The following is a 72,089-nucleotide window of genomic DNA, read 5'->3' on the forward strand; positions in this document are numbered from 1 at the left end:
CGGGGTGGGACTTTGACTTGCGTGAGGAGGTTGGAGGGGGGGTGGGCTTCTCCTTTGAAGGGGGTGGGGCTGTTTGGCTCGGGTGGAGCTGGATGGCTTAGGCTCCGAGCAGGCCTTCTTCTTCACCGGAGAAGGGGTGCGGGAATGGGAAGGCTGGGCCGGGTCGGCTGCGATGTGGAAGGAGCGGAAAGGGCAAGGAGGTGGGCACATTTCGTGACAAGAAGGGGTGGGCCAGTGGGTTCAAACAGGTCTGCACAGGAGAGGAAAAGTTTACTTGGAGCAATTGGGGTGGGTGTAGATTTGGGCGTGGGAGTGGAGGCAGAGGGAGATGATGTATGGGGTGTAAATGTGCATGTACTGGGTGCAGGTGACTTCTCAGTATGCTGTGGTGTGGTGGATGTCTGAAGGGTGGGTGTCTTGGTGTGTTTGAGTGTTTTGGGAGGTGGGGGTGGACACAGTGGGAGAAGACAGACAGCTTTTTTGGATGTATGTTGTGTGGGTGTCTGCAAGTCGGGTGAGTGTGCTGCATGTGTCAACTACAGTGGAGGTGGTGATTGCAGGTGTGGTGTATGGGGTGCATGTATGGCTGTCTGCTATTGTGGTGAGTGAAAGAAGAGGGGCAGTAACAGTGAGTGAAGGCGCAGTGCATGAGGGCGTGGATGTAGAGGTGACAGACAGAGAGGTGGAAGAGGTGGGCACACTGGGGGAAGTGGACGTTGTGTGTGCAGGTGTCTGTTGGCTGTGTGAATGCTTGTGGTGGGAGGTGTGGTGCTTGTGTTTGGAAGTGTGCTTCTTGTGTGTTGATGTGCCTGCTAGTGGGTCTGAGTGTGTGCTTTGAACGGGTGAAGGGAGTGGAGTACTGCGAGGGGTAGAGGAGGTTAAAGGGGGGACGGAATGGCCAGGGAAACTGGCTGCCGTCCAAGAGGAGGCCAGAGCCTGAAAAGATCTCTGTAGGGCAGACACAGCACAGTGAATGCCATCCAGATAGGCATTGGTCTGCTGCACCTCAGAAGCCAGACCCTGGATGGCATTGACGATGGTTGTCTACCCTACAGATATGGTTCTCAGGAGGTCAATAGCCTCCTCTGTGAGGGCAGCAGGGCTGACTGGGGCAGGGGAGGAGGTGCCAGGGGTGAAGGAGACGCCCACCTTCCGGGGTGGGCGGGCACGGGCAACTCGGTGGGGAGCAGAAGGGCGGGCGCTGATGGTATGGGGGGGTGGCGGAAGATCTCACAGTCGTGGTTTGTCCACTAGTGTCTGCCACCGCTGGAGGACCCCCATCGGAGGAGGTCTCAGAGTCACTACCTCCGGTGGTAGCAGCCTCCCCCGTGGAAGTCCCCTCGCCCTCCCACCCACTGGACCCCTGGGTGTCCGTTGGCTCTGCCTCGGAGGATCTGTGGGCCGCTGCCTCCCCACTTGCCAGTGCCTCAGCTCCCTCGCCTGATGTTGATGCTGTACCAGACAAACACAAGAGAACAGGGATGGGGAGACAAAACAGGAGAGACACTTGTAAGTAGGTGAATGCTGATACACAATGGTGGGACATACACCTACCCAGCAGACACACCCAACAGGCACCACCGTGCACTAGGTCCATGCCCATGGCCCTGACTGCTGAACAGTATACTGACCTACACCCATATCCTGAATTTATTTTGGAGCTGAGGTAGGTGAAACCTGACAGGGACACCCCTATACCCTTTGGGGAGCAGAAAGTAGCTGAAAACCACTCAAAATCCCTGATCTAAGCACCATGAGCCCTATCGGACACACTCATCCTTCCAGGCTGAAGTATGGGCTGTGAGTACTCACCCCCTTGTGACTGCTGTGCAGCCTACAAGCACCCATCCAGGTCTGGGTATGCCACCGCCAGGATCCTTCGCATGAAGGGGGTCAGTGCCCGACGGGCACCCCTTCCACGTTGGGAGTACTTCCCCAGCTGGGCCTCAGTGATCTTCCGTGCCCAGTGCCGCAGGTCCTCCCACCTCTTTCGACAGTGGGTGCTCCACTGGTTGTAGACCCCCAGGGTCCGTACCTCCTTGGTGATGGCATGCCAATGTGCCCTCTTCTGGTGGGCGCTGACCTAGTAGGGTGACACAGAAATGGAACACAGAGGTCAGGCACCTGCACAGCTGGCAGATTGTCAGACATAGGACAGACAGTACTCCCAGACATGCAGGACAGTGGCATGCAGCATTCCATGCACCAAGCACCATCCTGGCTCACAGGAGCACACATCTGTGCAATCCATCCCATCCATAACTCACACAGTGCCCCCAAAACCCAGACTCACCTGTACCTCTGGCCGTCCGTAGAGTCTTCCGTACAGGGGCAGGACCCTTTCCACCAGTTTCTCCAGTTCTTCCTGGGTGAAGGCCGGGGCCCTTTCCCCTGCACCACGTGGAACATCCATAGCCAGAGGCAGGCCACAGCAGTACACAGGGTGGAGTACTTGTCCGCACAGGATCAGGGAGTCAAGTGATCAAACGATGATGAACGCGTGTACGTTCCACTGCGGTATGTACCATCACCGCCGGCGGAGATCATGATATGCCAGGATTCCCCATTGGCATCCATGTTAGCCAATGAGGGTGCGAACAGCGGTCAACACCGCCGTACGCTGTGACGTCAACCGCTAGCGGTATTAGGTCACTTCCACAACGAAGGGGCAGAACTACAGTGGGCAGATATTTTGCCATCTCCTACGCATCTTGAAATTCATATTACTCACAATGCTGGGCCTACTAGCCATAAGAAGCACCTAGGCCTCTATCCATTGAGAATATAATCACACATGATTTACTCCGTTCCCTCCTAGTGATGTACATGTACATCTGTCAGGTTGCAGTTATTGTACAGACACTACTATGAAGAATGCAGTGCATATATGTAGCAAATATGCCAGTGTATGTGTGCACATCACTCCTTTTTCTTATCCCACATAGGTAACGACCCTTGTGGCGTGGAAGGGCACCATCAGTGTACAGACCACTTGTGGATATGGGGACCATGGTGGAGCGTCAGATCATAATCACCTACAGACTCACACATGCAACTATTCAGGACCTATGTGCATTACTGGATCCTGCACTGACTCCCAGAAATCGTAATCAGCATGCCATTCCAACTGAGGTGCAGGTGCTCTCTGCACTCCATTTCCTGGCCACAGGCTCTTTTCAAGTGACAGTGGGCATGGGTGCTGGTTTCTCACAGCCAATGTTTAGCCGGGTCCTGACACAATTTCTGAATGCATTTGTACAACATCTGCAATCCCATGTGCGATTCCCCCAAAGTGCTGACCTCCCTGCCATCAAGTCTGACTTCTATGCCCTTGCAAACATTCCCCATGTCATAGGTGCCATCGATGGCACCCGCTTAGCTATCATCCCCCCAAGAGTGAGTGAACAGGTGTACAGAAACAGGAAGAACATTCACTCCATGAACATCCAATTAGTATGTACTGCAGATGTGAATGCCATGTTTCCGGCGTTCTGCCCATGATTAATAGTAGTGTGCCACAGAAGAAGGAACAACTACAAGAGGACAGAGGGTGGATCATAGGTACGCTTGTCTGTCAATAACTGACACATTGCTGAGAACCAGCCTGTCTGACTAAGGGGCATAACAATGACAACTCTGTATTGCACCATTTCTCTAGGTGATTCTGGCTATCCAAACTTGAGTTGGCTCCTGACACCAGTGAGGAATCCCAGGACGGATGCAGAGAGGTAATACAATGAGGCCCATGGACGTACTAGGAGGGTGATAGAGCGCACTATAGGTCTCCTGAAGACTAGATTCCGGTGCCTACATATCTCTTGGGGTTCCCTGGCCTACGGGCCTGATAAGGTGTGTAGAATAGTGGTGGCCTGCTGCATGCTGCACAACGTGGCAGTGAGACATTCAATCCCCCTTTTGGAGGTGGAGGGTGCTATAGGTCCTGATCAGTTACCTCAGAGAGGTGAGGAGAGTGATGGTGAGGATGAGGAAGGGGAAGATGTCAATTCCAGGAACCAACTGATACAACTCTACTTCCAATGACTGTGTGGGACTTAAGCCTGTAAATGTGGTTAGTGACTGATACTGTAAGTGTGCCATGTCATCTAGGGGGAATTGGTCATGATAAGCAAGACATGGACCTCTTCAACATGGTACTGACAGACAATATATGCATTCCCTCCTTGCCTCATTTGAAACACACATTACCACCAACATGCACAAATTGACAATAAAGTTGTTCCCTGCCAGTTGCATCCATAATCCACTTTGTTCAACATTAAAGACAGGGGGCAGTGTTACAGGTGAGATATGTGTTTGATTGGTGAAATACAGTGAAATGTGCTATGTACAGTGATGGAAGTCGTAATGGTTGGGTGTCCTCAAAACCAACATGGTGGCAGGCCTGTTTGATGTCATAGGTGGGTCCTATTTGTAGTTTAGTACTTTATTTAGCCCTCAGCTAAGTGTAGTTGGTGAATGGGTGGGATGGTTGCTTGGCAGTAATAGCAGTGTCAATTGTTGGAGTGGAGCTTGTTCTTAGCTGGGTTTCCAGTGCCATATCTTGGCCTGAGACTACGTTTGGGCACCTGCTATGGAGCTTCTTGGGGTGGCATGGTTGGGCTTTGTGATTCCTGGGATGGTATTTCCTGTGCTGTTTCAGCTGCTTGGGTTATCTGTTGCTGGTTGTCTAGGGCTGTTGTGGGGGCCTGTTGTCCGGTGTGGGTGTCTGATTGTTGACCAACTGCAGCAGTGCTCCAGCAATGGTGGCCATTTTGGCATTGTGTTCTTTCCACTGGTCCATGGCCTGTTGGTGTTGTTCCAGATGCATCCTCTGACGTTGCTTCAGGGTGGATACAATCTGTGCCTACCTGTCTTGGGTATGTTGGTAGGCCCCAAATACCTCTGCTATGACGTCCTGGGCTGCTGCATCTATCTGGTGCCCTACCCCCTGACCGACTGGGGCACTTGACCTTGCCCTGGCCCCCTGTGCCTGTGTCCCCTGCGCAGGTCTTGACGTGCCACTTGTACTGGGGACCTCGTCTTCCTGCATGTTGGGGGTGGGAGACTGTGGCCTCTGTAGCTGTGTTCCACCTGTTTGTGCCCTGGGTCCACTGGTGTGGGTACACCTCCCCTGGCCTGCTGGTCTTGACTGGGTGTTAGGGGTGACAGTGTTTTCCTGGGTGGGGCTGCTGCATGGGGAGCATCCAGGGCTGTGTGAGGGGCCTGCCTGCTCATCAGTGTCCAGGGATCCTTCACCAGTGTCCTGTGATGTGCCTCTGTCTCCCTGGAGTGCTGTGGCACTCCTTGTCCCCTCCATTAGGGTTGAATGGGTGGTGGTGCCTGTTGGTGGACATAGAAATATATGTTACATATGCATGAGGGTTTGAGTTGTACTGAACTGTGCAATTTTGTGCTGGTGTGCCTTTCAGTGGCCTTCCAGGGTGCCTTTGTGAGGTGGTCATTGCATTTAGTGGCAGTGGTGGGGTTACATTGTGGCAGGGGTTATTATGTCATTGTGGGTACGTGCAGGGGTGGGTGGCTGTGCACAGCAGGATTGATGTGGGCCTGGTAGTGAGTTGTGGGTAATGCAGGGTGGTGGATGTGGTGGGTAAAGGCTGGGTGGGGTGTGTGTCTAGGTGGGTGTGGGTGGGGTGGGGTGGTGCATGCATTACAGGTATGGTGTATATGGGGTAATTGTAGATGACTTACCCGAGTCCATTTCTCCAGTGAGTCCCTCTGGGTGCAGGATGGTGAGTACCTTCTCCTCCCAGTCTGTGTAGTCGGGTGGTGTTGGTGGCGGTCCTCCCCCAGTCTTCTGCACTGCGATGTGGTGCCTGGATGCCATGGCCCGGACCTTCCTCCGCAGGTCGTTCCATCCCTTGTGGATGTCGTCCCTGGTGCGTGGATGGTGTCCCATTGCATTCACTCTGTTCACAATGGTCTGCCACAGCTCCATTTTCCGTGCGATGGGTGTGTGCTGCACCTCGGATCCGAATATTTGAGGCTCCACTTTAAGGATCTCGTCCACCATGGTCCTTAGCTCCATTTCAGTGAAGCGAGGATTTTTTGGGGGGGACATGGTGAGGGTGGTGGATGGCGTCGGGACTGGGGACGGGGTTTGGGTTTGGGTGCTCCTGTGTGGGTCGCTATGCGTGTCCTGTGTGCTGGCGTACACTGTCTGGCTCTGGTGCTCTCCGTCTGCTGGTCCTGGTTTCGTTGCAAGGGGTTGTGGGGTGTGTCTGGGGGTGTTTTCTGGTGTTCTTGATGTGTGTGAGGTATGTGGGTGCTAGGACTAGCCAATGTGTGCACTAGTTGCTGTTGGGCCCACTTGCTGCCCATGGCGGTCGCAGCCACCAATGGTCGTCTGGCCTCCACTGTCCACAGAGGTGATTTGTGCATCATTATTTGGAGGACGGGATGTGGATGTGCTTGGCGGTGGCGGGGCGGTGGCGGGGTGGGGTGGGCCTGGATTCCCGCCGACAGGGTCCTGGCGGGGAGTGGTGGTCTGGGAATTTTTTGCGGATTTGTTTTTTTTTATCATTATATGGCGGGTTTCCATTCGCCGGCGGGATTCTGTTCCCCACCGCCACGGCAGTCGGCGGTCTTTCCCGCCATGTTCATAATGACCGCCTTAGTCTTTATAAGCACATCAGAAGGTTTCAAATTATGGCCATAAATGGACCTGGCAAGTGTTGAGAAAGAGTGATTAAGCTCATGGAATTTCCCCTTGATCACCTCAATTTGAGGTGCGAATATAACACGTGCATCTATTATTAGTCCCAAATATTTATAAGTTGGTGGCTCTTCGATTGTATTTCCGTTAAGTCTCCACTTGCGTTTGCTTGAAAGCCAACTATTCAAAGTGACTACTTTAGTTTTTTTTCTATTTATTTGCAGCTCATTATCCACAGCATATTCTCCTAGGCTGCTCAATCTGCTTTGTAGGCTTATTCTTATACTACTGAGAAGCAGCAAGTCATCTGCGTACAAAATGTTTGACAAAGGAGGCCCGCCCAGGGCATGGTATTCCTGTGCAACCAATTCTGAAGAAAAACCTGAAATTTATAAACTAAATAATAAAGTTGCAAGGACACACCCTTGTTTTAGGCTAGACAATGTGTCCACCTTCCTCAACAGATGTTTGCCATCTCCATTCTTTACCTTGACCCACGTATCTGTATATAATAGTCTAATTGAACTCAGGAGATATGGCAGTACTCCCCATTGTTGTAATTTGGCCCAGAGTCTATTGCGGGGAAAACAGTCAAATGGTGCCTTAAAATTGACGAAACGTATGTAGAGGGGTACACTTAAGGCTTTTGCTCTTCTAAGTATCAGACCCAGTGCCATTATGTTGATTAAAGTACTCTGGTCTCTTGTGAAGCCAGTCTGATTAAACAGGAGCCTACCAGAGTCTAGCGCCCAGGATTCCAAATCACATAGTAGCAGGGTGGAAAAGACTTTCAGGTTCCCATTTAACAATGCAATGAGACAATAATTGTTTGGAGAAAAAGCTACACGGCCTTTATAAAATGGATGGATTATGGAACCTTTCCAGATTTCCCAGATTACTCCCTTAGCTAGAACTTGCTCAAACATGCCCACCAAAAACCCTGCCCATCTCGAGGTTGAATGTTTGAACAGAGCCTGTGGCAGCCCATTTGGTCCTGAGGCACAGTTTGCATCTGAATTTTTAATAACATTCCTTACATCATCGCAAGTATACACTTAACGCACCAAGGAGTCCAATTGAGCGTCTGCCTTTATGAGCTGATGCTAGCCAATTTAATTGTTCATACTTTTTTAAAGTGCAATTTAAGATGCTCAACCCAGTCTGCTTCAGTTATGTTTGCGTTGTTGGCGGCTCATGGGCCCTTTTCAATATCATTGATTATTTTTCAAAAACTTGTCAAATCATTTGATTCTGAGACACGTAGCAGTTTGGCCCACAGCTCCTTCTGCTTAGATTTTTTATAGGCCCTAATCTCCCTTTTCAAAAGACTCCTCTCCTTGCACAGACTTTTTAATAGATTTTTTATCCTCCAGGGTTTTCCACAGCTGCCTAAGGAGCCTCCATATAGTTAATCTTTTTAGACGTATGAATCGTGGTATCACTGTCTTCTTACCTTGACCTAGCCAGGCTCCTTGGTCCCTCTGTTGGCCCTGCAGGGTGAGTATTTGCTTATTAGTCTACTTGTAAAAGCTTCCTATACCCAAGTAGGGTCCCCACTGGCCATGTCCTCCAGGTTGGTCAATGATTTTTCTGCCAAAGATTTAACCAAACTTGTGGTTCATTTAAGGCACTTCAGATTTTCAGTTATGATCTTGCCCTGGCATTATATTTATGGGTCATGCATCTACCATGACTACCTGAGGATGATGGGCAATCCCCTGGCATTGCAATATTGTCACTAGTGTATAATCAAGGTAGGGGACTATCTGACCGGATGCCCGGGTCCATGCAGGGGGAATATCACCTGATTTACGTCCATTCAAGGTGAAAAGACCATATAGCTGATTAGTTCCTCTCCTATTTAGTCCTTTCAACTGTTGAGGGTCAGACTGTCCCCATGTTCCTTGCTTGGATTATTGAAAAGGTTGAGATTGAAATCCCCAAATGAGTTAACATAGTGGGTGGTAGGAGTTTTTTATGCGCTGAACCTTCGCTATAAGCCTTTCTGTTATTACTGCCTTCCTTCTGGGATTCATGTATATATTTACAAGAAACAAAGATTGCTTCAGCTGCTGGGACTACCCAACCAGTCGCACAACGAGGAGGACTGAATTATCCATATGTAATTCTGCACTCTCTATTTGCAGAGCAGTGTTGATTTAAATTGCCAAACCACCCTTCACCCTACCAAAGTTGTTGCTTTTGTCTGCCGGCGCCCTGAATTCCTCATACCCAACTAGTGGTATACCATCTTGTGAACAGGTCTCCTTAAATATCACTATGTCAAATATTCCCATAAAATGCAGGCTATCAGGATCTCCGCCCTTTGGCGAAAACCTGCCTATGTTCCACAAGCAGATGGCCAGGCCTTCTCATGCAGAAGCGACATTCCACCACTCAATCTCCATAGTTACCCCTTTGAGATAACACTGAAGGTAACCAGCACCAATTACTTTGAGTAGCATGATCTATCATAACTTCCTGCTGTTGGGTTGACCCCTCCATTTCTGTCACTCCGATTTTTACTGTATATTGTTTTGGTATGCCCTTGCTACGGTTTGCACATGAGCGCCACCTTCTGTACCTCTTAATACCAATGGAGTAATACCATTCATTTTGTCTAGCTGCTGTTCATTTCCTAATGGGTGGCAGTATCTGTCCCCCTGAAATGCTATTAGGTCAATACCCCATGATTTAAACAATTCTTTCCTCTCCGCGATCGAGGCTGTCAGTTGCTGAGATGTGAAGGTGACAAAGGTGGGGTCCGAATGCTGCTGCCCTCTTGCCAGTAAAAACGTAATGGCTAGGGTATCTTCTGACACAACATATTCCAGCCCTGTTACGGCATTTATCAGTTGTAACATACTCAAGTGATTCAAAATATCATGAGGACTCCTTGATTTGAATTCTGGGATCCACAATAGCTACTGGCCGAGGTCATTAGGACACCCAACAACAATCTGTTCATTGTCCCTATTACCAGAGCCAGTTCAATCCTTTCCCAACCTTTGATTCCAATTACTGACCTTGTTTGCCCATTGGACACACCTTCATCTGACGTGAGATCCCCATTCTTTGATAACTGCGGCCATATTCCCTAAAGGACTCTGCTCCACTAATAGCATGGTTTCAGTTGATACTTCCTTTATGTTCCGCTGTTCCCTGTCATCTCTAGAACCCCCTGCGGCTGGTATCATCCTCACTAGATATTATGGGGATAGGAATAATGGCAATAGAGGTGACATCCTTAACTGATGCGCTGCAACCAGCCTGCAAAGAACTGCCTCTTCCTGTAACTGACTTAGGAGCGCCCTCCTAACTTAATTGCTGTTGACTTAGAGATACTGTAGACTCGCATTTGAGACTTTTCAGTAATATATCTGGTTCAGGTGCCACTATGTTGTCCTCCAGGCGGGCTACCACCTCACAGGTTTTGCCCAATGGCAATAGCCATTTAAGAGCCCACTTGTGAGTCCTACGGATCCTATTCCTCCCCTTTCTTGCATGCTTCCGGTCCCTTGTTTCTAGCTCAACTAGTCCACTTACTTTGTCCTGATTTTGGCCTGAGATGCATGTCGGCTCCCTTAAATAGTGACACTCCATTTTTTGTCTAATGGCCTTCCACCTTTACCCTTTTCCGCCTCCGAATCCACATGACAGCTTATTCTTTTGCGGTCTCCATCACCAATCCCCTGTCCTACTGGCAGGCTGCTGTCTGGACACATGCCCAATGTGGTGGCCGGGGGAGTTATAACTTGTGAGCCTCCAATATTGAGGCCTTTTTTAATCTCCCCTAAAATTCCTTCCATGGTTACCGACAGCTGTGCTAGTCTATCCACCACCTCCTTACAAAAGCAGATCATATAATCTGATGAATGATTTGCCTGTCCCCTGACAATCAGGGGGTTTAATTTCTCAAGCTTCTCTTCAGTTCCAGAAACAAAGACTGACATAGTGTTCATTAGGTCCACTTAAATGTTCGTTTTATTTGAGTTGTGCGTAAGGGCCATTACTGTCGCTTGCATGGAATTAAAAAATGCCACCCACATTTTAGTATTGTTGCTTATAGTTTGCTTGTCCGCCTTGCTTTCCTTTTCCTGCCCTGTTAGATTAATTTTGGCATCTTGACAAGTTGACCGCAGATCATCATATCGATCTTTGGAGGGCTGCTCCTCCACTTCACTGTCCCTAAACTCTGGAAATGAGAAAAGTTCAGAATGAGAGTCCTCTAGTACCTCTAAAGAATCATTTATTTTATTCTATGGGGCCTTGGTTGTTATAAGACCTACTTGTGCTATAATTTCACGTTCCACATCTTGAGGTCCGTGTTCAGTTATCCAGCTACTTTTTTTGCGATTTATGTGAGATGAAGATTATTGGTGACAGAGGGACTAGGGAGGGGGACTCAACTTCATACTCCTTTTTCTTAGTCTTCTTTGCATCCTGAGTTCCAACTAATGCACTTGATGAACTTAGTGCACGTGGTGGAACTTGTGCAGATAAACCTTCTTGGTTACTTAATGTGTGAAAGAAATCTGTAATCCTAGATACTTTAAATATGTTAGTATGTTGCTGTTGAACAAACAGGTCCTTCATTTCTTCCCTTGACCTCTTCCCAGAAGTGCTCTGATGCACTCCTGGGAGGCCTGGAATCCCGGGATTCTGCTGCTTGTTAAATCCACACATGGGATGTGCTCTGGGTTGTGCTCCGGGCCTGACATACTAATGTCCAGGGAACAATTCCTTGATTTCATGCCTTTAGTCCGCTTTTTTGCTGCCTTCTCTCCTGTAGCTGGCTTCCATTTCCTCTTGTTTACAACTGGAGCTCTACCCTGTGTCTTCCCAGATCTCATCTCCGGAGAGTTTAAGGATAAAGTGCTGAAATGGATAGAAGCAGTATGAAGATGATATAGACAGCACCGGTAGCAGGTTGTGGTGCGCAGGGCAAACAGTGGAAATTGAGCGGGGCACAACTGTGAGCACATGCAAGCTGCACCCAGCACTAGCCAGACCACATCTGCGGGGCTCCCTGGGCACACTCTCTGCAGCAGCCGACTACGGCCCCTGTGCTCACACCTCACGCCTCTCTTCCCGCTCCTCCTATTTCGTATCTCTGGGTGCCTATAGGTGGTTTTTCCAAATGGTCCTAGTATAGTCCCAGTCTTTAAGAATCAATTATAAGATCTCATAGGCTCCCTACAGGGCCCCTCCAGGAGAGTCCAGAGCTTAAGGGGTCAAGGGGGTCAGGGGGATCAGGGGAGTCAGAGTATCATGGCATCATGGTGTCATGTCTAGTTGTAAAGTGTTAAAACAAAAATATAGGGCTCCCTCCTGCAACCTCCCCTGTGGTCACACAGGCCTCAGTACTCCAGCTACTAGGTCTGAGGATCGAAGTGCCAGTAGCTAGTGCAGCACGCTGAGTGTCCTCACTCCCTGTAGCGCAGTTCAGGCTGTGTTCTGTGTCGTGTCACATCCACAGGTTGCTAGTGGAGGTCGATGCAGAGGAGTAGTGAGCTGGGAAATAGCGAGCCAGATGCCAGGTGTACCGGTGTGGTGTAATGTGGCACCCCCAGGCACCCCACATTACCCCCGGCTCCTGCAGTACTCCTCCACTTCCTACCTCTTGCCTGCCGTTTACCTCTGCCACCACCAGCAATGCACTGTGCCTTCCTCTCTGCTTTCAGCCCTGGCTCTGTTCCTCACTGCCATGAGACTTCGAACGCCGCCATATGTCACTTCCGCATAGATGTTGGAAGTGCTCCATCATAAATACAGATCGAAAGGAATTTTTTACAAAAGATGTACATTTGGATTTCCAAGACCTGCCATTTCAAAAGGAAGACTGAACAGCTTCTTGTCTTCAGTCAGACATACACTGACACGGAAATCACCAACAAACATATATAACCTAAAAAGAACAGAGGTTTCAAAATATATTAATAGCTATAACCCTGTAATTCTAAAAATTGTGAATGCTAATAGGGACTTACAATTTGTGGCAGACAACTCCATAGCTGTGGCTGGGTATGTAACGTCATTGATTGCAAAATCTAAAAAGACAGAGATGAAGTAGATGTGGGAGGAGATTCTGCAGAGAAGACACTTAAGTGGTCATTACAACACTGGCGGACGGTGTTAAAGGTGCGGTAATACCACAAACAGGCCGGTGGACAACAAAAGGGAATTATGACCGTGGCGGAAACGGCCAACAAAGACAGCCACTTTAACACTCCAACCGCCACGGCGGTAGAGAAAAGCAGCGCGGCGGTCACCGCCAACAGACAGGCAGAAGACAATGTACCGCCCACAGTATCACAACCCGCCAATCCGCCACCTTTTCCGGGGCGGATTCACTGTGGATAAAAACACGGCGGAAACAGCTTTTGCAATGGGAAAACGCTCACCTTAACACATCCCACGAGGAAGGAGGCCACCATGGAGCCGGAATTACAAATTCCCCCTGCCCTTGTCTTCCTACTCATCTACGAACACCAGCGCCTGCGGCAGTGAAGACAACAGTGAGTACTGCACCTACGACATAGGGGAGGGGGGAGGCAAAAGTCAGGGACACACACACGCAACACCCCCACACCCACCCCCACCCTTGCACATTACAACACACACACCAATGCATTTCTAAACATCACAGTAACAACCCACAACGGAAGAATGCAAAGACAAAACGAAATCAGTTCAAACATTGTAATGTATCCAAATACATGTATCAAATATATACAGTTATATATAAACACATTCAAAAGTATATACATTACGAGAAGTAGTGTAGATATGCACATATCAATGTCCGTGCACCACTGGGACAAAAATGCATGGGCGAGGCCCACACAAGATACCTGTCCACAAACGGAGAGAACACTGCAGGGGCATCAGAGAGAAATACAACAGGCACCTCAGGGGAAGGGAAGGGGGGGCACCTCAGCCGGATTACTGTACCACGCCAGATCCACGACGGGGCTCCATGCCCATTGATGTATCCTTGGGAGTGCAAAGCCACAGTCACTTAAGTCTTTACAGTTAGTGGCTTCCCACTGGCATATCCTGGGGAGTGCAAAGCCACAGTCTCTCAAGTCTCTACAGTGGGTGGGTTGCCCACTGCCATATCCTGGGGAGTGCAAAGCCACAGTCTCTCAAGTCTCTACAGTGGGTGGGTTGCCCACTGCCATATCCTGGGGAGTGCAAAGCCACAGTCTCTCAAGTCTCTACAGTGGGTGGGTTGCCCACTGCCATATCCTGGGGAGTGCAAAGCCACAGTCTCTCAAGTCTCTCCAGTGGGTGGGTTGCCCACTGGCATATCCTGGGGAGTGCAAAGCCACAGTCTCTCAAGTCTCTCCAGTGGGTGGGTTGCCCACTGGCATATCCTGGGGAGTGCAAAGCCACAGTCTCTCAAGTGGATAACAGTCTCCACTGGTTCTGGAGGGGGAATGGTGCCTAGACTGGATTAGGCTCCCAGTGACAGTTCCTGTCCCGTCACTGTCCCAGCTGTACATGGGATAACAATGCTTGATGTGGCAGTGTTTTCCTTCTGCAGTGGTGCTATGCCCTGTTCAGCGGTGCTTTGCCATGGTGGTCTCAGGCCTGTTCAGTGGTGCTTGCCCTGTTCAGCGGTGCTTTTCCATGGCGGTCTCAGGCCTCTTCAGCGGTGCTTGCCCTGTTCAGCGGTGCTTTGCCATGGCGGTCTCAGGCCTGTTCAGCGGTGCTTGCCCTGTTCAGCGGTGCTTTGCCATGGCGGTCTCAGGCCTGTTCAGCGGTGCTTGCCCTGTTCAGCGGTGCTTTGCCATGGCGGTCTCAGGCCTGTTCAGCAGTGCTTGCACTGTTCAGCGGTGCTTTGCCATGGCAGTCTCTGACCTGTGCATTGGTGTGTGGCATTACGGTCCCTCATTGCCCAGCGGGGCTGTGGCAGCCGGGGCCCTCCTGGGCACTGACTCCAGCGGTGGTCTCCTGACCAGTGACGATACTTGTGCCCTCCTGGGCACTGACTCCGGCAGTGGTCTCCTGACCAGTGACGATACTTCTGCCCTCTTGGGCACTGACTCCGGCGGTGGTCTCCTGACCAGTGATGACGGTGCTGGCGGTGGCGTCCCGGACGCCGGGGAGGATGCCGCCCTTCTCCGCCGTGCTGTTCACACCAGGCTGTGCAGACTTCTTCTGGCCCTTCACCACCTTTGGAGGAGTCACAGCTGACTCTGCAATCCCCCTGGGACCCCTGTGAGTAGTTTTGCCTCCAGGAGTCTTCACCCGGTCCCGTCGGCCACTTTCCAACTTTAGATGCTTTACAGGGTGTGGACTGGCAGTGCCTTGGCTCCGTGTCACACTGCCTGCCCTGGTGGACGGTGCACCCCACACACCTGTAACACGCACCACTGGTACTGGAGTCTTTTTGGCTGAGGCGCTACTACGGGACTGATGAATTGGAGGGGTGGGGGCAAAGAGGTCAACGTTGCAGAGGGACAGTTTCTGACGAACACTGGGATGGGTAGCTGGAGGGGGTCTGGGAGTGGAGGAAGAGGAGGTGGTTGTAGGAGGTGTCACTTTAGGTGTTTTGGGTGCAGGTGCAGGTACTGGAGGCTTTCGTGAGGTGGACGGATGTTGGGTGTGTGGGTGCCCGCGTTAGTGTACTTTGGGAGGGGGCGTCACAGACACACTGGCAGAGGACACAGGGGACGTGTAAATGGGAGTGGGGGTGGTGAGTGCAAGTGATTGGGGTGTGGTGCTGGGTGTTCTGGTGCGAGTCCTAGTGCCTGTAGATGTAGTGCATGCAGGTGAGAGTGTAGACGATACTGGGAGGGAGGAGGGAGACGACGAGGAGGGGGACACAGTGGAGGCAGTGGATGTTGCTGTGTCTGCATGTGTGTGATGCTTGTGTGAGTGCCTGTGGGTTGTGTGGTGCCTATGTTTGCCTGAGCTACTTTTGGGTATTGAGGTGTATGCATGCTTGTCTGATGGTGTGCTTGGGACAGGCTGGGGTACAGGGGATTGGGTCTGGGTGGAGAAAGTTGGAAGGGGGAGGCTGGACACAGGGACAATGGCTGCCATCAGTGCTGAGGCCAGAGATTGCAGGGTTCGATGATGGGCAGCCTGACCAGAATGAATGCCCTCCAGGAATGCATTAGTGTGTTGCAACTCCCTTTCTACACCCTGGATGGCATTCACAATGGTAGACTGCCCAACAGTGAGTGACCTGAGGGGGTCAATGGCCTCCTCACTGAGGGCAGCAGGGGTGACTGGGGCAGGGCCTGAGGTGCCTGGGGCGAAGGTGATGCCCACCCTCCTGGGTGAGCGGGCACGGGGCGAACGCTGAGGGGCTGCTGGGAGGGGAGGTGGCGGCTGTACCTGTAGAAGTGAGGGGCACAGATGGTGCTGCCACCACAAGGGAGCTCCAATCGGCGGACGAGTCTGTGTCGCTGGTTGGTGATCCGGGTACCGACGTGTAGCTCCCCTCGCCCTCCGTCCCACTGGTGCATTCTGAGTCCGCGGTGTGGCCCTCGATGGCCATGTGGGATGCAGCTCCCTCGTGCCCCGGTGCCACTGTACCTCCGCCTGATGATGCTGATGCACACAAGAACAGGGAGAGCAGAAAAAGGGGGAGGGGACGAAAGAAGAAAGACAGGTTGAGTGCATGGCTTACTGCTACCGTTGGCGGACAATACAGACACAGCAGCCCCCTGCACTACGCCATGCTCTTGGCCTCTACAGATGCAATTCCTGGGATATGGCCTACATGGCTATGGTGGACATCTGCACACATGGATGCCACAGGGTCATCTATACCAGTACTTGGCCCACTACTGAGGTGGGGTGGGGTGCCACATGCCCTGCATTACGGAGGGGCCTAGCCTACGTATTCCTGCCTGGCCTAGGTACACCCACAGGCCTCCTCCCCCACCCAGACCCCTCAACTGCACGCCAAGTCCCCAGAATGAGAGTGTACTCAACCCCTTGTGTCTGCTGTGATCCCCTCAAGCGCCCATCCAACTCCGGGTAGGCCACCGCCAGGATCCGGAACATCAGGGGGGTCATGGTGTGACGGGCACCCCTCCCACGTTGGGAGGCCATCTCCAGCTGAGCCTCCGCCGTCTTCTTGCTCCAGCGGTGAATGTCCTCCCATCTTTTCCGGCAGTGGGTGCCCCGTCTCTGGTGGACCCCCAGGGTCCGGACTTCCTTGGCGATGGCACACCAAATGTCCTTCTTCTGGTGGGCGCTGACCTACATGACATGCACAGGGGAAGAAGAGAAGTCATTACCAACTGCACCGTCGATGTGAGTGTCCCCCATCCCTACCCTTGCCATGTGGCACATGCATTCACACTCCTTCATGTTCCCTGAACTCTGCCCCCTTCCCTCTTACAACCAGCCCTCTCCACCCAGGCATAGCCCATACAACGTGCTCCCTGTGTACTTACCTGTTGGTCTGGAGGACCGTAGAGTAGCGTGTACTGGAGGAGGACCCCGTCTACTAGCTTCTCCAACTCCTGAGCAGTGAAGGCAGGGGCCCTTTCCCCAGACGCAGCAGCCATTGTCTCTTCCAGACCGAGGTCACAGCAGCACTTGCAGTGTAGGTCCTCTCCTGTCGAAGATCAGGTATCGAGTGATTGAACAGATAGAAAATGGCGGTCACGTCCGCGGCGGTGACGTCCGCGGCGGTGCGTATCATCACCGCCGGCGCACTTAGTCATTGGCTCCTGGGACCCATAGGGTCCAATGTTAACCAATGCAGCATTGCGCCGCGGTCTACGACCGCCTACCTCGACGGTGTACAACGCCAGCGCAGATACCCCACAATCCCATTGTCCCAGTTTAGAGGTCAAGCAGCCGCCATTTCAGGGGCCCACATGGCTTCATTTACTACTGTGTCACACATAACTAGGCCTACACTCAACACACATACAGGAAGAGCTTTGTGTTTGGTGTCGTGTTCTGTGTATCTGTGGGTACATACCTGGGAATTTGTTGACTCTGTGGTCGCTGTTGTCCTTCCTAGGCACCGTCAGCTGGGACATTTGAGAAGATGGCGGAATCCTCCGGTGTACCGACCGCTGGTGGACCTGTTGACAATGGAGGAGGGACATTTAATCATCACCTACAGGTTTGACCGTGCCACTATCCAGGAACTATGTACCCAGTTGGAGCCAGACCTGTTGTCACCAATCCGCCATCCCACTGGAATCCCCCCTGACGTGCAGGTGCTGTCAGTGCTCCATTTCCTTGCTAGAGGGTCTTTTCAGACAACAGTGGCCATGGCATCAGGGATGTCCCAGCCTATGTTTTCCAACGTGTTGTTTAGAGTGTTGGCTGCCCTGCTGAAACACGTATGGAGATACATCGTTTTCCCTGAGGTGGAGGATTTGCCCACAGTGAAAGGTGACTTCTATGCCCTTGGACATATCCCCAACATCATAGGTGCTATTGATGGGACCCATGTGGCTCTGCCCCCCCCCCCCCACAGGAGTGAACAGGTGTACAGTAACCGGAAGAGTTATCATTCGATGAATGTACAGATGGTATGTTTGGCAGACCAGTACATCTCCCAGGTAAATGCTATGTTCCCTGGCTCAGTGCATGACGCCTACATCCTGCGGAATAGCAGCATCCCTTATATGATGGGTCAACTCCAGAGGCACCGTGTGTGGCTATTAGGGGACTCTGGTTACCCTAACCTGTCCTGGCTATTGACCCCAGTGAGGAATCCCAGGACCAGGGCAGAGGAACGATACAATGAGGCCCATGGGCGGATAGGAGGGTGATCGAACGCACCTTCGGCCTCCTGAAGGCCAGGTTCAGGTGCCTCCATATGACAGGTGGTTCCCTATTCTACTCACCGAAGAAGGTGTGCCAGATCATCATCGCCTGCTCGATGCTTCACAATCTTGCTTTGCGACGCCAGGTGCCTTTTCTGCCGGAGGATGGTCCAGATGGCGGTGTTGTGACAGCTGTGGAGCCTGTGGACAGTGATGAGGAGGAAGCTGAGGAAGAAGACATAGACAACAGGGAGTCAGTCATACAGCAATATTTCCAGTGACACACAGGTGAGAACAATTTGTTTTTAACATTACATTCACTTTCACACTTCTACCTCTACCTCTATCCTGTCTGTTATTTAATAGCAGTATTTGGTCACTGAGTTGTACCTTTCTATTACGGTTTCACAGGTGTGGTTACCAACGTGTGTCATCTGCTTGCATCCTTCAAGGACTTGTGATTTGTGACATAGGTATGTTTGCTTTACAATTGAGAAGGCATTTTGACACTGTCATTGATAATACAAATTTACCAAATCACAGACTGACTCCAGATTGTTTTGTGGTTCAAGGGTGTTTATTGAAGTGCTCAAAAATGGAGGAGGGTTGGAAAATGGTGATGGGGGACGGTGGAGGAATGTCCATGGCAGAGTCCATTCTATTGGTCACACAGGTGCACTGCCCATATGGGCATGGGAAGTGGAGCTGGGACAGTTTAAGTATGGACAGGGTAACAAAGTGGGACAGTGGGAGGACAATCAGGGTGGTCTCATTTCCTGGCGGGGTCTTGCCATCTTGCTCTGTCCTGTTCCTGGATCTCAGGGACCGCTTGCGTGGTGGTTGTCCGTCTTCAGGGGGTGGGGTGCTGGTGTAGTTGTCCTGTGGTGGGGCGTCCTGTCCACTAGCGCCGGCGGAGGTGGTGGGCAGTTCATCGTCCAGGCTAGTGTCAGGTGCCCCTTGGAGTGCCACGGTGTCCCTCATGGTCTGCTGTATGTCCTTCAGCACCCCTACGATGGTGCCCAGGGCGGAGCTGATGGTCCTGAGCTCCTCCCTGAACCCCAAACACTGCTCCTCCTGCAGGCGCTGGGTCTCCTGAAACCTGGCCAGGACCGTCGCCATCGTCTCCTGGGAGTGGTGGTATGCTCCCATGATTGAGGAGAGGGCCTCGTGGAGAGTGGGTTCCCTTGGCCTGTCCGCCTCCTGTGGCACAGCAGCCCTCCCAGTTCCCCTGTGTTCCTGTGCCCCCGTCCTCTGGACCGTGTGCCCACTACCACTGCCCCCAGGTCCTTGTTGTTGTTGGGATGGTGGGTTCTTCTGGGTTCTCTGTAGTGGTGGACACACCGCTGATTGACGTGTCCTGGGTACAGAGGTATGGGCCCGCTGGGTGGGTGCTGTGCTGGTGTTACCAGAGGGTGGAAGGTCAGTGTTGAGCTGTGCCTGTGCAAGGGGAACCGACTGTCCCGAGGCCCACGATGGTCCGGGCTGGTCATCAGGATCCAGTAGGGCAGAGCTGCTGTCATCACTGTGGGCCTCTTCTGTGGGTGGAGTGGAGATGTCTGGACCCTCCTTTGTGGTGACGTTCCTTAGTGGTCCTGCAGGGATATAAGAGCATGATTATTGCATCTGTGTGTGTAATGGTGTGCAATGGGTGGGTGTTTGTGTACCCCAGTGCAATCATTCCTGTGTGTGGGTTTGTGTGATGATGGTTAGAGGGTTGTTATGGGTATGTGCAGTGAGCATGCTTTGGTGAGGGGTGACCATGCTTAGTTGTGTCATGCAGGGCTTGGTGTTGGGATGTGTGGTTTGTGTTATTAGTACATATGTGAGGAGTTGGAGTGATAGGGGAGGGTGTGAGGGTGGGGGTGTGTGATAGCATGCAGGCAGGGTGGGGGATATAATAGTTAAGATTTGACTTACCAGTGACCATTCCTCCACCGACTCCTCCGAGGCCCTCTGGATTCATGATGGTCAAGACTTGCTCCTCCCATGTTGTTAGTTGTGGGGGAGGAGGTGGGGATCTGCCGCCAGTCCGCTGAACCGCAATGTTGTGCCTGGAGATCACTGAACGCACCTTCCCCCGTAGGTCGTTCCACCTCTTCCTGATGTCCTCCCGATTTCTTGGATGCTGTCCCACTGCGTTAACCCTGTCGACTATTCTGCGCCATAGCTCCATCTTCCTGGCTATGGATGTGTGCTGCACCTGTGAGCCAAATAGCTGTGGCTCTACCCATAGGATTTCCTCCACCATGACCCGGAGCTCCTCCTCGGAAAACCGGGGGTGTCTTTGGCGTGACATGGGGTGGTTTGGGTGATGTGTGGGGTGGTGTCAGTGTTGATGTGTGTGGTAATGTGTAGTGGTGTGTGGTGTATTGTGCGTGTAATGTTGTATGGGTGATGGTGTTGTGTGTCTCTGTGTGGTGGGGTTCTCAGTTGCTGTGCTCTCTGTCTCTCTGGCCTTCGTTCGTGAATTGTGGTCGTAGGGGTTTGTGGGTGATGTGGGTGTGTGTTTTAAATTGTAATGGGTGTGTGGGAGTGGTGTGCGTATGTGTATCAGGTGTGTGTATTTGGAATTGTCTAATGTGGCGGTGTTTTGGAGATGTGTGAGTATTTTGAGCGCAGCGGTGTGTACCGCCAATGGAATACCGCATTTGAAAGACCGATGCGTGGATTCGTGGGTCGTGATAGCATGGGTGTGTTTATGTTGGCGTGACGGTGAAGGATTTGTTTTCGCCAGTTTTACACTGACCTTTGGTGTGGCGGACTTGTGTGGGTGTCTGAGTTTTGGCGGATTCCGAGATGTGTGTCATAATAGCTGTGGCGGAATTCCGCCGCCGCGGCGGTGTGTTGGCGGTCTTCTGCACGGCGGTAAGTGGCTTTTACTGCCAATGTTGTAATGACCCCCTTAGTTCCTGATTACAACTTTGGAGGAGGTGTTAATCCGTCCCAAAAGTGATGGTAAAGTGACGGATATACCACCAGCTGTATTATGAGTTCATTATTATCCTATGGAACTCGTAATACGGCTGGTGGTATATCCGTCACATTTGGGACGGATTAACACCTCCTCCAAAGTTGTAATCAGGCCCTTAGCAAGAAATTGTATTCTGTCTGCTTGAAAATGCTTTCCCATAGGGAAATGGATCCTGTGAAGCCTGTAACAGGTTGAGTTTGGCAAGTACACATCTAGAAGACAAGTGTCTTTATGAAACTCTTCAAAACTACAGAAATAAAAGCAACTTAAGTGAAAACATAGAAGAAGGGAAATATGAAGTATGTGGAGGTGACAGCTGTTTAGTCAAACATACAAATGAAAATCTAATTAACCACCGAAAACATACTTGCCAAACTCCTGACAAAAGAGATTTTTTTCTATATAGCTCTTCTTCAACTGTTCAAGCCTTGGCGTAGTGAATTGGAATTACTTGGAAAGTATGACTGCTATGGAGATTCTTTTAATGCTGTCAAAGATACCATTCAGTGGTCGATTTTCACAAACTATTTACAAATGTTAAATGATCAGATACAACAAGAAGAAATTATTGATGCTACAGTAGCTAAGGATAGTTCTCAAAGCAGCCAAAGTTCAGCACCACTAAGGCAGGATCCTCTTCGGCAACCTATTATTGAAAACAAAGCTGCAATAGCTATGAATGAAGTAGAAACTGCAATGAAACAAGTGAGACAGGAATCTGTGGACCTAGAACAGTTAATTGCACAACTCAAAAATGAACAGAAGGACATTTCTATTGAAGTAAAAGACAAAATAGAACATGGATTTCTTCATGAGAAGAAAAAATGCAATTGCTCTTCATTCAAGCTACTACTTTTATATATCAGTGGCCAAGCTGGTCCTGGGAAAAGCTTCTTAATAAATGTATTGTGTGTAGTAACAGCACCAATTGGATTAGCTGTCAGGACCCAACTACTCAGCCTAACTTGTCAACATCCTCAGGGTCATTGTTTTAATTGTGTGTGTAGCACCACTGGGTTGCTTGTAATGTCATTGTACTGTGTGTATTTCAGGATAAATATTGCCAATGTTTGATATGTACTTGATCTTACCAATGCTTGTTGCACTATATAGTTGTTTTCACCAATGCTTGTTGAACACATGTGACTGTGTCAAGTCCTTGTGCTTCTAAATGTGTCAGGTTCACTTGTTTATTGGTTGCCAGGCAACCACCATGCCCCCAAGATCTCCAGGGAGCAGCTGCCTCCTGTTTTCAAAGCATGAGTCATGTTGGCTATAAATACTCTTGCTGTGCACATAACTCTGCTTGGCTTTCTCCTGTCTGGCCATGACTCGGCTGGCAGCAAAGAGCCTCAGGAGAGATCTTCTGGAAAGAACATACTTCTGTCAGCTAAGTGGAGCATGCTGTTTGGAATCTGTTTGTGTGGAATTTTATTATGGTCGCTTTGTTTTGTGCTGAAAGCTGAAAACTGAGACTGATTCCACTCTAGCCTTCTTGAGACTTTGAAAGGACACAGACATGATTTATGAGTGGAGGCCTTGATGAGGGTTGGAAAACAGATTTAGCTGGGGGCCTTGACAACTTTTGTTTTGTAACTGAGAACTGTGACAGAACTTTACTTTCCTCCACTTGTTTATTTTTTGTACTAATTGTGATAAGCAAATTCAGTGCTATGATTACTTTATGTGTGAATTCACTTGCTTTTGGTATTGCAATTCATTTTATGTTCATAGTGATTATGCAATTCAGTGCTCCACTTGTTTATTTTTGTACTAATAGTGACTACGCAAAATCAGTGCTAGGATTACTCTATTTGTGAGTTTTCTTGTTTTCGGTATTGCAACTCATTTTATGTTGTAGTTTTACCATAGAAAACCTAATGTGAACAAGCAGATCCATGAAAGAGACTTGCAGAACTTCCCAATTTGTTTAGAGACATTCAGATTTCATCACCCTTGTCAATATTAATCCGTGAGAACAGAGAGAGGGCCAAGTTGCTGATATTGCCATGTGCTGTGATTACCAAATTAGACTAAACTAATGAGATCAGCGCATGCCTTTTTGAATGTTGTTTAATGAGACCAGTGCATGCTTTATTGAATGTTGTGAAACAGTCTATAGCACATAGCTTCAGCAATACCGTAATTCATCACAGTAAGGCAACTTCCATGGGCTTCACTGACAGTCCTCCATAACCTGAAGAACCACACCCGGCTGGAGCTGGTCAAAAGGAGTGAGGTGTTTCTTTCTGTGTTTTTTTAAATCCCCTTCCTCTTTAGGGCACCTGATGGGACTCATGGAACAATCAGCAGCACCAAGAGGTGCTTCAGGAGGTCGAGAGAACAGTCATCGCCCCTGCAGACAGCCTGGTTTTCAGGTGAGTGGCCGCGCCACAGCATTAGCTGCACACAATATCAAAGGAATAACTTTACATAGTTTACTTATGCTACCGGTAGAGAATGCCAGAAGGTATCTGGTGAAGCCTGTCAAGAGGTGACAAGAGTTTTGAAGAAATTGAAGCTTTTAATTATTGATGAGGTAAGCATGGTTAGAAATCTAATGTTTGCCTTTGTTCACCTGAGAATGCAACAGATTTAAAAAAACTGAATACGAAGTCTTGTTTGGAGGAGTGCCTACTACAACTTATGCCTGTAAAAGGATACCCTGCTTTCAAAACTCTTTCTCATGAAGAAACTCAGAACTCTTTGGGAAGTATTGGCAATGTAAACATTTGGCAGTATTTCAAATACAAGGAGCTTGTGAAAAATGTGCATCAATCCTCTGACATGGAATATGGAAAGATTCTAAAGGACATTAGAGTAAAAGTTCTGACAGAGAAGGAAAAACTGTGTTGGAAAGGAAGTAGGAGTTCTGACAGAGAAGGGAAAACATATGTGGGGAAGTCAACTTATTAAGAAACTGTTTTCCTATGAGAGCACAGCAGCAGAGCTAATGTATGGCTTTTGTAAAGAAGGGAAATCCGTAATTTCTATAAAATACCATAACCATGATGAGCTTTATTAACTATAAAGTTTAATCAGGCCGATCGCATTAAGCAAATTGGACGATGTGTTGTACACTTTTTGCTTGTAAAAGATTTATATTTCTAGCGAAAGCAGTTCCTAGTCTGTCTTGGTATGATGTAACTATCCTCAAGTCTGAAGGTTTAAGTGTTGATGCTGCATTTATTAATATTGGATGTAAGCTATTTAAAGAAGGAATGTCATATGTAGCATTATCACGAGTTCGAACATTGTCTGCTTTTTTTCTGGTTGATTTTGAGAAGAAGCTTAGTACAGATGCAAATTGTGTAAGAGAGTACAACAGGTGAAGACGTAAATATGCTCCTCATTAAGGACGGTATCCTGTTTATGAAAAACAGGTATTATGTCCTAAGCAATAACTGACAACAGATTCAATGCAAATTACAGAAAATAAAGAGAAGACAATTGGAAAATGATGGAGATGTTGTAGGTTACCAGTTGGATAACACTAATGATGTAAACTGCTATGCTAATGTTGTTCTCAATGTTCCCTTCCATTTACCCATGCTGTAAATGCAATTCCAGAAAAAACACAGAACTCATTGTGCACAGCAATTGTTTCATTGCCTTCAAGATTTACCTCATGACAGAAGTGTAATACCGTCTGCTTCAGGCATTCGAGAACTAGTGGAGAAATATAGTGAATCTGTAGCATTTATTCTAAATGCTCAACAAGATGCACAGGAATTTATTATGGTGGTCCCTGGAGTTTTAGAAGAAGAAGATGTAAATATTGATGACATATTTGGTTTGAAACCATGAATGTGAAGATTGCTCTTTCTCATCTACAACTGAAATCTAATCTGAGCAATTTCTCCACTTAACTATGCTGGATTCTAAAAGTGTGTCTTTTGATAAACTAATAAAAAAGAGTGACCAAAATATGACCTGTCCAAGTTGTAATCAAATGTATTGTCTACCAAGATTACAAACTTTAAAATTGGACAGATACCAATTTCTGGTAGAACATACTGTACTTTGGCTATCATCTTCCATAAAGGCCTCAATGTTACGCCTGGATGTTAAACTGTATATTTAAAGATTCAAACTGGGTGTTCGGAGTGCAATGACAGCAGCCGACAATGTAAACAAAAACTACCTTTTATACCTTCCAATTCTTACCTATTATTTTTTCAGCCAAAGTTCTAAGAAGGATTTGTGGAATAAAATAGGCGATACAGGCCCTCATTTTGACTTTGACGGTCAATTTCTATGACTGCCAAAACTGCCACCATACTGCCAGTGCTAGTGGTCTGCAGAGTGCTGGCAGCCGTCCGCCATCTTTGTGGTGGAAAGTCACCAGCATTCGTGATGGTGGTCTGCGGTGCAGAGGCAGGTGCATTGCCAGCACCGCCATGCCAGCAGGGCTCCACTCGCCGTATTACAAGCCGTATTACTGCTTGGTGGAGTTTTGCTGGTGTGGTGGTTCTGGTGATGCAAGACCACCCGGACCCATCTCCTCCTGGACGTCCTCATCGACAAAGACCGTAAGTGGGTACCTGAAAGGGGGGGGAGATGCCCATGTGTGGTTGACTTCGGAGGGGGGGGGTGAATGTGTGTGTGCATGCAAGTGAATGTGAATGTGTGTGTATGTGTATGGGGGTGTCTGTGTGGATGAATGTGAGTGGGGATGCCTGTGTGGATGAATATGAGTGAGTAGGGGTGTCTGGGTTGATTAATGTGAGTGAGTGGGGGTGTCTGAGTGCATGTATGAATATGCTGAATGGGTGTGTATGTGAATGCATGTGTGTGCGAAGTGGTGGGGGAGGTTGTGAGTGTGTTGATGGGTGGGGGGATGTGTGCATGTTTGGGGACATGTGCGCATGTGTGTGTCAGTGACAAATGGAGATTCCTGTTGCGGGTTAGAGGTGCTCCCCGCCAGCCGCGGTGGTGCGACCGCACCGGCAGCCAGGCGGGTTGTGGAGGCTTGGTGTCTGCCAAGCCCCCCAACTCGTAATGTGGCGGTCTTTACTGCCAGCTCCATGGTGGTAGGACTGCCACAGCGAGACCATCAGCTTCATAATGAGGCCCACAGCCTTCTATGTTGATCACTACTGCTTAATATATCATTCGGCCTATCACAAGTCATGTCTTGAAAAAGATGTAAAAAAATGAAGCGTGGATGAAAGGTTGTTGGAAAATGGATTGTTGGTAAGGGAAGGGAAGTACCTACACTTACCAACAGGCCACTAACCTCCACTTAGGTCCAGTTAGGTCTCAGTAAATTAAACCCAGTTCAACCCTTGGAAGCTTGGCAATGAGCGACAAGGCTTAACTTAGTAGACAAATGCGTAAAGCATTTTAACAATCACAAAACAGTAAATAAGTAAAACACAAAACACATTAAAAAACCAACATCAATTTATGACAATAGATTATATTTTTATCTTTAAAATGACACAAAAATGATTAAAATCAGATAAGGGGAACCGGAGATATATCAATTTTTAAAGAATTAGGCCCTCATTCCAACATTGACGGGCGGCGGAGGCCGCCCGTCAATGTTGCGCGTCAGGAATACCAAGGGTATTCCAAGTTTTCCCCTGGGCTGGCGGGCGGCCGCCGAAAGGCCGCCCGCCAGCCCAGGGGAAAACGACCTTCCCTCCATGAAGCCGGCTCGTAATCGAGCCGGCGGAGTGGGAAGGTGCGACGGGTGCTACTGCACCCGTCGCGTATTTCACTGTCTGCTATGCAGACAGTGAAATACATTTTGGGGCCCTCTTACGTTGGCATGGGCACTGCAGGGGCCCCCAGGGGCCCCGTGACTCCCCCTCCCGCCATCCGGTTCCCGGCGGGAGAACCGCCAGGAACTGGATGGCGGGAGGGGGAGTCGGAATCCCCAAGCCGGCGCAGCAACCTGCGCCGGCTTGGAGGATTCCTTGGGGGCAGCGGGAAACCGGCGGGAGACCGCCGGTTTCCCTTCTCTGACCGCGGCTAAGCCGCCGCGGTCAGAATGCCCCGCGGGGCACCGCCGGCCTGTCGGCGGTGCCACCGCGTCCCGCGGCCCTGGCGGAAGTAATCCGCCAGGGTCGTAATGACCACCTTAATGTTTGCTAGTCTATAGATGCAACTAGCGCTCAAAGGGTTAAAAAAAGGTCACACTGGAAAGGAACAAAGTCCAGAGTTCAGACCTAACACTGTCACACTTACTTTTAGAAGTGTTTCTTGATTCAGGAAAGTGGTCCACAGCACCAGCCAAGAGTTCAGAGGCTCTGGTTTGCCTCCTGGGGTCTGGGACTACAACTCCCACAATGCACCACTTCAACTTATGGAGTTGCTCCAAATGTCTCCAAATGTCTGGATCTTCTTCCAGATGTCCTTTTTGGGTCCTTGAAGTGTCCACAACTTGATCCAAGGTTCCAGAAGATCCGAGTTGCTATTTGGGAGTTGGACTACAATGCCCAGAATGCACCTGGTCAGAATCCTCAAATGGCAACTGGGCACTGGTCAGCTGGGTACTGCTTGCAGGACTTGATGCAGGGGACTCTGGGCAGCTCCTTTGTACCTGCAGCAAACAGGGAATCCCTTATTGAAGCAGTAGAATACAGGCAAAGTCCTTTTAGTGGCGAAGCCCAAGTGTGCAGCTGGTGCAGTCCTTTAGAATGCAGTGTCCAGGTGCAGGTCAGGGGTCCAGCAGGGCAGTCCTTCTTCTTCTGGCATTCTTCCTTGTTGGAATCTGGTAGGGAATTGAGGTGTGTGTGTAGGTCTGCCAGTTGTATCCTCACTCCTGGGTGAAAAACAGAGGGGTCCTGGTTCTCCAATCAGGTACAGGGTCCTTCCCCCTGTGATGACCACTTCCTGGGTAATGTGGCAAAAATCAATCCCAGGGAGCAACATTCCTCAAAAATCCATCATGGCTGAAAATAATTTTTGAAGGTTACATCTGGCTGAGCCCACCCACTGGTGTGGCTAATAATCTTAAACACACCGCTCTCCTGCCCTCTCCTAATGGAAGTTTAACACTTTGGAACTACTTTTAATTCCAAAGTCGAATTTGCATATAACTTTAATTTAAAAGCAGCCAGAAAGACAGGCCTGCCTTTAAAATGACCCTGGACGTGTCAGAAGTGCACCTATGGGTGCACTATCTATGCTGGGGCCCCTAAACCTATGTGCCCTACCATATTCTAGGGACTTATAGGTAGGTTGACATAGCCAATTATAATTAGCTTAATTTGCATGCTTATTTTACACAGAGTACAGGCCTTGTGACTGGTTAGCAGTACCCAGGGCACCATCAGTCAGAAAAACACAAGCAAAAAGTGAAAATTGAGGGCAAATAGTTTGAGTCACCCTGCAATCAGCCCTGTTTTCTCACAAATGTGTTCAAAGGATTTCTGCTAAAAATCAAGTGTAAGGTTTTCTCTTCACTGGGATCATCACTGTTCAAGACATCATTCTGCCTTTCAGGGGTGATGTCAACAAAAGGATGTCCAAAAATGAAGTGTGGACGAAATATCTTCGTAGGATTTCTGGACGAAAATGAGTATATGGACTTTTCTCTACGTGGGTCATTACTGTTTAAGACATCATTCGGCCTTCAGGAGTGATGTCAACAAAACAAAATCAATCCAAATATGTTTATTTCAGAATAAAATACATAATTAAAACAGATAACAATTTACAATAAAACACTAGCGATAAAAAGGCAGTTGTTGACCTAAAACCCTTAGGTCCCTCTCAAAACAATACATGTGATAAAATAAACCTCAGCATTCTTCAGTGGACAGCAGTCCCCTGTCATATTACAGTTTTTTAAATCCTCCTGATAAATCTTTTCATGAGTGTTGCTCAGGTACATAAGTACTCCAGTTGACTGTGATCCCATCATTAAAAGGATATCCAAAAATGAAGTGTGGATGAAATATTTTCATAGGATTTCTGGAAGAAAAGGATTATATGGTCTTCTCTATACGTGGATTATCATTGTTTAAGACATCATTCGGCCTATCAGGGGGTGATGTCTACAAAAGTATGTAGAAAATTCAAGCGTGAATTATATTTGTTACTAGTTTTGCACCAGCTATAATAATTACAAAAATATTTTTAACATGCGGTCTTTTGGTTACTGTGCACAGTGTAGCTTAATTAAATAAATAAAAATTGTAGTGAGTGCAATTCACACTATCACTTATTTATAGTGAAATAATGTGAAGTTACGTTTTTTACTACAATCTAAATGATTGTTTTTCCCGACTGTTCAATTATGATTACACAGTACTCTGTTTATATGTACTAGTATAAAGACTGAGAACGGGTAAGAGGGAAAATGAAATGTTTACTAAAATATCATATACTGCTACCGCATAAGCAATGTATACTGTATTGTTTCAGATCTCTTCTAAGCATAATACTGACATATTTATGTTCTTTTTTTTCAACAGTGCTTGGAGCCATATGTCATCAAATCTGTGAAGATAGTAGTTGTGGCAGAGAACTATTTCTTTCAGATCCTTATGGAGACAGTGTACATCCATAGACAGTATTTCAGATGTGTTGCCAGTACTTTGTTTTCTTGATACTGACCTATACAGTACCTGCCACACACACTCAGGTAGTCTCCCATATAAGAGCTCAGACAGCTATACATACACCACGTATAGATTCACTCACTCATTCACACAGATATCCTCTCACTCACTGACACATACAGAACTCATAAATTCATTACATCATCCATACATCACTGGTACACTGTCGGCTTACATGCAAGCCCTGTGGTGCAAGGCGGCGCAGCAAGGCATGGGCAGCCTGCACCGCTGGGAAAGGGCAGAAATGCACTGTATCTACAATATAGAGTGCATTTCTGTCCTCTCCTGGGCTGGTGCACAAACTGCTGCTTAGCACCAATGCAGGTACGCTTGCACCATGGTGCAAAGATGCCTGCATTGCGGGGATGAGTGTTTTTGTGCAAGAAGGGACACTTAACTACACAATAACAATCAAAGGAGGCAATTTCCTTCTTATATGTGTGCTGCAAAATGCAGCACACATTGAAAGAGAAGAAAACGTGGATAAGTAATGTTATTTCTCCCTGTTGCACCTCCTCAACGCCACCTCTGTGGTGGCATAGGCTTTTGACACATTCACAGATTTATGATTTCTCATAAGTCTGGTAATGTGTCAAATGCCATTAGTGTTACATGGGAAGACCCACTGTAACACCCATGGCATGCCTTCCTAATGCAGTGTGAGGCAATGCAGCTACTTGCGCTTCATTGTCTCAAGCCATATCTACAAGGGCATGTAAAGCCACACAGGGTGGCTTTAAGTGGCTTTGTAGATATGGCTCTACAGTTAGCCTCACCAGAGCGTCACACAAGTGATGCTCCAGTGACACTGTGGGGCTTGTAAACCACCAATACACCAGTCGTGCACTCATTCAGTCATGAACAGTCTCACTCATGAAGCCTCTGACTCACACACACAACAACTCATGCTCCCTCCAACTCAGCTATACAGGCACTCATGCACTCAGACACCCATATATACACTCATGCACCCAATCACCCACCCATACACCTACTAATGCACCCACTCACCCATTCAACTAGTCACTCACTCACTCACTCACACATCCAAGCAGTCACACACCATCTTACTCACCCATACAGCCACTCATGCACCCATTCACTGATTACTCACACTCTATCACTCAGCCAGACAGTAACTCATGCATCCAGTCACTCACCAATTCACCACTCATGCTCAACGATACCCATGCACCCACTTATGCACCCTCTTATGCACCCACTCATTCACCCATCAAACCATTCATGCACCCTTTCACTCACTGATACAGCCACTCATGCACCCTGTCACTCACCCATACAGCTATTCAAACACTCTATCATTCACTATGCATACACTCATGCACTCAGTCATGCACCCTTGCAGTCACTCATACACTCATTCACAAATAAATCATTTAATGCACCGTCATTCACCCATACACCCACTTATGCACTCATTCACCCATACAACCACTCATGCACCCACTCACTCACCCATGCAACCACTCACACACCCTCTCACTCACCTATACACCCACTCATGCATCCACTCACTCATAAAAACACCAATGCATGCTCTCACTCACCTATACATCCACTCATACACACACTCACTAACCAATACAGCCAGTCATTCACCCACTCACTCACTCATAGAGCTACTCAGACACCCTGTCACTCACCCAGATAGCCACTCATGCACCCAGTCAGTCACCCAGTCAGCCACTCATACTCAGTCATGCACTCAATTACCCATAGACCCACTTATGCAGCCATTCACTCACCCATACAACCAGTCACACAAACTCTCACTCACCCATACACAACTGAAGCACTCACTCGCTCATAGACCCACCCATACAGCAAGTGACTCACCCGTTCAAGCACTGATGCATTTCTTTTTTAAAGTGAAAGAGGTGGTTTTAAGAAGAACCGTTTTTTTATTTTTTTTTGTTGTTTTGTTAATTTTTTAACTATTTTGTATTTTTTTGTGTTTTCTTTGTTATTGCTTGCAACAGCAAGCACCAAAAAAACACAAAGGGGAAGATTTATGCAAAGTGGTGCTGCATTTATTTTAAAATACGGTGCACCATGGCACAGGTAGGGGGCAATAGCGTCATTTTTCATGACGCTATTGATGTACTTTTCAGGAGTAGCTCCAGAATATTTGCGCAACTCCTGCAGAGTACATAGGGGCCCATTGTAAATAATGGAAACTCCCTTTTAACGCCTCCTCTGAGCAGGCGTTAAAAGTGCCATGCTAAATGATGCAAGGAAACTCTTAGATCTCCTTGCGCCATTTTTTGGGCCTCCCAAATGGGGGAATGTCCCCTTTGCATACATTAGGCCTGGCGCAGGCATAATGTAGCGCAAAGGGTCACAAAGTGGTGAAATGCATGCATTGCTCCACTTTGTAAATATGGTGCTAGGATTTTGGCCTCCCTGGGCCACATTAGTGTAAAACAAATGATGCTAATGTGGTGCAAGGTGGCCAAAGGGGGTTATAAATATGCCCCATAGTGTGCAACAGCTCAAAATAAAAATTAACATTTATGTGCATTACTAGTCTGCACTAGAGTGGGCACAGCTTGTTCACCTACACTAAGAACTTTGGTACATTTTGGACAAAAAAATACCAATTCTGCTCAACTCTGGAACAGTAGTTGGAACTCCTGAAACCTGCCCTCCTGCAGATGATGTTGCTGGCTGTTGATTACCTGCACTAGAAGTTCCTTGTTCAGATCCCAGCCTCTGCATTACAGCTCTAGCTAGATGGGTGGAGTGGATGGTGCTCAAATATTTGTACATGCTGGATGTTCCACATCAGTAATTTTTTTCACTCCCATGCAACAGTACCTTTTTGCAGATTGGTCACGTATCTTTGCACATCTTTTTTGCCTTCCGGAATGGAAAAAAAGTCCCAAAGTATGATTTCCTTCCTCTTCTTAGGAACTTAGAAATAGGATATTTATCATTGCTATTGCTGTGGTACTTACTGAACATCATCACTAAACCTTTAACTTTAAACTAAATTTTAATAACTTCTATATATGTTTTCTACAAATATTGAAACCATGCAGAAGTTGTGTACTGTTCGTGAGGAAATTCATTGGGATAAAAAAGGTTACAGTGACATTATACTTATACTCACAATTGGCATGTACAAAACCATAGAAACTCAGCAGTTATAGTTACCTGAGATAACTATAACTTGAACCCCCATAATGCACTGCTTATGACCTCACATATTACATCACACATGACATGGTCAGTGACATCACTGATAACATCATTGATGACATCTCAAATGATATCACTGATGGCATCAATAATGACATCATCCAGTGAGTGTAAGTGGTTGTATGGATGTGTGAGTGGGTGTGTGATTGGGTATATGGGTGAGTGAGTGGTTGAGTCGGGTGCTGTGTGTAGGAAACTGACAACATGCAGACACCAGTCCTGGTCATAAAGCATTACTTTATGTACACTGCACAGTTCTCACTTCCTTAGTCTTGAGCAACTTGGAACTAGAATAAAATGTGGTGGTTAGGATCCCACTGTTATTCGCATTATCTAGATAGAGGGCCTTGATCCACTGCCTAAAGTTTTAAAACAGACTTGGGTTGGTTCTCTTTCAAATGTCATTTTCAGAGTGCCCCTCAAAGACTTTTTAAAAGTTGATGACCTTTCCAGCAGGTAGCAATGATGCTTGCTCCAAATAGGAGTATCCAAAACAGTAGCATGATGATGTGTGAAATCTCTGGACCTGACTGTCATCAGCTTTCCTGAAGCAGGAATCAAGGGCAGACAAAACGGCAGGCCCTGCCCCTGCTGATAATCTTCCTAATTTTGAACAGAAAAAACTGCAGGCTCAGGTCTACCAACTACCAATTAACATTCCACGGGAAAAACTAAGGAACAGCTTTTTGCCATCCATCACCTGATTGCATTTCTAAGGGTAGCCCTGTTTCAATCCTCCTTCACATCAGTGTCTGGGTCTCCACCTTTCAACTACAGGAATGCAGTGAATACCCTTCCACTGTACAGAATCTGTATTCTCTCTCCCATGTGTACCAGACTAAGCCCGGTGCCATCCAAAATGGATCCCACTGGCCCCAGCACTCAGACTCCACAAAAGGTCCTACTACCTTGCTTGTACCTCAGTCTCACTGCACATACGCACACCTGACACACCCGGAACATCAGTACAAGGCTGTGGGCTTCACATAACAGAACAAATGGGCAGGTAGAAAGCACTCTCCTTGACACAGGAAAAAATTGTCTTGACACACCAACGATTTAGAAAACTTGGAGCCCAGATTTGAGAAGCACTAATGCCACATTAGAGTCATTTTGTTTTTATGCTAATGTGACGTTAGGCTGCAAAAATCACTAATCCATATTTACAAAGTTGCGCAGTGCATGTATTCTGCCACTTTGTAACCTTTTGAACCACATTATGCATGCGCCATGCATGATGTATTGAAAGGGGTGTTTCCCGTTAGGGGGACAGCAAAAATGTCCCAGTGGAATCCAAGGGATTCCATTGCATCATTTTTGTGGCTACTTTTAACACCTGCTCAGAGCAGGCATTGAAAGGGGGCACACCATCGGGTACAACAGGGCCCTTATGTATTGTTCAGGGTTAGCGCCAAAATGTTGTCGCTAACCCTGAACAGTACATCTATAGTGTCAAAAATGTTTATGCTATTGCCCCCTACACTGCGGCATGGTGCACCATATTTTAAATATGGTGAACACATAGTAGTAGTAGGGGTGTGACAAGCAGCACAAGAAAAGTGGCACTGCACTGGTGCAGCATCAATTTTCTTAAATATGCCCCTTGATACGCTGTCATACTGATTTGGGTGACTTCCCCAGAGCATAGACAGTAGTTCTATGTCCTCTATGAGGGAACACTTGGTCCAGCCATCCAGACTGCAGAAAGGGTAAGGACCTTGCATGACCAGAGACTGACGTCGGCCTTTGGTACACACTATACTGACATAATGTGAGGGCCAAACAGAAAATCAGTAGACCAGTTTCACATGCAGTCAGGCACTCAGGACCGGGGTATATACTTGTGTACCATACAGGAGACATTCTATGCCAATAGAAACCCCTCCAAGGCCAGATCACTTAGAACTTTACTCCAACCATTGAGCCAGTCCTGCTCCAAAGTCCTTATCTGAGGCATCGCATAGGGCTTTCTTACAATCCTCAAAGTCTAATGGCACTCCACTGTCCAAATTACTTTCTCAGCCTGGTCCTTGGATATGAGGGATGTCAAGGCCTCACCTATGGCACTATAGATGGCTACAGAGTTCCTAAAATATCCAGAGAGTCACAAAAAGGCTGTCACTTAGGTCTGGGTGGTCGGAATCTTTCATGCCAACACAGACTGGATCTTAGCATCCAATAGGCAGATCTTCCAGTTGACCACTTGATGCCTAAAGTAGACTAAAAAGGACTGCCCTACTTGGCCCTCAGTTGCCTTGATAGTCTTGCTTCCTGACCAACACCTATTCAAGGTGGCTCAGGTGGTCCTCTCACAAATTGCTAAATGGCAATGTTGTCCAGGGAGGTCACACAGAACACTTCCAGTCCTGAGAGAACATAGTTTACTAGGTGCTGAAAAGGGTGAGGTGCCTTCTTGAATGCAAAATGTATGACCTTAAACTGGTGTGATCCCTCTTGCGTAGAAAATGCAGTCTTCTCCTTGGCACTAGGTGTGATTGCCAAGAGCCACTGGTCAGTCCAAAGGCACTCAAGAAGCAAGCAGCACCCAGCCAGCCGGTTTACTAGCCCATCAGCTCTGGGAATCAGGCGGGCATCCATTGTGGTCACCTTATTGAGGGCAGCTAGTCCACATCCAAAAACACGAGTATGTGGTTCCTTTCTTAGGCACTACTATTACTAGACTGGTTCGAGGATTAGTCTAATATTTAATTACTCCAAAGTATACCATCTGGGCAACTTCTGCTTTGATGCACTGCTGGACCTGGTTTGCTATCTTTCCCACTCCATTTATGTCATGTAAATAGATAGGTGTCAACCCTGGAGTCACCGAAAAAAGACTGGAAAATCCTCCAAACTCCTCTCTACACTGCCATTGCTGCTCCAGAGTTTAGTTGTGGGAACGTTTTGACTCTTTTACAGATGACACTTATGTCCACCAAATAGTTCACTTCAGATACCTTCTGCACTATCTAGTATCGTCCACACCACTTGTCATCCAAAACTCAAGGACAAATGGGCTTTGGCACCTGCCCCTCCTGACCCTCCTGGTATGCAGTAAGTGGTACTTTCTAGTTATGCAAATCCTTCTTCACCTGTTAACTTGATGGAGGGTTTCCCATTGTCTGACTCATGTATTACACTGATAACACCCAGAGGCCAACCACTTAGTCCACACATCCTTCTGCAGTGACTGAACTCTGACTAAAGTGAGTCGGTCATGCAGTGGGTGTCTATATAGAATTTGAAAGGACCTGAACCTGCCTTTCAATGGAATTTCTCTGTAAGGGAACAAGAGACATGGGGCTAGAACAGCTCACTTCCTCTAGCAGAGTATCCATCATCCTCTTAAGGGTCTGCAGGTGGTTTCCTTAAAGAACTGGTAGATTACACCAGTATGCTCCTACATCACTCTATAACAAAAGAGATAAAATGTATTCCTCAGTTGAAAATATCTTTCTTAGTAGAGGCCTCTGGAAATACCCTAGCTACTAAAGAGCAATTGTACCACAGAGGGGCAGTCTAAAGACGCCTGGTGTCAAAATCCATAACAACCAAAATATACTTGCTGCTGAAGCTGGGGGGTCAGATGAACCAACAATGTCAATGCCCACCCACTTGCATAGAACACCTCATACTGGACGTAGCACTAATGATGCCTTGATCTTGCATCCTCACTTATCACTCAGTTGGCAACTAGGGCAGGTTATATGGAACATCTCTTTGTGATGCCACATCCCAGCCAATAGAACACAGAATAGAGTCCAACTTATTCTGAGACTTTTTTATGTCCAAGTGACCTACTAAAGACACCTCATGGGCCAGTGACAACAGGAAATTCCTGTTCACTATTTTGACAACTAGCCTTTTGCTAGCTCCTGGCTCAGGATTCACAGGAGTACTAAACAGCAGTCCAGTCTCTCTGCCAACGTAATGCCTTCTAACCTCTCTGTAAGAAATTGGGGCATCATTTGTAAAGGATGTGAATCCTTCACAGGTAATATGTCCACAATTGTCTTATTACTGGGATCCAAGTACCCCATCGTAGCAATTGACTCTCTCAGAGTAGAAAGGCAGAGCCGTCCCAGGTTTGCTCAGGAGAAGTGATGTTGGCTAGCAATCACAATTCGCTGGCAAGCAACATCAACACTCAATAAATTATTGTTCTGTTGTTGCTTTTTTGAAAAGGAAAAGTGCTTTTATTACGCATACTATTAAATACTCTGCAATCAGTTACACACTTTACATCAGGTAGATGAAAGTACCTTTGGTGACACCCTCATATCACTTCTCACTCATAGCTAGTGTTTCCTTAACTCCATAATCGCAATAACCCCACCTATACAAGGTGCAACATTGCAATAGAAGGGGTGTTGTTATATATAAGGAAGCCCTACTGGCTTTGCCACAGTGCCACCACATTAATACAACATCCACATGTCATGATTCACAATGATACCATCATTAAACACAATGGAGATAATAAACAGATTCAAATTCCTATCCATTCATTATAAACATTGGCATTGCAATGTTCATCATTAAGATTGCCAATAAAATGTTTTTCAATAAAGCAGTCCCAAGTTACCATAAATAGGGCTATCTGAGCTTTTCTTTGCTTTGCGTAGTAATTTACTCTGTCGCCTTTAATGTCCTTCTGCCAACCAGATTATGAAATACCTGCCAAGATTGCAGTCATTTCTTAAAGCATTTCTAGGAACCACCATCATGACGGCTCCTGTCAATGCTTTTAGCAGTTTGTTGCGAAACTCCTACAAGCATGACAAAGCCTCACGGGCAACAGTTTTCTTGTTTATTTTCAGAAAGAAAATCTTTACGTGGGATTTTCTTTTTTGACAATAAAAAGGCAATGCTTCCCTCTTACATGACAAAGAAAGCATGTTGTGGTTTTCAATGACTCTTACAACCGGGGTTTCCCTGGTGGTGAAGGACAGTGGAAGTTAACCTTTAATTTCTCCCACCTAATTTAGATGAGGTCAACCTCTGATGTCTCTTACTCCTCCGGGCTGTCAGAGGGGTTTAATCATGGTAGAGATGATTTAGGGCCAGATGTACGAAGCATTTTTCAAGGCAAAAAGGGGCCGATTCACAGAATCGGCCCCTTTACGACTTGGAAAATGCTTTTTGGGATGTACAAAGCCCAAAATGCGATTCAGTAACTTGTTACTGAATCGCAATTTGGGTTTTGCGATTCGGTATTAGGAAGGGGCGTGACAAGGGCGACCCTTTCTAATACTGAATCCAAATGGTACGTATGATTGTTTTGTGATCGTGAATGTGGTCGCAAAACAATCGCAGTTAGTACCAGTTTCAAACTGGTGCTAAACCATTTGCAAATGGTTTTGGGGACCTTTATTAACCAAAGTGTTGAAAAGTGCTAACCGTGGTCCCATGGTACAAACGTGGGAGGAGGACATGATCGTCCCCATTTTTAAAAAAGTAGACAAAAGACAACCTCAATGCTGTTGATATTGGCCAAATTGGAAAGTTGGGCTGTAGAGAATTGTGGGCTCTTAGACCTACAGTTTGGGTTTCATTCAGATCTTGGCACAGTCGATCAGGCCTTAAACCTGTCTCTTATAGCCCAAAAGTATACCAAGGGTGAAAAAGGCAGTGTGCACCTTGCTTTACTGGTCTTGACCTGTGCATTCGACTCAGTGGACCACTCTAGGCTGTGGGGGACAATATCACAATTAGACAAAGATATTGCAATTATCTCCCTGCTTCAAAGACTGCACACATATACTACAGCCAGTGTTCGCTATACAAGGAATGGACACCTCACTTAATATTTCCTAACAATCTCTGGGGTAAGATAGGGTTGTGTCCTGATACCTTTATTTTCGTGAGCTATATTGATGCCCTTGGAAATCACTTGGTTGGGGCTGGGAAAGACATCAGCTCAGCTCCTGAGAAATACAGGTTTTACTCTACGCAGATCTTATATCTTGGACAGCTAATGGCCCTCAGTCTCTATTAAATGTCTTTCACTCTTTTGTGGGTAAGCTAGGCCTAGCAACTAGCTGCACTACGTCATTTAGAATTAACTGTGGACCCAAACTGACGAAGACGAGAAAGTTTTCACTTGGAGGGGAATAAATTAGGAAAACCCCCTCATTTTATGTACTTAAGTATTCCCTTTGATATTGATTTTAACTGATTGGTTTGCAGGGTTCAGCAATTTCAAAAGTCAATGGATGCAGAGTAAATGTGTGTCTATCACCTCGTTAGGTGCGCGTATTTGGGGTTGAACTAATTGCACTTCTTTGCAGACTGTACAAAATAAGTTTGCATGAAGGCTGGTCGCAGTCCCACAGTCTACAGCAACATAATTTTGTCACGATGAGGTGGGATTGATCCTCTTAGAGAATTTTATTAAACTACACCCACTTTTCTTATGGATACGAATTTGGAAGAACCCTGAGGACCATCTGAGTAGACCTCTCCTTACAGATTGCATGATGACGGATAATGCTCTAGAGATACCTTGTTTGAATTATGTAAGGAAGAGTTTTGAGAGGCTGGGGACCCCAGCGTTTTATTATAATCCAAACAGTCTGCTGAGAATCCCTGTGAGCAAAGTGAAAGAACTTTTTTAGAACAGACACACAGGGTACATATGGAAATTGGCTTTGAGAAAGGGGGATATGTAATTGCGACTACGTTACCACGCCCGGCACTTCATTTGCATGTTATAGAAATGAGAGACATACGTTCTTATTGATGAGATTCCAGCTCAAAACAATACACTTTTTACTGACCTTCCCTAACAAAGGGACGTGGTTTTTAAGATTGCGCCCCTGTGAAGCCCCAGCTGAGCAATCTACAGTTCAACTCACTCTGTTTTGCACATTTTATTCACGCAAAAGAAGGCGTTTTCTGCACCCAGTATTGCGGGAAGCTGATTTTAGATCATATATAGCTGCCTTTTCTCATCTCCAGGGATTTGGCAGCAAAGATGTGATTATACCTGTCTTGAATTGTATTCTAAGTACTTTAAGAATGTGTTCCTTTTATTGATAATTTTGTAACATGTAATTATATTTTAAAGATTTTCTCTGGAAGGCTGTACTGTTTTGATGCAAATTTCATTGCTTATATGTAGCCGAATAAAGTATTTTGAATCTGAATGCCCACTCATATTATAAGGCCTACCCTAGGACCACACCAATTCTGCAGAGTTCCTTCTGCACCAGGCTACCTGGGTGCACAGACCAGGCAGTTTACAACAGTAGTCTCAAATTCACAGCCAACACAAGCACGAACATTACCCTGCACACATGTACTCAGCGCAGTTCCTATTACCCTGGTTGCACAGCAGCAGCATCCTAAAAAGCTGACACTGGGGGCTAACACACTCAGTCCAAATTACTGTGAATTTACCACGAGTGAGACTTAGGTGATGAAACTCAATCACAGTCAGTGGCAGCCTTGCATTTTAGCAGGTAGGGGGGTGGGCAGGGCACAAACACACTTAGGCGCACTCACTCATACCAATCCTTTCACAAACCCACACACACACACTCACCCATTCACAACACTTACTCTCCACTAATCCATACTATATACATATGCACGCTCCAAACATTCAACAACATAAAACTTACCTGTGCTACAGTTCCAAGAAAGAGAAGTCTTGGAGGTCCCAGGAGGGTTGGGACTTCTGCATTTCTCATTGGTTGACCTTAGGTCAGCCAATGAGAAGAGGCTGAAGTCCTTCACTTGGCACAGAATGGGATGGGGTCAATGAGACTGCCTACCCCACCCCACTTTGTGATGAGGTGTCTCTGATTGACAATCAGCCCTGGGCACGTCAGGGCTTAAAACTGAAGCACCTAGGTCTGAGGCGATCAGTGATGCTCCCACTCGTCACAAGGGGGAAGGCCTCAAGCCACTGTTGCCAGGCTGAGGAAGTAGCACCTTCAGGGCTGTGAAATCCTCACCCTGGCACAGTTCAGTTCACGCCTTCAGTTCAGGCAGCCAGGTACCTGTCCATTTAGCATAGGAAACATTGTTTACAACAATGCATTTACTACGAAATGCAATGACAACAATGCCATTACCATGACTATGCCTTCATCAAGCATGCCTTTACTATGAATATACCTTTAAAGGTAAGTATTATTTTGTAATTTTGTAAAGGCATGAATGGTAAAGGTATATGAGTGCTAAATGTTTTGCAGGTAAGTATTAAGGGGGTGATTCCGACAGAGGCGGGCGGCGGTAGCCGCCCGCCTCGCGGGAACCGCCATATGGCCGCTCCGCGGTCGAAAGACCGCGGAGGCCATTCAGCCTTTCCCGCTGGGCTGGCGGGCGACCGCCAGGAGGCCGCCCGCCAGCCCAGCGGGAAACCCCACCCCACGAGGAAGCCGGCTCCGAATGGAGCCGGCGGAGTGGGTATGTGCGACGGGTGCAGTTTGCACCCGTCGCGTATTTCAGTGTCTGCATTGCAGACACTGAAATACACAGTGGGGCCCTCTTATGGGGGGCCCCTGCAGTGCCCATGCCATTGGCATGGGCACTGCAGGGGCCCCCAGGGGCCCCGCGGCACCCCCTACCGCCATCCTGTTCCTGGCGGGCGAACCGCCAGGAACAGGATGGCGGTAGGGGGTGTCAGAATCCCCCATGGCGGCGCAGCAAGCTGCGCCGCCATGGGGGATTCCAAGGGCAGCGGAAAACCGGCGGGAGACCGCCGGTTTTCCTTGTCTGACCGCGGCCAAACTGCCGCGGTCAGAATGCCCAGCGGGGCACCGCCAGCCTGTTGGCGGTGCTCCGGTCGGAATGACCCCCTAAGTGTTTTAAGTGTTATATATATATATGTGTGTTACCTTGTGGCAATCACCACTAGGTAGTTATAGTTATTACCATGTTTCCATAAAAACGTTGTTGACTTGTCTATATCTTTCTCATTGTTTGACGAAGCTTCACAAAATTTTCCCAAGTTGCATTTCCCATGCTAATTCTCATAGGATTCTTTAAACATGACTACAGGCCAAACCACTGGACGGAATTACACCTAATTTGGTAGAAAGCTAGCTGTCTCTATGCAAATTACGCTTTTACGTATTTGGTGTGAGTCTGTTCAGTAGTTTTTAAGATATTAAAGGCAAAATAAAGTTGTATATCTCTGCCACGAATATTTTGTAAATAATTCATAAAATTCATAAATTTTTCTCAAATACATGTGCAAAATGAAGCTTTGCCATTGGCTGACTGCAACCTGACTATAAAGTTGTGGCTGCCATTTTATTTCAGGGGACACAGCCTCTGGGGATGAAAATCCAAATTGAAAGTGGCATAAGGGGTCAGGGTCAAGATAACTTGACCCCAGGGGTGTGATACAGGTGTGTTTTAGGCACACATTGTGGGTTTAAAATAGTTTTGCATCACCATACGCAAATTCAAAAATGTTCTCGAATTAATCGCGAATATGGGAACATTTTAAAGAAAAAACAAATGCTCATTCATACACTAATTTTTTCACTCATACATGCAATCAGAGACTCCTGCATCCACTCACACAACATCTCAGACACTCAGACACTCAGACACTCATGTACCCCCTCACACCCATGCAGACTCACACACCTACTTTCAGACCCATTCATACAGTCACACACCAACTCACAGAGGAACTGACAGAGTCAAGCCCTGTGGCCAATTTGCGCTGCCCACAGCCAAAGGACGTGTGTGGTGTGGGGTTGGGTGCTTATAAGGGTTTGGTTGCAAGGCCTGGCTGTAGGATAGCCCTTGCGACCAACCCCTGCCGCGCACGGCCAAAGGTGGTGCGCAGCAGGAGTTGGCATAATGTATAATAATTAAAATTGCTTTACGTTAAAAAACGATTGAAACACCTTAAGGTAACTTTAACTCGCGCCTTCGCCATACTCCACATATTATATCACTGATAAGATCTTGTATGGCATCTTTGATATTATCACTGCAACATGAGCAATAAAATTATTGATAAGAAAACTGTGCATGGTGAGGGCACAAGTTATAGTTACCTTAGGGAGCGAGTTACAGTTACTTAAAAGAACTCTAAGTATAACTGCTGACTTTCTACGGTTTTGTACGAGTAAATTCGGAACCTAGCTATAACGTCTCTGTAACCTTTAGTTATTTCAGTGCATATGGTTTTGTCAAAAACTTTACTGCAAACATTACATTGATATTATCAATGATGTTATGAAAGATGACATGATTGCCATAATTTGTGGGGTAATTAGCAGTACATGGGTAGGGCGCGTTATAGTTACCCTAGGGTACAAGTTCTAATTACTTGAGGTTACTCTAACTATAACTAGTGAATTTTTGTGGTTTGGTACGGTTAAAATGTGAGCCTACTTGTAACGTCCTTGTAACCTTTGGTTTTTTAAGTGAATTTCTATGTTTTTTAAATTCTATTTCCTAACTATACCGTCCCTGTAACCTTTGTTTTTTTTCATTGAATATCTATCCATCTATCTATCTATCTATCTATCTATCTATCTATCTATCTATCTATCTATCTATCTATCTATCTATGTATATATAGATGGTTGGGTATATATTTAATTTAAACATATATATATTGATAGTATATATATTATGTATATGCTTGTGGATATGTTTAAATATATATTTATATTTTATATATATATATATATATATATATATATATATATATACACACACACACCTTGCCACCCACAAACCTTACCCACGAGAACCCCAATAATTCCCTTACCACTCCATAACAACCTACAACTATGTTTTTTTTAACATATAGGCCCTCATTACAACCCTGGTGGTAAATGCCGCCGACCGCCGTGCTGACGGCCGCCAACATACCGTGACCGCGGCGGTATACCGTTACAGGTATTATGACCCACACAGAGAAATCCCCCACTATACAGACACCCTCACAAGTCCGTCAGACCAAAGGTCAGTGATAAACTGACAGTACCAAAACCCACACTGTTACGCCAACAGAAATTTGCCCACAGCATCATGACCCACAAATCACTGCGGTGGACATTCAGCCGCAGTAAACCATTAGTGGTACACACCGCCACGCTCAAAATACACACACACTAACAAAATTACACCACATTGGAAAATTCAAGCTACACACACCTGACACACATACACACACCACACCCACACACCCAATACAAAATAAAACATGCACACCTACCCACATTACCCACAACCCATTACAATGAAAAAAAATATTGCCAACTCAGAGAGAGACAAGCCAGGAGCACCCACTGAATCTGAGCCACATAACACCATCACCCATACACCATCCACGCACCTCACAGCACACACCCCAACACATCACTCCACACACCTTCACACATACCACTCACACTACACCCACGGCACCACAAAGACACCCCAGGTTCTCAGAGGAGGAGCTAAGGGTCGTGGTGGAGGAAATCATCCGGGTAGAGCCACAGCTATTCGGATCACAGGTGCAGCAGACGTCCATTACAAGGAAGATGTAGCTATGGTGGAGAGTCGTGGACAGGGTCAACGTCGTAGGACAGCACCCTAGAACAAGGGAGAACATCAGGAAGAGGTGGAACAACCTACGGGGAAGGTGCGTTCCGTGGTTGCAAGACACCAGGTAGCCGTACAGAGGACTGGCGGTGGACCCCCACCTCCTCCCCCACAACTAACAACATGGGAGGAGCAAGTCTTGGCGATCATGCATCCTGAGGGCCTTGCAGGAGTAGCAGGAGGACTGGACTCTGGTAAGTCAAATCTTTAATACTGTATCCCCCACCCTATCGCAAACTCCTACCACTCCCCTCATCCCTATCACTCCACCCCCTCACACATACCTCACTATCACAACCCACCCATCTCAATACCAAGCCCTGCATGCAACACCAATGCATGGACACCCATCACAGATCTGCATGAACACCCATCACCACAGCATGCACACTAGTGGCAATCACTTAGCAAAACCAATAACATCTCACACAACCCAAACGTGCCTTGCTAATAACAACCATAGAGGGAAACATATCCATCCACAAGATGGCACACGCAGATACAATAACTCTGCATTTACATCCCAACTGGACCCCCACTCAACGTCACCGGAGAGGAGGTGCATCATTATCCAGTCCCCCCACAGAAGAGGCCTACAGTGATGACAGCAACTGTGCATGCCTGGATCACGATGACCAATCTGGACAGTCGGTTACCCTGCCACGGTCCCAACCCACCACAGAGCCTCCCCCCTCAGGAAACACCAGCACAGCACCCACCCAGCGGGCCCATCCTTCTGTCCCCAGGACACGTCAATCAGCAGTGTGTCCACCACTACAGGGACCCCAGGCAACCCCACAAACCCAAGAAAATCAGAGACCTGGGGTCAGTGGCAGTGGACACACAGGTCAGGAGACAGAGGCACAGGACAACAGGAAAGCTGGGAGGACTGCTGTGCGACAGGGAGAGAACAGGCCCAGGGAACCCACTCTCCACGAGGCACTTGCAGGGATCCTGGAAGCATACTACCATTCCCAGAAGACCTTGGGCCAGATACTGTACAAGTTGCAGGAGACCCAGCGGCTGCAGGAGGGACAGTACCTGGAGATCAGGGAGAACCTCAAACACATCCACACCATCCTGGTCACCATTGCAGGGGTGCTGGCTGACATGGCCAACACCATGAGGGAGGCAGTGCACACCTACGGGCCCCTGACACTAGCCACACTGAAGAACAGCCCTCCACCCCCACTGGCACTAGTGGACAGGAGGCCCCGCCACAGGACCAACAGGCCACCAGCACCCTACCCCCTGCAGAAGGAGAACCACACCGCAAACGGTCCCTGCGCTCCAGGCAGAAGCCAGAGAATGTTGCCAAGACCCCCGCCAGGAAATAAGACTCTCCTGAATGTCAGCCTTGTGTCCCACTCTGCCACCCTGTCCGCTTTGTACTGCCATTGCGCCCCTTCCTATGCCCTCTTGGACAATGCACCTGTGATACCAATAGACTGGACTCAATCCTGGACATTCCTCCACCATCACCCCAGCCCATTGCACATCCCCCTCTACTTATTAGCACTTAAATAAACACCCTTGGAACAAATACAAGTATAGAGTCTGTCAAATGATTGAAATATGTATTAGTTTCGCAAGCTGTAAACATTGCAGTTCATATGTAGAGTTATATAAACATAGGTATGAGCTGTAGTGGGCAGCAGTAAACACACCAGGAGCCAGAGTGGGGCACAGAGATCTGAAAATAGAGATGCCAAAGGGTACAGTAAGTGGCCATAGATATAGGGAAATCAGGCTACCATGCCCAATGTGTAACACAAAACTGCAATGGAAAGTGAAGTTACAATGTCTTACCTGTGTGGCACTGGAAGCACGGTTGAATGAGTGAACTTCTGTTGGCCGCATCTTCTTTCCCTGCCTCCTCTTTCTCTCTGTCCACAGGCTCCACTGCTGCCCCAAGCCCATCTCCAGGCTCATCCACCTGCAGAAAAGGCACCTGGCATCTCAAGGCCAGGGTGTGCAACATGCAACGATGATCTGGCACACCTTCTTGGGTGAGTAGCACAGGGATCCACCTGTCAGATGGAGGCGCTGGAATCTGGCCTTCAGGAGGCCAAAGGTTCTTTCAATTATCCTCCTTGTTCGCCCATGTGCCTCATTGTAATGTTCCTCTGCCCTTGTCCTGGCATTCCTTATTAGGGTCAGTAGCCATGAGAGGCTGGGGTAACCAGAGTCACCTGCAAATACCGAGGGATACCTGTTAGCCAGACACTAACCCTTAGGGCCCGACCCATACCCATACACCAACATATACAGGGTGGGGACCATGGGCTCACCTATTAGCCACACCTGTGCCTCTGGAGTTGAGACATCACATATGGAATGTTGCTATTCCTCAAGATAAAGGCATCATGCATAGAGCCAGGATACTTGGCATTCACATGGGAGATGTACTGGTCCGCCAAACACACCATCTGCACATTCAGAGAGTGAAAGCTTTTTCCATTCCTGAACACTTGTTCATTTATCTGGGGGGGGGACAAATGCTACATGTGTACCATCAATGGCACCAACGATGTTGGGGATATGTCCCAGGACATAAAAGTCAGCCTTCACTGTGGCCAAATCCTCCACCTGGGGGAATACGATGTAGCTGCACATGTGTTTCAGCAGGGCAGACAACACTCTGGTCAACAAGTTGGAGAACATTGGCTGAGAAATCCCTGATGCCACGGCCACTGTCACTTGGAAGGAACCACTTGCCAGGAAATGGAGCACTGACAGGACCTGCACTAGAGGGGGGATACCTGTGGACTGGCGGATAGCTGAAATCAGGTCTGGCTCCAATTGGGCACACAGTTCTTGGATTGTGGCCCTATCAAGTCTGTAGGTAAGGATAATGTGCCTGTCCTCCACTGTCGCCAGGTCCAAGAGGGGTCTGTACACGGGGATGTCTCCATCTCCTTTTCATCCTCAGCGGTTGATCTCTAGGGTGGAAAATGGTGAGCAGAGGGTCATATTTACACATATGTGAAAATAAAAATGCATTTCTTCCTTTACAGAAACAGTATGTGACTACGAAGTCAGCTGATGTGCCAATGTCTGCTGTGACGCAGTTAGGTGCCATGGCCTGTGCCCCCCTCAAATGGCGGCTGCCTGACCTGTGAGAAGAAACAAGTGGAAATGAGGTAATTCCGCTGGCGTGCGCCTTTGCGGTCGGCGGTCAACGACCGCCGCACAACTTCGCATTGGTTATCATTGGGCCCTATGGGTTCCAGGAGCCAATGGCGATGTACGCCGGTGGTGACGGTACGCACCACCGTGGACGTGACCGCCATTTTCTATCTGTTCACTCACTTGCTACCTGACCTTCAACAGGAGAGGACCTACACTGCAAGTGCTGCTGTGACCTGTGTCTGGAAGCGACATCTGGGGAAAGGGCCCCCGCCTTCACTTCGGAGAAGTTGGAGAGACTGGTGGATAGGGTCCTACCCCAGTATACTTTACTCTATGGTCCTCCAGACAAACAGGTGAATACACTGTGAGCAAGATGTGTGGGCCATGAATGTATGGATTGCTGTGTGTGTGAGCCTCATGTAGGAGGGGGATGTGGGGTCCTGGGCAGAGTGTTGCATGTCTCGTGGTCAATGTCTGTGCGTAAGGGGATGGGAGGGATATTGTGGGCCATGAGTGTAACAGTCCGGACGGTATGACTAATCCCTTTTTTCTATGCATATTTTACTGCAGGTCAGCGCCCATCAGAAAAAGGGTACTTGGCGTTCCATCGCCAAGGAGGTGCAGACCCTGGGGGTCTTTGACAGGCAGAGAACCCACTGCCACAAAGGGTGGGAGGACCTGTGCCGCTGGGCAAGGCAGATGGCGGAGGCCCAGCTGGGGCTGGCCTCCCAACGAGGAAGGGGTGCCCATTGTACTCTGACCCCCCCGTCCTAGCGGTTGCCTATCCAGAGTTGAATGGGTGCTTGAAGGTATCACTGCAGCCACAAGGGGGTGAGTACAGTTTCTGAATCATGAATTTGCACGTGTTAAGGTTGTACCTGGGTAATGGATGTGGGCTGTGGGTGCCCCTAGGCCAGGGCGAACTGGCATGGTAGGTCCCTTGTTGGGCAGGCTCTGAAGCACTCCAACCCCAATAGTGTTAGTGGGCATCTACCACTGGGCAGGGTCCTGTTGGTTTCAGGTGTGCAGCCAATGGCGTCAGGCAATGTACCCCATTGGCTGGTGACTAGCTTTGTAACTAGTAGTGCATGGCCTAGTGCATAGGGCTGATCCCTGTGTGTTGTGTACGGCAACGGTAGTATTGTTCCTGGCATTGACCAAGTGTATCCTTTGTCTGTCCCCCTCTTCTTGTTTTGTTCCCCTGCCCTTGTGTGCATTAGCATCATCTGGCAGAGAAGCAGAGGCACCGGCGACGGAGGGAGCTGCATCCCACATGGGCCTGGAGGCCGAATCCACCGACGGTGAGGGCACCAGTGGGACAGAGGGTGAGGGGAGCACCACAACGGAGACAGGAGGGGACACTACAGACAGCGACTCCTCCTCCGATGGAAGCTCCCTGGTGGTGGCAGACACCTCTGTGCCCACCCCAACAACAGGTACAGCCACCACCCCTGTACCAGCACCGCCATCCCAGCAGCCCCTCAGTGTGTTTCCCGTGCCCGCTCACCCAGGAGCGTGGGCATCTCCTTCGCCCCAGGCACCTCAGGCCCTGCCCCAGTCAGCTCTGATGCCCTCAGTGAGGAGGCTATTGACCTCCTGAGATCCCTCACTGATGGGCAGTCAACCATACTGAATGCCATACAGGGTGTTGAAAGGCATTTGCAACAAACAAAGGCATACCTGGAGGGCATTCACTCTGTCATGGCGGCCCAAAAGAGAACAGATTAGGCTCTGGCCTCCGCACTGATGGAAGCCATTGTTCCTGTATCCAGCCTCCCCCTCCAAATTCCTCTACCCAGTCCCAATCCCCTCAACCCCAACCTATCACAAGCACACCTTTAGACCAACATTCACCCAAATCAACATACAGAAGTGGCTCAGGCAAACACAAGCAACATACTTCATCTCACAGGCACTCGCACAAGCACCATCCCTATGCAGACACACCAACATCCACTGGCTCCACTGTGTCCCCCTCCTCCTCCTCGTCCACCTCCCTCCCAGTAGTGTCTCCACTCACACCTGCATGCACTACATCCTCATCCACTACCTCCATCACCAGCCCACCTATCACTACATGCCCCTCACTGGCAGTCACCAACCCCACATCCATGCACACGTCCTCTGTGTCCTCTCCCACTGTGTCTGTGACCCATCCTCCCAAAGTACACAAACGCAAGCACACACCCACCCAACAGCCATCCACCTCACAACAGCATCCAACTCATGCGCCTGCACCCAAACACAGCAGACTGACACCTCCTACAACCACTCCCTCTTCCTCCACTCCCAGACCTTCACTGTCTTCCCGCCCCAGTGTTCCTAAGAAGCTTTTCCTGGCCAACATTGACCTTTTCCGTACCCCTCCCCCAGTCCTTCACCTCGGGCTAGGGTGTCCAGAACCCAGCTCAGCACCTCCGCCACCAAGTCCAGGTCGACTGTGGTTTCTGCAGCTCTGAGAGGCTCTAAGGAGGCACCCATCAGCCCAGCCAGTGTGCCACCAACACCTGCCAAGGCCAAGAAGGCTCTGCCGCCTGGTAGGGCAAAAAGGGGACAGCATCCAGCAAGGAGAAGGAGGCACAACCAACCAGCAAGGCCAAGGCAAAGACTCCAGCTGGCAGAAGCAAGGAGGCACCACCATCTGCCAAGGGCAGGAAGGGGCACAGAACACCAGCCAGGGCACTTCAGCCGTCCGAGGCTGCAGGTGAAGGGCTGGAGCCGCCCCCCACCACTGGCAGCACCAACACCTGAACAGTGGCTAGCACCTCCACCTGCACCGCCGCAAGCAGCACCACTGCCAGCAGCAGGAGCCCAAGTGGGCAGCCGTCTGAGGCTGCAGGGAAAGGGCTGGAGCCTCCCCCCACCACTGGCAGCACCGACACCTGCACCACGGCCAGCACCGCCACCTGCACCGCCGCAAGCACCGCCACCTGTACCGCCGCAAGCAGCACCAATGCGAGCAGCAGCAGCCCCAGTGGGCAGCCATCCAAGGCTGCAGGGGAAGTGCTGGAGCCTCCCACCACCACTGGCAGCAGCAATACCTGCACTGGCACTGCAACCACTGTACAGCCGTTCCCGCTAGCGAATGGACTGTAGTCCTGCCTCCATGGTGTGTCATACATCCTGGTCACAGAAAATCATCTGGGTCTGACACCCAGGTGAGTGACTGTGAACTTGCACTCCCCATGTGCTGCCTCACTGGGCACAAAGCCCCCTCCAGAACCAGTGGAAGAAGGCATCCACTCACCCTATCCTTGGCAGGATGAAACACACTGGGCACAAAGCCCCCTCCAGAACCAGTGGAAGAAGGCATTCACTCACCCTATCCTTGGCAGGATGAAGCACACTGGGCACAAAGCCCCCTCCAGAACCAGTGGAAGAAGGCATCCACTCACCCTATCCTTGGCAGGATGAAGCCCACTGGGCACAAAGCCTCCTCCAGAACCAGTGGAAGAAAGCATCCACAAGAGAGACTGTGGCCTTGCACTCCCCAGGACCAATCAGTGGGTAAACCACCCACTTGACAGACTGTGGCTTTGAACTCCCCAGGACCAAGCAGTGGGCAAACCGCCCACTTGGGAGGCTGTGGCTTTGCACTTCACAGGACCAAGCAGTGGGCAAAGCACCCACTTGGGAGACTGTGGCCTTGCACTCCCCAGGACCAGGCAGGGGGCATGGAGCCCCCTCCAGGAGCAGTGGCGTTGTACCATCTTCTGGCTGAGGTTCCCCTCCTTCCCCGTCCCCCTGAGGTGCTTGTATGTTTTCGACCTGATGCCCCTGCGGTGTCCTCTCCATATTGAGGCAGGAGTCAAGTGTGGGCTTGGCCTATGTGTTTTGGCACAGTGGGCCACAGACATTTTGAGTGGGCATTGTCCTGCCTTTTGTATATGTTGTATATATTGTAAATACTGTTTTTGATTTCTGAACGTTTTTTTAAGTATTTCTAATATTACACTCATTGGACTCCATTCCTTTTGTCCTTGCGTTATTCCAGAGGGTTACGGGGTGTATATGTAATGTTGTTGCATGTGTTTGTGTGTACGGTGTTGGGGGTGAGGGTGGGGGTGGGGGTGTTGTGTGTTGCATGTGTGTGTCACTCTCTTTTTCCTCCCCCCCTCCCCTGTGTGCTAGGTGCAGTACTCACTGAGGTCGTCGTCGCCGGTGTTGGTGCTCCTGGTGTATGAGCAGATACATCAGCATAAGGAACACCTGCAGCTCGGGCACCATGGCATCCTGGTTCTTCCTTGAGTGTCGGGAGGTGAGTCGTTTCCCTTCAGAACACTTTTTCAGCCATGCATTTGATGGTGCTGGTACCGCCCCGGAAAAGGTGGCGGATAGGCCTCTTGTAATACAGTGGGCGGAACCTTGTCTTCCGCCTGGCTGTTGGCTGTTACCATAGCGGTGTTTGTTGCTACCGCTGTGGCTGTCGGAGTGTTAAAGTGGCTGTCTGTGTTGGAGGTTTCCGCCGTGGTCATGATTCCATTTTTTTTACCGCCGGCCTGTTGGCAGTGTTACCGCTGCTTTAATACCAACCGCCAGGGTTGTAATGAGGGCCATAGTAATTTTAATTACTATACTTTAATCTAACCACAGTCGTGTGTGACGGCAGTTGGCGACTGGACCTGGCTGGTCAACCCATGATAAGCACCCAACCTTGTACCATGCACTGCCTTCACCCATGTGCAGGGGAGGTTGCCCACAAGGAATGTATGATGGAACAACAAATGCTGGAACCACATATGCCGGAACAACTCGGTTGGAACAACAGCCGCATTGTTAACACGAATGCCTCTACCACGCATGCCTTTACATCGATTTTTTGTTGTAAAATCATGCCTAGTAAAGGTTCTAGCATGCAAGCCCACACCTGTCTTAAGGCCCAGAAGTACGCCACCCATAATACTAAAACTACTCTGATCCCCCACTCCTAAATCGAAACTACCCGGGATACCTCTCACCTACACTGAGCCCTAATCTACCCGACATCACCCACCCACCCTCAAAAAACAAACTACCTGAGCCCCCTGACCACTAAAACCAAACTACTCCATTCCCCACCCCCAAAAATACTAACTACCCCGATCCCCCACCCCCAAAAAACAAACTCTCCCGACCAACATCCCCAAAAACCAATCTACCCTGACCCCTCCACTCCCAAAAACACTAACTACCCCAACCCCATCCCTCACCCCCAAATAACAAACTACACCGATCCCCAACCTCCAAAACCATACTACCCTGACCCCACCACCCCAAAAACCAATCTACCACAACCCCCACTGCCAAAAACTATAATAAATACACCCCCAAAAACACCCCACCTACAAAAACGCTAACTACCTGACTCCCCAACCCCCACCCCAAAAACCAAACTACCCTGATCCCCCTCCCCCAAAAACTAAACTACCCGACTCCCCACCCCAAAAACCAAACCACCCTGACCCCCACCCCCAAAAACCAATCTACCCTGACCCCCACCCCCAAAAACCAAGCTACCCTGATCCCTCACCCCGCACCCCCAAAAACAAAAGTACCCCCACCCCAAAATAAAACTACGCCGACCCCCCACCCATGCCCCTAAAAAGAGAACTGCCCCGATCCCCTGCCCCTAAAAACCAGAACTACTGCGATCCCCCGCCCCTAAAAAAAACCTACCAACCTCCCCCATGCCCTTATTCCACCCCCACCCCTAAAGACTATCCCTCACCCCTGCCCCCGCCCCACTTACCTGACTGCGTCCTCTCCAGATGCACTCTCCCATTTTCTCTGCCTTAACCATGCATGTGTGTTGTTTAGCACATTCGTTGTTAAGGAAGTGTCAGGGAGACCAGATCCTCGGGGTCTGCACACGTTCCCAAAATGTCCACCACCAGACAGCTCCTAGACTCTGATAGAATAATCACAGAGACTGAGAGAGTCCAAGCGGGGAAAAGGAGATTAGGATGGGAACATCTGGGAAGCAGACCTGTAGGAAACAAAAAGGTTAAACACACACAATATCAAGATTATATCACATTAATCTTTACTAGACTATGATTCTAAGCATTGTCTTACTGTAACCATGAATAACTTAAGCATGGACTAAATAACTAGGCCTCAAGACGTCTGGTTACCTGGGAAGGAATCAAGAATGATTAATACAACTTTTCAATGAATCTCTTAATGAAAAATTACACATTGACTAGGAACATAAGAACCCTCTAGAATTATGTTTTCAAAAATCAAACATGGTCTTTTTGCATGAGGACAAGAAAATAATCTGAATGTTTTTCTGGAAAACCATAGGAGTTGTATTAAGGGACTTATTATGCACATATAATGTAACATCTAGAATTTTAAACCCTTAGTTTTAAATGCAGAAACATGAATTGCGTACATTGCTGATTTCAGCAAGAATATGCTAATGCTATGAAATGATCGCGCACAATGCAAGCGATCTGAAACATCAAGTTTTTAAATGCGGGAATGAATTGCGCGTCTTGCCGATTCGAATACCACCATGTAAATGCCATGAAATGGTTGCGCACAATGAGTATCAAGAGTTAAACACAAAGAATGAATTGCGCATCTTGCCGATTCAAATGTCACCCTGTAAATGCCATGAAATGTTTGCGCACAATGAGTATCAAGAGTTAAACACGAGAAATGAACTGCGCGTCTTGCCGATTCGAATGTCACCATGTAAATGCCAAGAAATGGTAGCGCACAATGAATATCAAGAGTTAAACACAAAAAATGAATCGCGCGTCTTGCCGCTTCAAATGCCACCATGTAACTGCCAAGAAATGGTAGCGCACAATTAATATCAAGAGTTAAACACAAGAACACAAGAAATGAATTGCGCGTCTTGCTGATTCAAATGCCACCATGTAAATGTCAGAAAAAACCAAGAGCACACTCACACGTACAAGGTAAATTCTCTCAACATGAAAATTAGGCCCAAGAACTCGAATGCCTTTGAAAACGGGATCGGGGGCCCATCTCGACCTCCGTCTTACCGCCCTGATCAAGGATCGCCAATACAATGAAGGGCAAGGCCTGGAAGATCAAAGTAGGCCTCTGGAATAGGAGCTCAGGAAGTTGCTACTGCTCTCCACCGGGACCTCTGAATAGTGAGCACGTGGAGCTGGGCTGGCTCCCTAATATAGAGTCTGGCCCAGCCCACAAACCACACCCAGTCATGCTGCAGAGAAAGCTTCCAGAAGGCCCTGGAAAGGGACCACACCCTAACACACTCTGAAAGCCTGCATCAACACATTGCAAATGAACAGAATTTATAAGCACCTTGAATGCAAGTCTTCAGGATTAAACTCTGCAATGCAAAAGGTTAAACAACAGCATATCAGCATAATGCATGAATTACGTTATCTCATAAGTGCTGGGTTTTTGCATTCCAGTCGCCCGTAGAACGCGCATTGCTCTGATGTTGACAGTACTCCCCTCTCCCAGACGCACTCTAGGGCCTGCCTTGCCTGGATGGAGACAATGAAAACGCCTCACAAGTAGTGGAGCATGAATATCAGATGAGGAAACCCATGAGTTACTTTCGGGCCATAACCTTTCCACAAGATTAAGTACCACAGGTTACGCCCTCTCAGTTTGGAATCCAACACCTTCTTGACCTCGTATTCCACTTCCCTCTCTACTAGAACTGGAGATGGAGGAGGGCGGACCTTCTGGACTGCCTTTTTCAGGAGGGAAGGGTGGAACACAGGATGAATACGTAATGACCTTGGTAATTGCAGTTTATAGGTCACAGGATTTATTTGCTGAAGGACATTGTAGGGACCTATGAATTTGGGATCAAACGTGCTTTTTCTATGGTGGTCATTACAACCTCGGCGGTCTTTTTACAAGACCGCCAATGGACAGCCGTGCTGCAGACCGCCAGTACAGGCGGTTTTCTGCTTGGCGCATTATGACCGCTGGCAGCCCTCTGTCCTTTTCCTGACGGAAAGCCTCCAGCAGCCATACTGGCGGACAGCGGGGAAGTGGAGGTAGCTCCCCCTCCATCGCCCCGTCAACAGAACACAGCCCACCGAATCACGTCCTGTGATTCGCCGTGGCGGTGTTCTGTTGACAGGGTGCTGGTTTCAGAGCCGCCCCCATGGATCCCGTCCTCTCCCAGAGGATCAACGGACCAGGTAAGTTGATCGTCCGTTAGGGGAGGGAGGTCGGGGGTGTTGTGTGATATGTGGGTGCATGGGGGTGTGCGTGTGTGTATGTAGAGGGGGGATGTGAGTGCGTGTATGCATGCGGGGTGTTGTGTGTTTGGAAATGAGTGCGTGTCTGTCTGTATGTATGTCTGTATGGATGTGTGCGTGTATGTCTGAATGTGGGTGTGTGCGTATGACTGTGTGTGTGGCTGTTGGCATGTATGTTGGTGTGTGTGCGGGTATGTGTGTTGGTGGTGCCTGCGTGCGTGTCGGGTGTGAATTTGTAATGTAATGTTGGGGTAGCGGTGGGGAGGGGGGTCCTGCCACCTTTGGGGGTGGTAGGGGTGGTGGGGGGTGTAGGGGAAGGACTCGGTGGGTGTGGGGGGTGGGGGAGACCCCTATCAGTGCCAGGGAATTCCTTCCCTGGCACTGATGGTGCTCACCACCATGGATTTCATGGCGGTTGCTAACCCCATGAAATCCATGGCGGTCAGCAGGGTCATGATTCCGCAGGCGGTATTGTGACGACCGCCGGACTGGAGACCCTGGTCTCCAGCCCAGCGGTCATCTCCGCCCTGGCGGTCAGATCGGAGAAGTGGCGGATGACCATGGCGGTAACCGCCATGGTCATAATTCCCAAAATGTTACCGCCAGGCTGTTGGCGGTAAGACCGCCGCTTCTCCGCCAACCGCCATGGTTGTAATGAGGGTCAATATGTCTTGTAGAAAGCCACACTTTATCACCTGGTTGATACTGAGGTCCCTCACAATGTTTCTTGTCGTAATGCTTTTTGTATTTTTGTTTGGCCTTTTCTAAATGCTGTTGAATCAATTTTGGGTTTGGTGAAGGTGTTGAATGGTTTCCGACACAGCTGGTGTAAGAGAACTTTCTTGAGGGATTGTGATGGGCAAGGTGTCAGGATGATATCCAAACAAGCCAAAAAAGGGTGTAACGCCAGTGGATTTGTGAAATGAGTTATTGTAGGCTAACTCAGCTAACCAGAGCATTGATGTCCAAGAATTAAGTGCTTTCTCAGCGTAAGCACGCAGGTATTGCTTCAAAGTCTGATTTGGGGCCATATGTATGAAATCTGTAGCTTGCGAATCGCAAATAGCGATTTTTAAGAAATCGCTATTTCCGAGTCGGAATTGGCCATGTAACAAAATTGCGATTCGTAAATAGCGATTTCTTAAAAATCGCTATTTGTGGTTCGCGAGGCCCATTTACCGAATCACAAATTGCGAGAAAGTTTGAGAATGCACACCTGGAGGAGCCTGATGACATCACCAGCAAGAAATGAGTCTTCCCAGGCAGTTTCAGGTGCCACACCCAAACCAGCATCCTGAGAGAGAGCAGCCTAGCCACACAGAGCAGCACTCAGAAGGAGCAAGAACACCTGAGCCAGGATGGACTCCCCAGGCCAAGCACAGGAGAAGGCTGAAAGGAAGCGCAAGCTGAAATTCAGCGAACAGGAGCTTGAGGTTCTAACTGAAGAGGTAGTGAGGAGCCATGACAGCCTGTTTGGAAAAAGTTCACTCCAGGTGCCGGAGAGTGAAAAGAGGAGATTATGGCTGGACATACAGTCCAAAATCTGCACCATTGGAGTGGCACAGCGCTCCTTCGAAGAGATCAAAAAAAGGTGGTACGACCTACGCTCCTGTGCAAAGGAGAGGGTGGCAAGGAGACTTGCGGAGGCCAGGGGTACAGGTGGCGGACCACCAACAGAGGCACCATCAACACCATTGGATGACCTAGTGGAGTCCACACTCCTCCCTGAAGCTGTGACTGGGGTCACAGACATCGACACCTCCGGCACACCGAGTACCAGCCAAGGTAGGCGCAATATTGTATATATATATATGCACAAAAGCCCCTTAGGAATTAGCATGTAATGTGAAACAGTGTGTGAAGTAGTACAGTCCACATCTTAGAAGCAGCACAACAATGCATTATGGGAGTGGCAACAATCAAATTAAGTATAGTGACACCCAAAGTAAGACAACACACACAACACCGTGTAGAGCAGTACCTGTATCTTTATTGCCATTGTCTGACAGATAATGTAACATACAGAACTGACATGCTGCATATTGTTGTTGCAGGTGGACCAGGCCCAGCAGCCACACCATCTACATGTGTAGGAGAGACAGACACCCATCAGCCCTCAGATTCCAACACCAGTGGGTCCCTCCACATGTCGACTGTCTGACGCAGGCCCAGGGCACTGCCACTGCCAGAGCTCAGCAACGACTCTGATGAGCAGCAGGAAGGGCCAAGCACACCATCAGCACCAGAGAGGCGCAGCCAGATTCAGGAGGGCCGGGGTCATCCAACCACAGCACCACACAGGATTGCGACAGAGTCCCGGCACAACATCAAGAGGCAGGTGAGGGTCCCTCCTTATTCGGGGGCCTTGAAGCTGCTATGTTGCAGCAGCAGCGTCTGCAAAATGAGCGGATCCTTAGTGTAGACCGAAACCTGCGCAAACACAACCGCAACATGATGGGCCTGCATTGCCAACTGGACGCACTCAATGGTAATATTGTACAGCTGCGTGAGGGACAGGTGCAGGCTTCACAGGACACCAGGGACCTTACAAGTGCTGTCTGTGACCTCTGCCAGGAGCTGCGCCATGAGAGGGTGAGCCGGCGAGACAGGAGCACAGATTTGGACAATGTTTGGCAGCTACTGCCGGTCCTCTGACAGGATGGCAAATTCTACTGCATTGATTGCCCGTCGCGCAGTGGCTGGGGAAGTGGAGGCTGCACATAGCAGCAGGGACGTTGTCCTGGGACTTGTTCAGATCACAAATGTGATAGAACACATAATGGGACAAAGATCAGCCACTCCAAGTGAGGTAGTACTGGGGGACACTGAGGACAGTTCCAGCCTCAGTAGTGTTGCTGTACCAGCAGCAGACACCAGACGGCACAGTGCCAGGCACAGCACTGCCACTGAAGGTGAACATAGAGGTGCCAGTGATGTAACTGGGCACCCGAGTGGTGTGCGTGGGAGAAAAAAATGACTCTTGCTGCCATTAGACTGCTGTTGCCACTATGAGGAAATAGTGCATTACTCTGGTCATTAGTTGTTTTGCGTTTGTCACACCACCTGTTTCGTTTATTACTCACTCATACATTACCTGACGTAAGGTAATAAATTTATATCACTACAGGTACAGTTGTCAGTGGATTTGTGTCATTCATACTCACGTCTGAAATGGTTGTGTGTGATGTCGGCACGCCTCTGCCTGCCCTCTGCTGCACTGGTCCTGTCTTCTGGCTGTAGAGGTGGTATGGGATGCCATCCTCATCTGATTCAATGTCACTGATTTCTACAGGTATGCCCCTGATTGTAGCTATATTGTGCAAGATTGCACGAGTAGCCACTATTCTACATGTTGTCTCTGGACTGTACTGTAGTGCCCCTCCACTTTTGTGGAGGCACTGGAAGCGACTCGTCAGCAGTCCAAATGTGCGCTCCACCACGTTGCGGGTTGCCCTGTGTGCTGCATTGTATCTCCGTTCAGCTGGTGTTGTAGGATTGAGGTAGGGCGTCATCATGTAGGTGCGCACTGCGTAGGCACTGTCTCCTGGATGGAACAGAGGGTATAATGAGTAAGGGAGCCATCTGACGTCACAACAGCATCAATGCACCAGTGTACAGATGGACAATACCTAGTAGATATCCTTCACCAAACTCCCCAGCTAGCAGTCTTGTGTGAATGCCACTGTGGCGAAAGATGTACGAATCATGTGTGCTCCCTGGGTACCTGGCCACGAGATCGGTTATGATATAGGAGGCATTGCATATCACCTGAACATTCATGGAATGTTGGTATTTACGGTTTCGGTACACATACTCTGTGGCTGATGGTGAACATATTGCCACATGTGTGCCATCTATGGCACCTAGGACGTAGGGGAACTGTGCTATCTGGTAAAACTCTATTTTTGTCTGCTGTATTTCCTGTGGGGTGTGGGGGAATCTGATCTACTATTGTAGTTTGCTCAGCATGGCGTTGATGAAAGAAGTAAAAAATCTGGAGAGGGTACTCTGTGAGACCCCTCCAGCTGCTGCTATGACCCCTTGATAGCTCCCTGAGGCAAGTAGGTGTAGGGAGCATAATACCTGCACCTGGGTGGGTATGCTATGACTCCTATGTGTTGCGCGCTGCAGTATGGGTTGTAGCTCAGCTATCAGGTCAATTATCATGGCTGAGTTCAACCTCTACCTCTCATATATTTCCTCCTCTGTCAGGTCAAAAAGTGTAATGCGCATTCTGAAAATGCGCTCCTGTCTCCTCCTCCCTCTACTCAAACCTGCCATGATCCTCATCCTCCTCGCCATTACGTAGAGTGCAGCCATTTTTGGGAAGAGTCTGAGGCATTCTGGGCCTCTTTATATAGGTTGCACCTGGTTACCACCTGGTTTCAGTTCATGGTATTTTGCATGTGCAAAATGCCATTCTGTGAAAAATCGCAATTTGTGATTTTTTTATCCATCTCTTTGCGATTTGGATTTTGCGAATCGCATTTTGCGCCTCGCAATTTCCTACTGGAAATACCGAATCGCAAAATGGGACTCGCAAAACCAGCTCGCAACACAAAAAAATCGCAAAAATTGCGATTTCTTATTTTTGCTCTGCGAATGCCTTTCATGCATCGCAGACCACGTTTTTGCACTCACAAACGGCCGATTTTTGCGATTTGCACCATTTGCGAGTGCAAAAACTTTTCATACATCTGGCCCTTGGTCTCTCAGTTTGACCATCTGTTTAAGGATGATGGCTAGTAGATAGTGTGGATGTGACTTGAAGTGTTCTGCACCAAGTTTTCCAGAAATTGGAGGCAAATTGTGACTCTCGATCGGAGAGAATCATTTTCGGCAGCCCGTGATAACGTACCACTCTATTCAGTAAGATGGTTGCCAGTTCACTGGAGGTGGGCAATTTCTTACAGGCAATGAAATGTCCATATTTGGCGAGGCTATCTACTACCACAAGGTTTACTGAATGTTGTTGAACCACTGGTAGTCCTGTAATGAAGTCTAAAGAGATGTGTTCCCAAGGTCGACATGGAGTTGGGGTTGGGAGTGGATGCAACAACCCTTTCGGTTTTGAATGACTTGTCTTGATGCGAGCACAGACTTCGCAGTCGTTTACCATTGTTTTGACGCCTTTTGTCAGAGTAGGCCACCAAAAGTAGCGTAGATTAGTTCAAGAGTTTTAGGAGTACCTAGATGACCTGCCGTAGGTATAATATGCAACCAATGAAATACTAACTTGCCAAGCTTGGTAGTGGTCACGAACAAGCAAGCGTCATGGAAACGTAGTCCTTGCTTGATTGACCTTTTGGGATCTGCTTGAGTCCACGTCTGCCATTTCTCAATGGTGAAAGAATTACGGATGTCTTCAAAGAAATCTTCAGTTTTTATGATGCATAGGACTTTGTCTGGAGCAATGATAGCTGTTGAGGGTTGGACTGCAGGCAACATGGTAGACTCTTGTCGGGACAAGGCGTCAGCTTTGCGATTGTCTTTACCAGGACGGAAAGTTACCACAAAATCAAATTCGGCAAAAAACAACATCCAGCTTAATTGCTGAGGAGTCAAAAGTCTGGCTGAACTCATGAACTGGTGATTGCGATGATCAGTATATACTGTGACAGTGTACTTGGCACCCAACAAATGATGTCTCCATTCTTTACAGGCATCACGAATCACCAGAAGCTCTTTTTCAGCAATTACATCGTTCTGTTTGGCTTGGTTCAGTTTTCAAGACATGTAAGCTACAGGATGAAGTTGGCCAGTGTCTTTGCTCCGTTCGAACAAGACTGCACCAATTGCCACATCTGAGGCATCGGCTTCCACTATGAAGGGAGGATCCACAATAGGGTGAGTCAAGACTGGGGCAGCTTCTTTCAAAGTTGAAAAGGCTTGGTCAGCTTCTGGGGACCATACACATTTTTCTTTCTTTCTCAATAACTTAGTGATTGGGGCCACTGTTTGAGAGAAATGGTTTATAAACCTGCTGTAAAAGTTTGCAAACCCCAGGAAACATTGTACATCTCGAACAGTCTTTGGAGTGGGCCAATCAGATACGCCTTATACTTTCTTTTCTGCCATAACCATACCTTGAGGGGTAAGGATAACTCCTAAAAACTCAACTGTGGTAACATGAAACTCACACTTGGTTAGTTTGCAATATAAATGGTGCTTTCGAAGTGCTGCAAGATTTTTCTTGACATGTTGCGCATGTTCGTTTTCATTGTCAGAGTAGATCAAAACGTCATCAATGTAGACTATTGCAAATATGTTGAGGTACTCTCTAAGAACGTCATTCAGGAAAAATTTCAATGCTGCTGGAGCATTACACAGACCAAAAGGCATGACGGTGTATTAAAAAAGGCCCTATCTTGTCTTGAACGCTGTTTTCCATTTGTCACCCTCTCTCATTCTGACTAAATGATAAGCACCTCGTAGATCGAGCTTAGTGTAGATTTTAGCTTTCTTTACTTGTTCCAGCAAGACTGGAATCAGGGGCAAGGGGTATTTATTCTTGATGGTGACCTTGTTCAAACCCCTATAGTCAATACAAGTTCGAAGATCTCCATTTACCTTAGGGACAAAAAACAAAGGAGAGGCTGCAGGAGACTTAGAAGGGCGGATGAAACCATTCTCCAAGAATTGATCTAGATACTTTCGTAAATGTTGATTTTCATGTTCTGACAGGGCGTATACACAACAGCTGGGGAGTATCGCACCTGGGATTAGATCAATTTGACAGTCATAAGGTCTATGAGGAGGCAAGTTTTCTGCTTCTTTTTCATCGAATACATCTTCATAGGATGAATACTGCTTGGGCAACTTAACTTCTTTCTCTGCTGCAGTGGCTATGTAAGAGTTGCAAACTTTGGTTACTTGAGACTTTTGGAAGCATTTTTCTTTACATAGAGCTGATGAGAACACGACCTTTCGCTCTGCCCAATTAATCTCAGGATTGTGATGAGTTAACCCGGGTAAGCCAAGGATAATTCCATACGGAGGAGCATGGATCACGTCAAGGATAAGTTTCTCTTTATGTTTGTTTCTTTGGTTCTTCCCCTCACAGATCATCGACAAGGGGACAGTCTGAAGAGTTACTGGGCCTCCAGTCAAGAGTTTTCCATCTACTCCTTGTATTATTTCTGGAGTCTTCTTCTCGATACATGGGATCCCCCATGCACGGACCAATTAGGAGTCAACAAAGTTCCCGGTATCCCCAGAATCTACGAGGGCCTTCTTGAAATAGTTATTTTTCTTTACTTGAACTTTTGTGACCAGCTTGAGATGTCTAGATTGTGAAGGGTCCACGGTGACACCCAAGAGCAACCATTCTTTACATCTTGGGTGATTTAGTTTTCTGGCTCGACTTGTGCATTGGCTGCAATTTTCTGGACAGGACCTCGTTTGCTCTTTGGTTTGATTGGACATTCTTTTGCGAAATGACCCTTGCGCCCGCAATAAAGACATTGTCCATTCTTTCTACGTAGGTCCTTTTCGTCTTTGGTCAAAGGCCTCCTGATTGTTCCGATTTCCACAGGTTCTGGCGTTCTTTCTATCTGAGTTCTTGATTCTCTATTATCGTGAACATGCCAGGAACATTTCTCAGTCTTTTTGCGTGTTCCCCTTCGTTCTGCTAACAATGATCCAGTCTCAAAACAAGGTTTATCAGGTCTTGACAGTCTGTAGGCTGCGGGTCTATTTGAGCAAGAATATCTTTTAACTCCTCCTTGAGTCCCTTGTAGCACAAGGCCGCTTGTTTTCCTTCAGGCCAGGATGTCTCGGCTACCAGCCGATTAAAGTTAGCTAAATATGACACTAGATCCTGGTTACCTTGTCGCAAGTCTAATAATTCACGATCTGCCGACAATGTCACAGTTCTACGATCAAATACTTGTTCAAACTCACACAAAAAAATCTCCAGTTGTAAAGCAGGGGACTGTCTTTATGCACAAGAAGAATTGCCCAGGTAGCTGCATCCCCAGTCAGGTATGATAACAAGAAAGCCACTCTGGATTGGGCATCAGGGAAAGTGTGTGGTCTGCAGGTAAAATGTAATTCCACTTGAACCAGGAAAGATTGTGTTTTCAAGGGATCGCCTGAGAAACATTCTCGAGGAGCTAGGGGAATGGCCGAAGGAACGTTGAGGGAAATGTTCATTGGGGGATTATCTCCAGAAGCCTGAGAAGGAGGACCAGGCCAAGACACACCTAAGGGATTCTGTTCCTTCTTCTCTACCTTTTCCTGTACCTGACTCACTCTCTCAGCTAGGCTAGCTGCCATATCTTTTGATGATACTACCTTTGCTTAGAGCTGCGTGATAGCCTTGACTAGCTCGTCCAATGTGGCCATGCTGAGAACACACGCAAACCAGGAGGATAATTAATTTGTGGGCTCACTATTCTGTCAGGGAGACCAGATCCTCGGGTCTGCGCACGTTCCCAACATGTCCACCATCAGACAGCTCCTAGACACTGATAGATTAATCTCAGAGACTGAGAGAGTCCAAGCGGTAGAAAAGGGGATTAGGATGGGAACAGCTGGGAAGGAGACCTGTAGGAAAAAAAAAGGTTCAACGCACACAATATCAAGATTATATCACATTGATCTTTACTAGACTATGGGCCTGATTCTAACTTTGGAGGACGGTGTTAAACCGTCCCAAAAGTGGCGGATATACCACCTACCGTATTACGAGTCCATTATATCCTATGGAACTCGTAATACGGTAGGTGGTATATCCGCCACTTTTGGGACGGTTTAACACCGTCCTCCAAAGTTAGAATCAGGCCCTATGTTTCTAAGCATTGTCATACTGTAACCATGGATAACTTAAGCATGGACTAAATAACTAGGCCTCAAGATGTCTGGTTACCTGGGAAGGAATAAAAAATGATTAATACAACTTCTCAATGAATCTCCTAATGAAAAATCACACATTGACTCGGAACATAAGAACCCTCTAGATTTATGTTTTCAAAAATCAAACATGGTCTTTTTGCATGAGGACAAAAAAAATAATCTGACCGTTTTTGTGGAAAACGATAGGAGTTGTATTAAGAGACTTATTATGCACATATAATGTAGCATCTAGAATTTTAACTCTTAGTTTTAAATGCAGAAATATGAATTGCGCACAATGCTGATTTCAACAAGAATATGATAATGCCATGAAATTATTGCACACACTGCAAGCGATCTGAAACATCAAGTTTTTAATTGCGGGAATGAATCGCGCATCTTGCCGATTCGAATACCACCTTGTAAATGCCAAGAAATGGTTGCGCACAATGAGTATCAAGAGTTAAACACAAGGAATAAATAGCGCGTCTTGCCGATTCGAATGTCACCATGTAAATGCCATGAAATGGTTGCGCACAATGAGTATGAAGAGTTAAACACAAGGAATGAATTGCGCGTCTTGACGATTCGAATGTCACCATGTAAATGCCATGAAATGGTTGCGCACAATGAGTATCAAGAGTTAAACACAAGAAATGAATCGCGCGTCTTGACGATTCGAATTCCACCATGTAACTGCCAAGAAATGGTAGCGCAAAATGAATATCAAGAGTTAAACACGATAAATGAATCGCGCATCTTGCCGATTCGAATGCCACCATGTAACTGCCAAGAAATGGTAGCGCACAATAAATATCAAGAGTTAAACACGAGAAATGAATCGCACGTCTTGCTGATTCTAATGCCACCATGTAAATGTCAGAAAAAACCAAGAGCACATTCACACGCACAATGTAAATTCTCTCAACATGAAAATTAGGCCCAAGAACTCGAATGCCTTTGAAAACGGGATCGGGGGCCCAACCCGACCTTCGTCTTACCGCCCTGATCAAGGATTGCCAATACAATGAAGGGCAAGGCCTGGAATATCAAAATAGGCCTCCGGAACAGGAGTTCAGGAAGTTGCTGCTGCTCTGCACCGGGACCTCTGAATAGTGAGCACATGGAGCTGGGCTGGCTCCCTTATATAGAGTCTGACCCAGCCCACAAACCACACCCAGTCATGCTGCAGAGAAAGCTTCTAGAAGGCCCTAGAAAGGGACCACACCCTAACACACTCTGAAAGCCTGCAGCAATACATTGCAAATGAACAGTATTTATAAGCACCTTGAATATAAGTCTTCAGGATTAAACTCTGCAATGCAAAAGGTTAAACAACAGCATATCAGCATAATGCACAAATTACGTTATCTCATAAGTGCTGGGTTTTTGCATTCCAGTCGCCCGTAGAGCGTGCACTGCCCTGATGTTGACAGGAAAAGAAAAAGGCAGTCATTGTTAACGCAAGGGTGGTTCTGCTTGCGTTAACAACGTAGGTCGTTGTTCTGGAGTCGTTGTTCCCAATGTCCCCAGCCCACAATACCTGGCCTGCAGCCAATACTCCCTAACTACCCAAAACCACGATGTGCGGAGCACTTTGGCTGTGCACAGCAGGAGTTGGCTGCTGCTTCTCTGGGTGTGAGAATAGGTGTGAGAGGATGTATCTGGGGGTGAAAGTGGCTGTCAGATTGTCTGTCTGCATGCAAGAGTGCATACATCAGTGTTTTACTGGGTGCATCAGCCTGTGTGCAGGTTTGTGAGTGGGTGCATGAGAGTGTTAGTGGGTTTGGAAGTGGGTGTGTGAGTGTCTGACTGGGAATTTCAGTGGGTGCATGAGTGTCTGAGTGGGTCTGTGAGTGATGCATAAGTGTCTGACTTTGAGAAACTGATTGAAAGAGAGAGAGAAAGAAAGTGAGTGGGAAAGAGATAGAGTTTTTTAAGCTTTAATATCTTATACACTTAGAGTGAGTTATTTCTGTGCAATTTAAATAAAAAATATATATATTTTTTTTTTTAAAAAGGGAAATTAATCCAGCTGGACTTGAACCTCCAAAGCTGAGGGTGAAGGTCTGCAACCTTCACCCTGAGCTATTGGGGGTATCTTTTTTAAGTCCTTTATGGGCTTTCTCAGCCCACGAGGGAGCCCTCAGCCTGACAGACACTCTTCTTGATGGGAAAAAGGTGGGGGGCATGACCCTTCCACCAGCATGACCGGCCATGGCAGCTCATAGTAAAAAGTCAAAAAATGGGTAGTCAATTGTGAAAAATCCCAATGGACTAAATTGGCAGATTTAATTTGCTACACTATCCCTTGCTGGCCTGTTCCTGGGCTTCCTTTTAAAGTAGCACAAGTGCAATGTGTGTCTGGTGGAACTCTTTCTGAGTTCAACAGCTGATAACAAAGCCTACAGGTCTGGCAGAGACTCACATTCGAACACCTGGTTAGCTTTGGGAATCTCATCCTCCTCTCCCTCTTGAACAGGAGCGATGGACACAACTGCCTGTGCCTTTTCATAGTCTACCAAGATCTACTCACTCTTCTCTGACCCTCATAAATCTGGAATGGTCAGAGTATCTTATCAAGCCACGTACACCTTTGGGCCAGGCACTAAACCAGAGGAAATCAGATCAGTGCCTATCAGACATTGCAACACATTGATTCTCTCTCACCCCTATAGTGGCCATGACCAACTTGCCAATGATTTCTACCTTCACTCTGGCTATGAGGTAGTCCATGTTATATGCACTGGCTACCAACTGTGTGCCCTTGGCACCAATGAAAATGTCCTCAAGTTTTTGATTCATCTAAACCATAATTCAGTTCTGTAAGCCCATGTATTCCTCAGAGCAGGAACGTTCCTCTTGTTGATAAATGCTTCCAATACAAACTCTATGGTATTTGGATGAATTTGCTTATGAGCATCTATATCACTTTCCCAAATGTCTATTTGCTACTACGTTGAGTGTCACATGGCCTCCTCTGGTCTCCTCTATCATAGTCAACACAATTTCTATAATTGTTGCAGCTGTTGCATGGTCTTTCGCTTGACATTCTAATTTATTGTGCCCTTCCTTGGGACACCTCTAACAAGTAATCACTTTGGGCTTGGAAGTACCTTGTTGCCCTTTCTTTTTTGTGTTCCTGATTTGTAGCCTAACTGCTTTTCTGACTTTGTCCACCCTTGGACTTTTTTTAATTGCTCTGACACTTCCTCTCGGGTTTCAAATCAGTTTGTTGTGAGTTCCCCTCTTCCTGCTGTTTAGAACCATGCTGATCCATTCACTTGTTATCCATATTAGCTGACCACTTTTCAGTCAAGACTGCAATTTTCTCTGGATCCTTTTCTCTCACGTCAGGTAGTGACTAGCTGGGTAGAACACTCCTTCTAGAATTGCTCTGTCACAATTTACTAGTTAAAGGCATGAAAATCTTTGGCCTTCACCCTTTTCACCCACTCATTGGAAACATGCAGCTCACCATGAATCTAAGTTTCAATTGGAACACCATTAGCTTCCTTGCTCTCTTTTAATCTTTGAAGGTACGGAGCTGGCTTCACCAAACCATCTGATCAGAGTCTCCTTCATATGCCTCTAGTTAATTTGTTCAGGTGAAGGTATTGTCCCAATGATTGCTGTTCCTTCTACAGACAAGTGACTCATTGAAGTGGGTATCTTACGGGCATAATTTAAAGCATGAGCTCAACTGCACTTACAAACCTTTTGAGAATACCTTGCCATTCCCATACATGAGCATATTGTCTTTTTAGAACCTTGGCAAGTACTCTGTGGAGCTGGAGGATGAATCTCCTCTCCAAGATGAAGCTCTCTCTGCTGCCATCCTGAGCTTTTCTGTCTCTAATCTAATCCGCTCCAATTCTCACTCATTTTCTTTTTTTACTATGGTTTTGCACACTGGCCCAAGTGAAACCTTTCTTCACTTGACCCTCAGTGTAGTGAGACCAAGCAGTTAACGTCTTGTCAGGGGGGAAGTGCGGGGGACCTGAGCTCAGGAATCAACAGTCAACCAACAGACACAATAATGTGTTGTTCAGCCCAGTGCTTATCTTTTGGTGAAAATAAAGTATCTTAATCACACAACATAATGTAATACTAAATAGCAAAAGTAGGGACTTCAGACACAGAATCGCGTTTGTAAACCTCAGTGCAGCACCCAATTGTTATCCCCCCACACACACAAATAACAGAGTTCCCTTTTGTATATAATCCCTAGTCTGTATCATGGGACAAGGCACTGATTAGGCCCTATGTTAGAAATGGGGTCTCTAGTTGGCAGTCGGTTTGCACCCTGTCCAAGTAGGGACCCTCACTCTGGTCAGGATAAGGGAGATACCCGCTCAGATAACTCCTGCTCAACCCCTTGGTAGCTTGGCACGAGCAGTCAGGCTTACCACAGAAGTAATGTGTAAAACATTTGCATTTAACACACAGTAATACAGTGAAAATACTACAAAAGGACACCACACCAGTTTTAGAAAAATACCCAATATTTATTCGATATAAAACAAGACCAAATACGATAAAAATCCAACATACAGCAATAAACGTATGAATTCTGCAAAAGTTACTTAAAAAGACAGTTCCTTGAAGTTGATAGCTCCACCTGGGGCTATCCCGGCGCCATGATCAACAAAACCAACAGTTCCGGCCAGCAGCAGCATTGCGGGCCAGCTACGGTGTTGGGAAGACCATCAAACAGTACCTTTGGAATTGCAGGGCGTCGTGATCCTCGCGATGAGATCCGGAGAGTGGTGTCGCTAGCGTTGTAGCGTTCCGGAGGCCGGTGTGGGGGGTTGTCGAGTCCTTGAAGTCACACGCATTGCGGATTGAACTCTGGGCTGATGAAGTCAGGATCGCTGGTGTGGATGGCATCGGGGCTGCGGTACGAAGTGGGACGGTGCAGTGTGGGGTGCCCACAGGTCACAGTGCAGGCTGCGGCTAAATGACAGCATCCAGTGGCGTTGGGGGTATCAGGGCTGCGGTGTGAAGTGGGACGGTGCAGTGTCATGAGGCCACGGGGCAGGCAACAGTGTCGTCTTTGCTGAAACACTGTCATCGGTATGCCCAAGTCGGCGGTGCAGGACGGGCTCCGTGTGGCATCCACGGGTCGCGGTGCAGTCAGGGACACCTGGTGAACACACTGGAGTCGATGGTGCTGGCGTCGGTGGACCGGGGCTGCAGTGTGGGACGGGACGGTACTTCATGTACCTCACGGGTGGCGTCCACAGGCCACAGTGCAGGCAGCGGTGCAGGTGTCAGCAGGAGCGACAGTGCCGGGGATGCCCAGGCTGTGGTGTGAGCAAGGCGATGCCAAATTACAAGCCGACAGGTCACGTGCAAGCAGCAGGTCAGTGGCGGTGGTGGTGAGACCAGAGTTGGGGTGTGAAGCCGGGCGGTGCGGCTCCGTGTAGCATCGGCAGGTAACGGTGCAGGTCAGCGGCGTCACCATGGTTTTTCTTCTTGAACAGCACAGAACACGCAGTTCCCAGTGCTGCAGCCAGATGAAACTGAAGTCTTTGGTATCCCTGAGACTTCCAACAGGAGGCAAGCTCTACTCCAAACCTTTGGAGAACTTTCTCCAGCAGGCTACACAGCAAAGTTCACCCTTTGCTCTCTTTTAAGGCAGAAGCAGTAACTGCAGGCCAACACAGCAAAGCACACACTGCAAAGGGGCAGTACTCCTCCTCCAGCTCTTCAGCTCTTCTCCTTGGCAAAGGTTCCTCTTGATCCAGAAAGATTCTAAAGGTCTGAGGTTTTGTACCCCTTTCTGCCTTTGAAGTAGGAAAACTTCAAAGGAAAGTCTCTGTTGTTGACAAGATCCTGCCTTGCCCAGGCCTGGCCCCAGACACACACCAGGGGGTCGGAGACTGCATTGTGTGAGGGCAGGCACAGCCCTTTCGGGAGTAAGTGACCAATCCTCCTTCCACTCTAGCCCAGATTGCCCATCAGGATATGCAGGCTACGTAGTTTCACTGTCTAGAGGGAATTCACAACACCCCAACAGTCAGTCTGACTGAAACGTAGAATACACAATCAGGGAGTCACAGAATGGTGTAAGCAAGAAAATGCCCACTTTCTAAAAGTGGCATTTTCAAACAGACAATTTAAAAACCAACTTTACCAAGAGATGTATTTTTAAATTGTAAGTTCAGAGACCAAAAAACTCCACATCTCCACCTGCTCTCAAAGGGAAACTGCACTTTAAGGTTATTTAAAGGCAGCCCGCAGGTTAACCTATGAGAGAGATAGGCCTTGCAACAGTGAAAAACGAATTTGGCAGTTGTTCACCTTTAGGACATGTGAAACACACCAGTACATGTCTCACCTTTAACATACACTGCACCCTGCCCCTGGGGCTACCTAGGGCCTACCTTAGGGGTGCCCTACATGTATAAAAAGAGAAGGTTAGGGCCTGGGAAGTGGGTACACTTGCCAGGTCAAATTGGCAGTTTAAAACTGTGCACCCAGACAATGCAGTGGCAGGTCTGAGACATGTTCACAGGGCTACCAATGTGGGTGGCACAATCAGTGCTGCAGGCCCACTAGTAGCATTTGACTTACAGGCCCTGGGCACCCCTGGTGCACTTTACTAGGAACCTACCAGTAAATCAAATATGCCAGTCATAGATAAACCAATCACCAATACAATTTACATAGGGAGCACTTGCATTGTAGCACTATTCAGCAGTGGTAAAGTGCACAGAGACAATAAAACAGCAAAAAGAGATCTGAAAAAATAGGAGGAAGAAGGCCAAATGTTTGGGGATAACCCTGCAAATTGCCATTTCCAACACCCTAAATACCACAAATCATAGATGTGCACCAGATTTGTTTGTTTTCACTAATTCAAGTTCACCCACTAAAAGTCTCCAGGTCATATAGCAGAATTCGTTGTTCTTCTGCAATCTTCCAATGACAGTTTAAGTCCTTCAGTTACCTGCATTCTATAGATGCAGTTCTGGTGATACGAAATGGGCGTGTGCAGAGGTCTCACTTCTGTATAACTTGCTTTTAGACTACTGGAGCTTTGGTTGTGAACTCACCTGGAACTTGAAGATAGGCAAGATTCCTCCTGCCGCTCACATGGTGCCACTCATGTATGGCAGTAACAGTCTCGCTAGGCCAGGTGAAGATTGG

This window comes from Pleurodeles waltl, chromosome 3_1, assembly GCF_031143425.1.
Source record: "Pleurodeles waltl isolate 20211129_DDA chromosome 3_1, aPleWal1.hap1.20221129, whole genome shotgun sequence".
NCBI classification, from domain to species: domain Eukaryota; kingdom Metazoa; phylum Chordata; class Amphibia; order Caudata; family Salamandridae; genus Pleurodeles; species Pleurodeles waltl.